General features: G+C 41.9%; 1 protein-coding gene across 1 annotated transcript; it reads right to left on the bottom strand.

Moving 5' to 3' along the window:
- Window positions 1–14468: 14468 nt before the first annotated feature.
- bmpr1ba (bone morphogenetic protein receptor, type IBa) lies at window positions 14469–54546 on the bottom strand. Its single transcript, XM_084056273.1, has 11 exons — window positions 54225–54546; window positions 24684–24843; window positions 23899–23998; window positions 23430–23523; window positions 21298–21379; window positions 20918–21056; window positions 19326–19518; window positions 17547–17844; window positions 16456–16631; window positions 15934–16064; window positions 14469–14906 (listed from the first exon to the last, which is right to left on the bottom strand). The coding sequence occupies exons 1-11, from the start codon at window positions 54340–54342 to the stop codon at window positions 14781–14783; spliced, it is 1617 nt and encodes a 538-aa protein (XP_083912399.1). The 5' UTR covers window positions 54343–54546; the 3' UTR covers window positions 14469–14780.
- Between the last annotated feature and the right edge of the window lie 17543 nt (window positions 54547–72089).

The following is a 72089-nucleotide window of genomic DNA, read 5'->3' as shown; positions in this document are numbered from 1 at the left end:
CCAGCATTCTTTCGTCACCAGCATTTTTTGTCATTTTTCGTCACCAGCATTTTTTCGTCATTTTTCGTCACCAGCATTTTTTCGTCACCAGCATTTTTTCGTCACCAGCATTTTTGTCACCAGCATTTTTCGTCATTTTTCGTCACAAGCATTTTTTCGTCACCAGCATTTTTTCGTCACCAGCATTTTTTGTCATTTTTCGTCACCAGCATTTTTTCGTCATTTTTCGTCACCAGCATTTTTTCGTCACCAGCATTTTTTCGTCACCAGCATTTTTCGTCACCAGCATTTTTCGTCATTTTTCGTCACCAGCATTTTTTCGTCACCAGCATTTTTTCGTCACCAGCATTTTTTGTCATTTTTCGTCACCAGCATTTTTTGTCATTTTTCGTCACCAGCATTTTTTCGTCATTTTTCGTCACCAGCATTTTTTCGTCACCAGCATTTTTTCGTCACCAGCATTTTTCGTCACCAGCATTTTTCGTCATTTTTCGTCACCAGCATTTTTTCGTCACCAGCATTTTTTCGTCACCAGCATTTTTTGTCATTTTTCGTCACCAGCATTTTTTCGTCATTTTTTCGTCACCAGCATTTTTTCGTCACCAGCATTTTTCGTCACCAGCATTTTTCGTCATTTTTTGTCACCAGCATTTTTCGTCACCAGCATTTTTTCGTCACCAGCATTTTTTCGTCACCAGCATTTTTCGTCATTTTTCGTCACCAGCATTTTTCGTCATTTTTCGTCACCAGCATTTTTCGTCATTTTTCGTCACCAGCATTTTTTCGTCACCAGCATTTTTCGTCATTTTTCGTCACCAGCATTTTTCGTCACCAGCATTCTTTCGTCACCAGCATTTTTCGTCATTTTTCGTCACCAGCATTTTTCGTCATTTTTTGTCACCAGCATTTTTCCTCACCAGCATTTTTTCGTCACCAGCATTTTTCGTCATTTTTTGTCACCAGCATTTTTCGTCACCAGCATTTTTTCGTCACCAGCATTTTTTCGTCACCAGCATTTTTTGTCATTTTTCGTCACCAGCATTTTTTCGTCATTTTTTCGTCACCAGCATTTTTTCGTCACCAGCATTTTTCGTCACCAGCATTTTTCGTCATTTTTTGTCACCAGCATTTTTCGTCACCAGCATTTTTTCGTCACCAGCATTTTTTCGTCACCAGCATTTTTCGTCATTTTTCGTCACCAGCATTTTTTCGTCACAAGCATTTTTCGTCACCAGCATTTTTTCGTCACCAGCATTTTTTGTCATTTTTCGTCACCAGCATTTTTTCGTCATTTTTTCGTCACCAGCATTTTTTCGTCACCAGCATTTTTCGTCACCAGCATTTTTTCGTCATTTTTCGTCACCAGCATTTTTTCGTCATTTTTTGTCACCAGCATTTTTCGTCACCAGCATTTTTTCGCCACCAGCATTTTTCGTCATTTTTCGTCACCAGCATTTTTCGTCATTTTTCGTCACCAGCATTTTTCGTCATTTTTCGTCACCAGCATTTTTTCGTCACCAGCATTTTTTCGTCACCAGCATTTTTCGTCATTTTTCGTCACCAGCATTTTTCGTCACCAGCATTTTTTCGTCACCAGCATTTTTTGTAATTTTTCGTCACCAGCATTTTTTTCGTCACCAGCATTTTTTCGTCACCAGCATTTTTTTTCGTCACCAGCATTTTTCGTCATTTTTCGTCACCAGCATTTTTCGTCATTTTTCGTCACCAGCATTTTTTCGTCACCAGCATTTTTTCGTCACCAGCATTTTTCGTCATTTTTCGTCACCAGCATTTTTCGTCACCAGCATTTTTTCGTCACCAGCATTTTTTGTAATTTTTCGTCACCAGCATTTTTTTCGTCACCAGCATTTTTTCGTCACCAGCATTTTTTTTCGTCACCAGCATTTTTCGTCATTTTTCGTCACCAGCATTTTTTTTCGTCACCAGCATTTTTCGTCATTTTTCGTCACCAGCATTTTTCGTCACCAGCATTTTTTCGTCACCAGCATTTTTTTTCGTCACCAGCATTTTTCGTCATTTTTCGTCATTTTTCGTCACCAGCATTTTTCGTCACCAGCATTCTTTCGTCACCAGCATTGTTCGTCATTTTTCGTCACCAGCATTTTTCGTCATTTTTTGTCACCAGCATTTTTCGTCACCAGCATTATTTCGTCACCAGCATTTTTTCGTCACCAGCATTTTTTGTCATTTTTCGTCACCAGCATTTTTTCGTCATTTTTCGTCACCAGCATTTTTTCGTCACCAGCATTTTTTCGTCACCAGCATTTTTCGTCATTTTTCGTCACCAGCATTTTTCGTCAACAGCATTCTTTCGTCACCAGCATTTTTCGTCATTTTTCGTCACCAGCATTTTTCGTCATTTTTTGTCACCAGCATTTTTCGTCACCATCATTTTTTCGTCACCAGCATTTTTCGTCATTTTTTGTCACCAGCATTTTTCGTCACCAGCATTTTTTCGTCACCAGCATTTTTTCGTCACCAGCATTTTTCGTCACCAGCATTCTTTCGTCACCAGCATTTTTCGTCATTTTTCGTCACCAGCATTTTTCGTCATTTTTTGTCACCAGCATTTTTCGTCACCAGCATTTTTTCGTCACCAGCATTTTTCGTCATTTTTTGTCACCAGCATTTTTCGTCACCAGCATTTTTTCGTCACCAGCATTTTTTCGTCACCAGCATTTTTTGTCATTTTTCGTCACCAGCATTTTTTCGTCATTTTTTCGTCACCAGCATTTTTTCGTCACCAGCATTTTTCGTCACCAGCATTTTTCGTCATTTTTTGTCACCAGCATTTTTCGTCACCAGCATTTTTTCGTCACCAGCATTTTTTCGTCACCAGCATTTTTCGTCATTTTTCGTCACCAGCATTCTTTCGTCACCAGCATTTTTCGTCATTTTTCGTCACCAGCATTTTTCGTCATTTTTTGTCACCAGCATTTTTCCTCACCAGCATTTTTTCGTCACCAGCATTTTTCGTCATTTTTTGTCACCAGCATTTTTCGTCACCAGCATTTTTTCGTCACCAGCATTTTTTCGTCACCAGCATTTTTTGTCATTTTTCGTCACCAGCATTTTTTCGTCATTTTTTCGTCACCAGCATTTTTTCGTCACCAGCATTTTTCGTCACCAGCATTTTTCGTCATTTTTTGTCACCAGCATTTTTCGTCACCAGCATTTTTTCGTCACCAGCATTTTTTCGTCACCAGCATTTTTCGTCATTTTTCGTCACCAGCATTTTTTCGTCACAAGCATTTTTCGTCACCAGCATTTTTTCGTCACCAGCATTTTTTGTCATTTTTCGTCACCAGCATTTTTTCGTCATTTTTTCGTCACCAGCATTTTTTCGTCACCAGCATTTTTCGTCACCAGCATTTTTTCGTCATTTTTCGTCACCAGCATTTTTTCGTCATTTTTTGTCACCAGCATTTTTCGTCACCAGCATTTTTTCGCCACCAGCATTTTTCGTCATTTTTCGTCACCAGCATTTTTCGTCATTTTTCGTCACCAGCATTTTTCGTCATTTTTCGTCACCAGCATTTTTTCGTCACCAGCATTTTTTCGTCACCAGCATTTTTCGTCATTTTTCGTCACCAGCATTTTTCGTCACCAGCATTTTTTCGTCACCAGCATTTTTTGTAATTTTTCGTCACCAGCATTTTTTTCGTCACCAGCATTTTTTCGTCACCAGCATTTTTTTTCGTCACCAGCATTTTTCGTCATTTTTCGTCACCAGCATTTTTTTTCGTCACCAGCATTTTTCGTCATTTTTCGTCACCAGCATTTTTCGTCACCAGCATTTTTTCGTCACCAGCATTTTTTTTCGTCACCAGCATTTTTCGTCATTTTTCGTCATTTTTCGTCACCAGCATTTTTCGTCACCAGCATTTTTCGTCATTTTTCGTCATTTTTCGTCACCAGCATTTTTCGTCACCAGCATTCTTTCGTCACCAGCATTGTTCGTCATTTTTCGTCACCAGCATTTTTCGTCATTTTTTGTCACCAGCATTTTTCGTCACCAGCATTATTTCGTCACCAGCATTTTTTCGTCACCAGCATTTTTTGTCATTTTTCGTCACCAGCATTTTTTCGTCATTTTTCGTCACCAGCATTTTTTCGTCACCAGCATTTTTTCGTCACCAGCATTTTTCGTCATTTTTCGTCACCAGCATTTTTCGTCAACAGCATTCTTTCGTCACCAGCATTTTTCGTCATTTTTCGTCACCAGCATTTTTCGTAATTTTTTGTCACCAGCATTTTTCGTCACCATCATTTTTTCGTCACCAGCATTTTTCGTCATTTTTTGTCACCAGCATTTTTCGTCACCAGCATTTTTTCGTCACCAGCATTTTTTCGTCACCAGCATTTTTCGTCACCAGCATTCTTTCGTCACTAGCATTTTTCGTCATTTTTCGTCACCAGCATTTTTCGTCATTTTTTGTCACCAGCATTTTTCGTCACCAGCATTTTTTCGTCACCAGCATTTTTCGTCATTTTTTGTCACCAGCATTTTTCGTCACCAGCATTTTTTCGTCACCAGCATTTTTTCGTCACCAGCATTTTTTGTCATTTTTCGTCACCAGCATTTTTTCGTCATTTTTTCGTCACCAGCATTTTTTCGTCACCAGCATTTTTCGTCACCAGCATTTTTCGTCATTTTTTGTCACCAGCATTTTTCGTCACCAGCATTTTTTCGTCACCAGCATTTTTTCGTCACCAGCATTTTTCGTCATTTTTCGTCACCAGCATTTTTTCGTCACAAGCATTTTTCGTCATTTTTCGTCACCAGCATTCTTTCGTCACCAGCATTTTTTCGTCACCAGCATTTTTCGTCACCAGCATTTTTCGTCATTTTTCGTCACCAGCATTTTTTCGTCACCAGCATTTTTTCGTCACCAGCATTTTTTGTCATTTTTCGTCACCAGCATTTTTCGTCATTTTTCGTCACCGGCATTTTTTCGTCACCAGCATTTTTTCGTCATTTTTTGTCACCAGCATTTTTCGTCACCAGCATTTTTTCGCCACCAGCATTTTTCGTCATTTTTCGTCACCAGCATTTTTCGTCATTTTTCGTCACCAGCATTTTTCGTCATTTTTCGTCACCGGCATTTTTTCGTCACCAGCATTTTTTCGTCACCAGCATTTTTCGTCATTTTTCGTCACCAGCATTTTTCGTCACCAGCATTTTTTCGTCACCAGCATTTTTTGTAATTTTTCGTCACCAGCATTTTTTCGTCATTTTTCGTCACCAGCATCTTTTCGTCACCAGCATTTTTTCGTCACCAGCATTTTTCGTCATTTTTCGTCACCAGCATTTTTCGTCACCAGCACTTTTTCGTCACCAGCATTTTTTTCGTCACCAGCATTTTTTCGTCACCAGCATTTTTTTTCGTCACCAGCATTTTTCGTCATTTTTCGTCACCAGCATTTTTTTTCGTCACCAGCATTTTTCGTCATTTTTCGCCACCAGCATTTTTCGTCACCAGCATTTTTTCGTCACCAGCATTTTTTCGTCACCAGCATTTTTTTTCGTCACCAGCATTTTTCGTCATTTTTCGTCACCAGCATTTTTCGTCACCAGCATTCTTTCGTCACCAGCATTGTTCGTCATTTTTCGTCACCAGCATTTTTCGTCATTTTTTGTCACCAGCATTTTTCGTCACCAGCATTATTTCGTCACCAGCATTTTTTCGTCACCAGCATTTTTTGTCATTTTTCGTCACCAGCATTTTTTCGTCATTTTTCGTCACCAGCATTTTTTCGTCACCAGCATTTTTTCGTCACCAGCATTTTTCGTCATTTTTCGTCACCAGCATTTTTCGTCACCATCATTTTTTCGTCACCAGCATTTTTCGTCATTTTTTGTCACCAGCATTTTTCGTCACCAGCATTTTTTCGTCACCAGCATTTTTTCGTCACCAGCATTTTTCGTCACCAGCATTCTTTCGTCACCAGCATTTTTCGTCATTTTTCGTCACCAGCATTTTTCGTCATTTTTTGTCACCAGCATTTTTCGTCACCAGCATTTTTTCGTCACCAGCATTTTTCGTCATTTTTTGTCACCAGCATTTTTCGTCACCAGCATTTTTTCGTCACCAGCATTTTTTCGTCACCAGCATTTTTTGTCATTTTTCGTCACCAGCATTTTTTCGTCATTTTTTCGTCACCAGCATTTTTTCGTCACCAGCATTTTTCGTCACCAGCATTTTTCGTCATTTTTTGTCACCAGCATTTTTTGTCACCAGCATTTTTTCGTCACCAGCATTTTTTCGTCACCAGCATTTTTCGTCATTTTTCGTCACCAGCATTTTTTCGTCACAAGCATTTTTCGTCATTTTTCGTCACCAGCATTCTTTCGTCACCAGCATTTTTTGTCATTTTTCGTCACCAGCATTTTTTCGTCATTTTTTCGTCACCAGCATTTTTTCGTCACCAGCATTTTTCGTCACCAGCATTTTTTCGTCATTTTTCGTCACCATTATTTTTTCGTCATTTTTTGTCACCAGCATTTTTCGTCACCAGCATTTTTTCGTCACCAGCATTTTTCGTCATTTTTCGTCACCAGCATTTTTCGTCATTTTTCGTCACCAGCATTTTTCGTCATTTTTCGTCACCAGCATTTTTTCGTCACCAGCATTTTTTCGTCACCAGCATTTTTCGTCATTTTTCGTCACCAGCATTTTTCGTCACCAGCATTTTTTCGTCACCAGCATTTTTTGTAATTTTTCGTCACCAGCATTTTTTCGTCATTTTTCGTCACCAGCATTTTTTTCGTCACCAGCATTTTTTCGTCACCAGCATTTTTCGTCATTTTTCGTCACCAGCATTTTTCGTCACCAGCATTTTTTCGTCACCAGCATTTTTTTCGTCACCAGCATTTTTTCGTCACCAGCATTTTTTTTCGTCACCAGCATTTTTCGTCATTTTTCGTCACCAGCATTTTTCGTCATTTTTCGTCACCAGCATTTTTTCGTCACCAGCATTTTTTCGTCACCAGCATTTTTCGTCATTTTTCGTCACCAGCATTTTTCGTCACCAGCATTTTTTCGTCACCAGCATTTTTTGTAATTTTTCGTCACCAGCATTTTTTCGTCATTTTTCGTCACCAGCATTTTTTCGTCACCAGAATTTTTTCGTCACCAGCATTTTTCGTCATTTTTCGTCACCAGCATTTTTCGTCACCAGCATTTTTTCGTCACCAGCATTTTTTTCGTCACCAGCATTTTTTCGTCACCAGCATTTTTTTTCGTCACCAGCATTTTTCGTCATTTTTCGTCACCAGCATTTTTTCGTCACCAGCATTTTTCGTCATTTTTCGTCACCAGCATTTTTCGTCATTTTTCGTCACCAGCATTTTTCGTCACCAGCATTTTTTCGTCATTTTTCGTCACCAGCATTCTTTCGTCACCAGCATTTTTCGTCATTTTTCGTCACCAGCATTTTTCGTCATTTTTTTGTCACCAGCATTTTTCGTCACCAGCATTTTTCGTCACCAGCATTTTTTCGTCACCAGCATTTTTTGTCATTTTTCGTCACCAGCATTTTTTCGTCATTTTTCGTCACCAGCATTTTTTCGTCACCAGCATTTTTTCGTCACCAGCATTTTTTCTGGTGACGGTTCGATTCCTCTGTCCAATAACACGACTTGACTTGACTTGACTTGAGTGGGTTCGATTCCCACTCGAGTCAAGTGTCCCAGGTAACTTGGGGCAACTGACCGCTCGGTCCTGGGTTGTACTGGATTTGAACCAGCACACTCCTACAAGTTATTCTACGGATATCAGTCAATTTATCCGTTGCCCCAAGTTACCTGGGACACTTGACTCGAGTGGGAATCGAACCCACTCAAGTCAAGTCAAGTCAAGTCGTGTTATTGGACAGACGCTCTACCAGTCGAGCTATGCTGTTGGCTGAGAGTTACAGGTTTCCTGGTGGTTTTAACTTGTTTTCTAGAAGTTAGTCTGCAAAGGGAAGCATCACTAAGGATATCAGTCAATTTATCCGTTGCCCCAAGATACCGGGGACACTTGACTCGAGTGGGAATCGAACCCACTCAAGTCAAGTCAAGTCATGTTATTGGACAGACGCTCTACCAGTTGAGCTAAGCTGTTGGCTGAGAGTTACAGGTTTCCTGGTGGATTTAACTTGTTTTTCTAGAAGTTAGTCTGCAAAGGAAAGCATCACAGTAAAGACACCAGTGGGATTTGAACTCATGGCCTCTGGATCATGTATACTGCGTCTCAACCCATTGAGCTAACAGATGGCTGACAAGTACAGCCTTCCTGGTAGTTTTCAGTTGATCTTCTGGAAGCCAGTCTGCAAAGGAAAGACATCAATGGGATTTGAACTCATGGCCTCTGGATCATGAATACTGCGTCTCAACCCATTGAGCTAACAGATGGCTGACAAGTACAGCCTTCCTGGTAGTTTTCAGTTGATCTTCTGGAAGCTAGTCTGCAAAGGAAAGAATCATAGGAAAGACATCAATGGGATTTGAACTCATGGCCTCTGGATCATGTATACTGCGTCTCAACCCATTGAGCTAACAGTTGGATGACAAATATAGCCTTCCTGGTAGTTTTCAGTTGATCTTCTGGAAGCCAGTCTGCAAAGGAAAGAATCATAGGAAAGACATCAATGGGATTTGAACTCATGGCCTCTGGATCATGAATACTGCGTCTCAACCCATTGAGCTAACAGATGGCTGACAAGTACAGGAGCACAAATGATGTGAATGGATTTTCTAGGTGAAAGTGTTTTTTGAGGTCCCAAATCTTCCATCGACCTCCATTATAAATCTCTGAACTTTTAAAGGAGTACTATTCTAAAACAATGAAACATTTCAAAGATCCCTTTTCAGGCAAAAATGTCCATATTAGGATGAACATTTTAAAGTTTGAATGGGGTTTCTATTCTATATATGACATTTTGAATCTTTACAGTCAGTTCACCTTCTTTTGGGTCTTGAGTCGAACCAATTACTCCAGCGGGGACATCAAATTTCTCTTTTGGGCCTTGAGTGTTGGGACTCAAGGCCCAAAAGAGAAATCTGATGTCTCCGCGGGAGTAATTGGTTCGACTCAAGACCCTTTTGGGCCTTGAGTCTTGGGAGAGAAAAAAAAAGTGCACCAGTTGGATTTGAACCGGGAACCTTCTGGTTGCGAGTCCTGTATCTAAACCACTGCACCACATAGGTCCTTACCTGTTCTGTTGACTTGCGTGGAATTTTCTGAAAGATTAGATAAAGGTAAAAGCCCCAGGTAAAAGTTAGAAAGATGTCCTTGCGGGATTTGAACTCAGGACCTTCAGTATGCAAGGCCTGAATCTTAACCACTGCTCCACCATGGTACATACTTTCTATGGTCTCTTGCACGCTCTTCACTGAAAGATCAGATAAAGGTGCAAGAGTCGGATATTGGTTGGAAACCGGTCATGGTTGGATTTGAACCGGTAACCTTCTGGTTGCAAGTCCTGTATCTAAACCACTGCACCACAGAGGTTCTGACTTGTTCTGTTGACTTAGCCTGGCAGAAGTTTGTACCCTTTTCCCTTTAAATATCCATTGACATTGACAATGCATTGGGCGCTTAAAGTTAAATATCTCAAAAACTACAAAACATTTCAAAGTAAAAAGTTCAAGCATTTGTGTCCACAGTAAGATGAATTATAACAACTGTGAATGGAGGTTCTAGGTGAAAGTGTTGTTTGAGGTGCCAAAACGTTTAGAGGAGTACATTTCTAAACCTATGAAACATTTCAAAGATTTGTTTTAAGGCAAACATTGTTCACAGTAAGATGAACATTTTAAACATTTTCAAAAAAACACTTTCACCTAGAAACTCTTGCCCATTTTGCCATTGACCATCACTGCTTTTATAGATTTTAGGGGGAAAAATACAAACTTTGGCAGGATATTAGTCCTACATGCTTACACCTAGAACCCCCATTCAAACTTTAAAATGTGAATCTTACTGTGGACATGTTTGCCTGAAAAGGAATCTTTGAAATGTTTCATAGTTTTAGAATTGTACTGCTTTAGAAGTTCAGAGATTTATAATGGAGGCCGATGAAAGATTTTGGGACCTCAAAAAAAGACTTTCACCTAGAAACTTCATTCACAGTTCAAAACTTACCTTACTTACCTTAATGTGGACATGCATCCTTGAGATGTTTTACTTTGAAATGATTTATAGTTTTTGAAATATTTAACTTTAAGCGCCCAATGCATTGTCAATGGCAATGGCCACTTAAAGGAGAAAAAAGTTAGTAGACCCATGGGAGCCAGAATGCTCAGATGCTGAGTATCCTGTGCTAGGATTCGATCCCATGAAGTCAAGAGCGCTTTCAACTGAGCTATTCAAGCACACTAATCTTGGTATATGAAATTGCATCAACATGATGGGTCATTCCCCCAAATGAATTAAAGGCATTTGGCTCATGCACTTTACAAGTGGGCTTATTGTTAGCATCAGCCAAGAACACAGGAGTCTATCCCTGTTACAGCACTAAACCCCAGGGAGCCAGATTGTCTCGATGGGGAGACAAATTGAAAGAAAAAAATACTCAATGCATTTTTCCCATTGACATTTCCAAAAATATTTATATCAATTAATTTAAGCCTAGAATCAAGCTATCCAGGGTCCTGGTGAATCATGACCATAAAACGTTTGATTCTGTGAAAAAACTTTTTTGAAAACGGCAAAACAAAGGGTATTTATTAAATATAGTATATCATATAATTAAATATAAAATAAAAAAAATCACAGAAAAAACTGTTTAATGGTCATGATTCACCAGGACCCTGGATGGCTTGATTCTAGGCTTAAATTAATTGATATAAATATTTTTGGAAATGTCAATGGGAAAAATGCATTGAGTATTTTGCAGTGGAACCCGGAAGTGGCCGCAACTGCGATGCCCTATTGGAAAGTGTGGTGTTAGGAACTGACCCTAGGCCTGTAGCTTGGCTATTTCCTCTGTTAGGGAGACCAGACTCTGTTCCTGCCTTGAACCTGCAGGCTGACTATAGAGGGAATAACGTTCGAGCTGACAATACCATTGCACCACAATACCTTTGAACATTCCACAGGTTTCTACCAGTGCTTATGAAGTGTTGAAGCGCTTAAAACATAATTTGGATTTAAGATAGGAATATGGCCCACAAGCATACAGTAACTAAGGTCTGGGAATCACTCAAAGACAGAGGACCAGACCACTGGACCTTCACATACATTGCAGGTGTCTCCCAGTACTGATGTGCTCTTCAGGATGTTAGCTTTCAAAACATGCTAACATACGTCAATGGAAGGCGTGGGAATCAAACACATAACCTGTGCCTTCAGGGACTGAAGGCTACACCATTACACCAACATACTGTTTGTCTACACTAGTACTTTTCATGTCCTCTTTTGAGCGTTAGCTTTCAAATCACACTTGCGAGGAACTTGGCCAGTAACACATACAAAGTCAGCATATACTATCCCAGGGGTTCTCAACCTTTTCAGGCAGTGACCCCCCAAAATAATCATTATTTGAACAGGGGACCCCCCACCCTGACAAGCACAATGTAGGAGTTGGGGCGTTACATTTTGTTTGACTCGGTTCCACTGATATATATTATGCGAGGTGTTGTGAGCTTGTAGATCGTCTATTTTCACAATTTAAAATAAGACTCTTTCTTATATTATCTGACAATTTGACCAATGTTTGACCACTGTTTATAGTATAGTTTGTTGATTACTTTTGATGCTGTAATTGCCTTTTTTTCTTTTCATTTCTTCTTTTTTGGTCACTTTACTGTCATCTGGGGACCCCCCTGGGGATCCTGACCCACTGGTTGAGAACCACTGATGAAGCCTAACCATGTACATTTACCACTGCACCATATAACCATGGAAGGTCTGGCAGGAATCTCTGCTCTCAAACACAGAGGAGCAGACCACTGCACCTTCACATACAGTACATTGCATTGTTGTGTTTTGTTCTGACTCGGTTAGGGGTTATTTATTATCTAGAAATAACAAAAACGATGGAGCTCGCACAAAAACTTATTTCACCCAATTTTTTACACCTGTAAACCTGTGATGTGACAATAAAACTGATTCTGGGGATCTCAAAAGCTCAAGGGGTTGCTACTAGCACTTGCTATTAGACTAACAATACACCAGCCTTTGGAATGAATGAAACGCATTTAATTGGGGGAATGTTTGACCGTTTATTGAATAAAAACACAATTTCCACTTTGTCATAGACAACTAGGTGCAGCTAATAAGGCACAATCCCCAAGAGAAAAGAGGGGCATTCATTACACTACAGAGCTGTTACACTTGAACGTCTCAGTAACAGCACCGTGATTAGAGTTGGCAAATTCCATACATGAGGTTAGTGACCTCTCGAGGCTGAATTTATTAACTTACTCTTTCATGACAGCCAGTTCAACAAGGGTGAATGAGGGATATTACATTACATTCACTATTAGGCTACACACTGTGATCAGATTGTCATATTTAAATAGATGCCAGAGAGCTAAAGGCCTGCTGACCGTGATGGCACGTCCTCCGTATAATGTTAGTTTGAAATCTGCTGAAAGGCAATTCTGTGTCGCCTAATGGTACACATTATGACTGTTGTCATCACATTATCACTTCAATTTTAATGCTTTTGTAAATCTATATTTATCAGTGCATAATGTAACCACCTGGATTTGTTGGAAACCAAGCATTTACCTTAGACGAACCCCAACCCCCTGGCCAAGGAATACATGGCTTCTGGTCTTCAGGCATGGTTACCCTGCTACACATTTGATTTAAATTAGTGACAACATGGATGTGTGTATTGTGGACAGATTATTGTTACACAGCCTTTATAATATCTTGTTTTCAGACTGTCTTTTTAAAATGATGTCAGAAAGGGCTTAAAGCAAATGAAATATTACACATTTTAGTTAACTCCACATTTCCCATTTTACAGTCCCACAGTTTCGGCAGCAAACCAACACAAGCTAACAAACATACAAGAAAAAGCTAATTTTTCTGTGATTGTTTGAAGAATAACACAATCTCATGGGATGATTTTTAAGCCTTTAGGTCAGGACGTGTGAGACTAGAGAGGCTACAGTAGATTATGTAGCATTTAATTATTGTAATATGATGACAATGCCACACATTGAAACGTAACATAATCATATTTTCAGCCCCTGGCCTCACCAAATGTATCAGGTTGTTAAACATGGCAGTTCCAGACTTGAGAGGATGAGGACACATGGATGTATTTTGAGTTTTAACCCATTGAGACCAGGAACGCATCTGTGTCATTTTAGATTTCTTTGGCTATTCAAAAATAGCAGATCTACAAGCTCATAGCACGTCACTCGGTGCCACGCTATGAGCTTGTAGATCTGCTATTTTTGAGAACCACTGATATAGAAACATAAGTATTTTCAGAAAACTGTTAGGATTTAGAAAACATTTTTAGAATGTTGTCTCAGGTCTAAATGGGTTAAATGGTGCCCTCTCTTTCTTTCTTTCCTTCCTTCTTTTTTGGCCACATTAACTTTATTATTTACATAAATTATTTAACGGAACATTTGCCCTCACAACTAAACATTTTCATATAATCAGTCCTTGTATCAAAACCTCTGTCAATCTAACTGAGGGAGAAAAAAAGTCTTCGATTCAATGAATGAAAACAAAGCCAGTAGTTGGGGGTGACAGTGTTTTAAAAGCAGGTTCCATTCTGGAATTACACACCGAGACTTCCCTTCCAATGATCTTCAATCTACAAGTAGGGCAGCTTTCACAGAAAGCAGTGATACAGTTTTCCACTCACTGGTCAGTAGCCTGTGCATCTACAATACCAAGTCAAAACTCTTTTTTTCTTTTTTCTTGTTTTCTTATTGTGGAGCTCTACAGAGTTTTGGACCTGGCACACAGTTCTGGTTCTAGTGTTCTGGAACAGATCGGAATTGACATCACCTCCTTGTGAAAGAAAGAATTAGCTCAAATTCTGGATTATGTTTTATTAATTTAACCACTTGAGCCCTAGCCTCGGTCCCAGCCTCACTCATCTGCGAAAAGAAGAGCCTGGTCACGACCTAAAGCAGCGAGTGTCTAGGAAGTCCTGATTGGGCAGGATTTCCGTCGCACGCGTTTCCCCCGGAAACAATATTTTTTTGACCAATCACAACACTCGTTTCATTCACGGAGAATGTTAACAGATTTGTAAAGCATCAACGTCATTCCTTGGGCGGTACTTCCGTCAAATTCAACCGTTTCCGGTTGTCACTTCCTAGACAACCAACAGCCCAGGTCTTGCCCAGCGTGCTTGAGCCCTATATACTTTGTTGACCGGGGTCCCCCCCTTATACTTGGTGCCCTCCTCTTACCCTCTACACCAAATATCACCAAAATTAGCATTGCATCTGCTTTTTTTTGGGCCAAAGGTTAAGCCGATTACGACATTAAGACATGGGGACGGACGGTAGGGTTCAAGTGGTCAATTAAACCAGGCTAGTCCCCTTTATATCCAAAATCACTTTTTCAAGGGGGACTTGGATCGCAGGCTTCTTCTAGGACTTCAGGCTCCATCATGTCTGTGTTCATGTTGAACTCCTCGCTTCCTGCCCCAGTTCCTTTTCCCACAAGGCAAAGGATTGTGGGGCTTATATAGTCTGGAGCAGAGACAGCGTGTTGTGAAACGGTGCCAATGCCGTTTTTCTTGTGTGTAGAGCAAACACACGCACGGCAGTGTGCCCCCCCCCCCCTTTACAGCTTGATGTCCTGTGATTCTGACATCTTAGCAAGTGTCTTTTTAACCCGCAGCGCTGTGAGCCGGGAGGCGGGGTTATGAGCCCAGCATTCTGTCATCAGCTTCCCCATCTGTCTCAGACACTGCAAAGAAAGACATGGAAAAGATGACGTTAGGGAAGAGAAATACCACCCGTGTGACGTGTGTGTGTGTGTGTGTGTGTGTGTGTGTGTGTGTGTGTGTGTGTGTGTGTGTGTGTGTGTGTGTGTGTGTGTGTGTGTGTGTGTGTGTGTGTGTGTGTGTGTGTGAGTGTGTGAGTGAGATACAAACACTGCGAGGACAATTTTCTTGGTCCTCACAAAATAAATGGCTGTTTTATTTTTTAAATTCTAGATGAACGTTTGGGCTTTTTTATGCCTTTGTTGATAGAGAGCGATGGGGAGTGACATGCAGCGAAGGCTGCCCATTTCATAATTAGTTATACAACTGAAAATAGTCAATCTACATTCTTATGCGTTGCAGTCATAGACTGTATAAATGAGATGGACAAAGCCACTCCCCTGCTTTCTACAGGCCGAAAATGAAGCCGATTGTTGCAAGACTGTAGGTCCGCCATCCTTCAATATCGCGTGATATCGCGTCATATCCTGCAGAATGCAACCAGACCATTATTGGTTGGGTAACTTGTCAATCAAGAGCGGGGGGGCTCTTGATTGACGAGCGGGGGGGCCATGATTTGATTTGTCAATCAAATCATCCCGCCCCTCCTATAGAATAGCCTACTTTATCGTCAATTTTAAAATAAATGGGACCATAATTTAGCAAAACGTCATGATGATTGAAAGGAGACTTTAAACTAGCGACTGGAAGCATATAGAATTTATGACAATTTTTATTAAGGTAAGAAAATCTAGTCTAAAGTTTGTCAAAAAACCCATTCACTTGCGTTAAAATAAATTCTTTCTGACACCGGCAGGTCGGCGCAGGGTAAAACAGCGCCACTCTGGCCATTCATAAGCTTCCGTGTTGGCCTCATCGTAAATATCCAAGCCTTGCCCCTTGGTTGCAGTGTGAAGCAGTGTGAGGTTGGTTGATACTAGGCTAGTGTAACTCAGGTTTTAGGGTTAGGGGTCAAAAATGGCAACAAAAAAAAAGGGCTGTGTAACTCACCTCATCACTGGTCCATCTATTAGGGAACGAGGGTCGTAGTTTCTTGATGCACACCACCTCTCGCATGTCTTCATATGAAGGGTCAGTAGGAACTAAGTCATGGTAAGGCAACTGGTACTCCTCAAGGATACCTGCAATGCAAACGCTTCCAATTTAATAGCAACTCACTCTTGGGTATATACACAGAACGCAATGCATGACAGCACATGTACAACTAGCACCATGCACTGTATATTTGTAGTAGTAGCAATGTTCAATGTGCCAGTCAGTGTTGCCAGATTCTGTGAGAGAAACAAGCAACCAGGTTTAGGAAAACCAGCCCAAAAGAAGCGACTATGGGCCACACGAGCACTTTAACATATACATCAGCTATTTTCAAATACAATCTTGCTGGGAAATTATAATAAGCAGATCTGGCAACCCTGGTGCCAGTGGTTGCAGTCTCAGTAGCATGTCTTTATGTATTAGTATGTTCTCTGGCTTGAACTGAACAGGGTAAAGCTCGATATTTTGTCGAAGTACCTCCTGACACACAACGCCGGGCGATCTCCCAGAGGATGAGTCCGAAGCTATACATGTCGGCCATGATGTACGACTGGAAATGGCTCCTGTTCAGCGTCTCGTCCAGAACCTCGGGAGGCATGTAGCGCTTGGTGCCCACCCTGGTGTTAGGCGGGATGTCCACCTCGTTAGTGTCACTGCCAAGAATAGAGACAGGAGTAAACAACATGTACCGTACTGTACGTAGACTTTCATTTACAAAGGGAAAGCCATTCTGAAGCAAACAGCTACTACACTCTAACTGTAGGAAATAATGTATTGACCCATTAAGACCAGGAACGCCTCTGTGTCATTTTTAGATTTCTTTAGGCTATTCAAAAATAGCAGATATACAAGCTCATAACGCGGCACCGAGTGCCGCGCTATGAGCTTGTAGATCTGCTATTTTTGTAAAATCGTGAAAATGTGTGAATTTATATCTATTTTTTAAAGCGTTTTTTTTTTTATCGGCCTCAGGTCTTAACCCTTTAAGACCTGAAGCCGATTCTACATGTCTCCTAAATCCCAACAGTTTTCTGAAAAACCTATGTTTCTATATCAGTGGTGCTCAATCTTTTTCATGTCAAGGACCCCCAAAATTATATGTATTTGGCCGCGGACCCCCATCAAAATATGTTGTTCCAGGGACCCCAAGAAGCAAAGATTTGAGTTAAAAATGTTCGCTTCAAAAATATATATATTCAAAGATTTGCACACATCTTCACGATTTTTCAAAAATAGCAGATCTACAAGCTCGTAGCGCGGCACTCGGTGCCGCGCTATGAGCTTGTATATCTGCTATTTTTGAATAGCCCAAAGTGTAAAATAATGCTTTTTAGCTCAAATCTAAAAATTACACAGTTCCAGGTCCTACTGGGTTAAACTAAATCTGGATGTAGAATCTTCCATTTCTATTTAGAACCTCCAAGACCCACCCTTAGATTAAAGTTTGCACAGGTTACATGAGCCTGAGCACACATTGTAAATCAAGTTTAGGGAGACTTTTTGAGATACAAACGACAACTCTTGTCACGAAAAGAATAATTGTCTGTCATGAAAATAATGATGCTCACCTAATGAACTTGACCGCCAGCCCCAGGTCGGCGATGCAGCACGTCCCATTTCGTTTGACCAATATGTTCTTGCTCTTCAGATCCCTGTGAGCAATTGCAGGCTTGCCCTGGGTGCCGAAGATCTCCGTGTGGAGGTGGCAGAGGCCCGACACGGAGGAGTAGGCCAGGCGCAGCATGGCTTTATTGTCCAGGGTGGTGGACTTGAGGTAGTCGTACAAAGAGCCATTTTCGTGATAGTCAGTGATTAGGTAGAGCTGAGTGCAGGAGCCATTTCCTTTAATGTCAGCCGCAATGAAGCCTATCAGTGAGGGAGAGAGAGAGAGAGAGAGAGAGGTTCAAGGTGGTTCTTTATTGATGCTTGATCTTGTAAGAGTGAAACATTTTCTTGATCTTGTAAGAGTGAAACATATTTTTGTTCAACTTCTTCAGACTTTGCAGCAACATACTGTAATAATAGTAATCAAAGACAGTAGACTAATAATTAGGGAATTAAATCAATGTATATACAGTAATTTCCGGACTATAAGCCGCACCTGAATATAAGCCGCACCAGCCAAATTTAGGGGAAAAAACAAATGTGTGCATATACATGCCGCACTGGACTATAAACCACAGGTGTGAAATCCATAGATTTAGAAGGTCCCCTAGTGGCCGTTAGCTGTAAAAATCCATAGATTAGCCGCACCTTTGTATAGGCCGCAGGGTTAAAAGTATGGGAAAAAAAGTATCGGCTTATAGTCCGGAAATTACGGTACTACGTATACATAATGTATACAACAATGGCAACGTATACACAACAGCTAGGGAAGAGAAACCGTTTTTTTTATCCATTGTCCTCCTAGCGCTTAAGGTGCCAAGAAGATGAATTTGTCCTGGGTTTACCGCCCTCTAATGTAAACGTATGAGCATGCAAAAAGAATGCAGACGGTGTAAAGTGACTTGTGCCGCTTACTCTCCAGGATGACAGCGTCTAATGTAAACGGCAAGACACCTTAGACTGGGTGGTCTAGAGATGGAGCTGGTGGGAGACATGTTTTCATGCTAACCTATGATTAAGTATTGAGCTAGTGACTGTGATGACTAGTGCTGTAAAACGTAGGATAAAGAGAGATCAGAGAGAGGCTAGTATGAGAGAGAGACAAGACAAGGTGAGTGCGTAAACCCATTAAGACCGGGAACGCATCTGTGTGTCATTTTAAGATTTATTTGGCTATTCAAAAATAGCAGATATACAAGCTCATAGCGCGGCACCGAGTGCCGCGATATGAGCTTGTAGATCTGCTATTTCTTTTTTATCGTGAACATTTTGTGCAAATCTTTGCTTCTGGGGATTCTACATATGTCTTCTAAATCCTAACAGTTCTTTTGAAAAAAACTGTTGCTGTATATCAGTGGTTCTCAAACTTTTTTCATGTCAAGGGCCCCCAAAATTATATGTATTTGGCCGCGGACCCCCATCTCACAATATGCTCTTCCAGGGACCCCCCAGAAGCAAATATTTGAGTTAAAAATGTTCGCTTTAAAAAATATATATATTTAAAAATTTGCCAAAAAAAAAAATCACCATTTTCGAAAATAGCAGATCTACAAGCTCATAGCGCGGCACTCGGTGCCGCGCTATGAGCTTGTATATCTGGTATTTTTGAATAGCCAAAGAAATCTAAAAATGACACAGATGCGTTCCCGGTCTTAAAGGGTTAAGAACACTGTTTAGGATACGGGGAAAATTCTGAAGCGAAACAGGGGAGACGACAGAGAGAGAGAGAGCGGCCTCCTCACCCAGTATGTTCTCGTGTCTCATCAGGACAGTCTGGTAGATCTCCGTCTCTCTGAACCAACTGGCCTCCTCGGTGGTGAAGAAGACTTTGACGGCCACTCTCTCTCCTCTCCACCTTCCCATCCACACCTCCCCGAACCGCCCCTTCCCTATCTGCTTCACCATCTGGATCTGCTTGGCAATGGTTCTCTGCACCTGGTGGGGAAGAGGAAGAAGCGCGGCCAGAGGTGAGACAGATAGTACAGAATAAAATGGTGGGTAAAATAAGCATGAATAGGCTCTATGCACAGCAGCCATATTGGAAATTAGTTGGAAATTAGTTCCTTACTTCCTTCACAGGTGTTACCAATAATACTAATTAAGGCTCTGTTCCATTTAGTGTGGCATATTGGTTGTCTTATTTTCAAGGACCCCCATAACTCTGAGAGTGTACAAATGGAACCAAATGGACCCTTATTTGTACACTCTCAGAGTTACACACCCACCATAAGGGGCCATTTGGGAACCAACCAAGCAACCAGTATGAGGTAATAGGAAAATGGTTGCGATGTGAATATGGTCAATTACAATATGATCTATATAAAGGGTAAGGGCCCTTACACAACGGGAGTGTGACAAATAAACCATCAAAAATAAATCTCTCATCAAGCTGTTAACACATTGGGTGCCAAACACGGTCTGAACCGTGTTTGCACAGAGTAGCGCTTCGGTGCCGAACACGGTCTGAACCGAGTTTTCAGTAATTTTTTTTTTCCACACGGGATGGGCTGGAGCAGCTCTGGAATCACCCACGGTGATTCTGAGAAGGAAGGGCCTTATAGATCACCGTGCCAAAAAACATGGCTCCCCATCCGCTTCCGTTCTATCTCCTTCTCTAAAACCCCAATAACTCCGAAACATTTTACGTTGGGGAAAACGACTCCCCCATGCACGATCGCTCCACCATTGTGACCCACGTGAGAGATGTTATCGTTCCAGGCGTTAGCCAGGACCATCGTGCAAAATGCATGCATGCTTTGTTTCACGTGGAATGCACGTCTTGGAGTCTACAGCTTAAACAGTGCCGCGCAGCTGATTTCTGGCACCGAACGTAATCTGTTATTATAAAATTCTGGCACCAAATGTGTTAATTTGCTGATGCCTCATTCATACCGGTTGATACCTTTTTTTTCGTGGTGAAAAATATACCTTGTTTCAAGAAAACATTACATGGCCTTTGCATTCTGTGTGGATGCACTGATGACACAAACAGCAGTTGAAATTCATACAAATCAATGGCACAAAATAAACCCTCCTGATGTGCAAGGAGGGGCTTAACTTAATTTAAGACCGCGAACGCATCTGTGCGTCATTTTTAGATTTCTTTGGCTATTCAAAAATAGCCGATATACAAGCTCATAGCGCGGCACGAGTGCCGATTCCCCAACTCCTTCAAGACATGTTCATACATTTAATTTCAAAGACACACCTTGCCCTGGCCCACTGCCTCGGTGTGTGTGTGCCACTGAGAATGTGGTCTTTCTCACATGTGAGTGGGACTGTCATCTTAAACTCAACAGGTGTTAAGAGGCTGTATGTAGTATGTGCGTCTCACCAGTAGGGGGAGCCCTGAGCCAGAGCCAGAGCTCTGAGACTGCTCTATGAGGTCCTTGAGAGATTCCCCAGGGGGAATGTAGGTCTCATCCTGCTCCAGACCAATACTGTAGCGCGGACGAGACTCCTGGCGCTTATACCTGAAATAAAAGTCAAATCATGCATACAGTCAGCGTTCAAACCCTGTATATAGAGACAGTTTATGACATTCATCAAAATACATTAATAATAAAAGAGCTTGCATGTGTAGTTGTGCACTGTGTGCGTGCATGCTACGTGTGCGTGTGCGTGTGCGTGTGCGTGTGTGTGTGTGTGTGTGTGTGTGTCTGTGTGTGCGTGCGTGTGCGTGTGTGCGTGCGTGCGCGTGCGTGCGGGTGTTACCTCAAGTAGCAGAAGATGATAATAAGAACCAGTATGATGCTGCAAACGGTTACTGAGATCAACAAGGCCATATAGTGGATGTCTGGAGAGAGAGATGGAGGGAGAGAGAACAGGGAGATGGATCCATGTTAAAGGGTAGAATAACAATACAATAAAATGACACACCGCACACCGCCTACACTTGCACAATATGGACAACTTTATTTAGGCAAAGTAAATAGACCTTCTTCGGATGCTTGAAGAAGTGTAGACGGCGTGCGGGTCATTCTATTGTATTCTATAGGTCTGATCCCTGCCTACGCACCCGTCTCTGAGCTGACCAGGTGTGCATAAGACTTTTTGTTGTTTCCAAAGGGTAGAATAAAAAAGAGACATGAAGAAAGAAAGAAAGGAAGGATAGTGAGAAATCTACTTTCTGTCGGAGATCCAAAACAATGGCTCAACAACAAAACAAAGACACACCATCTGCCTTCCTGAGAAAGAGTGAAAAATGGAACGAGAGAGAAAGAGAAACCCTACAAAGAAATCAGTCAGCGCTACAACACGCTTGAAAGAGGCAGCGTAAAGTAAATCAAGTACAAATCATATTTCACTCATCAATTTTTCATTTTCTGCTGGCACGCAGCCCTGTCCCTCAAGACCCCAGTCAGAAGTGAGAGGAAGCCGAAGGCTTAGTCAATGAATTCCCTTCCTGATCCTCTCTGATAGGGTTTCAGATTGATGACTCTGCCTTCGGTGCGCACTGGGAGTTCTGATTTCCCTGGGAATCTAGGCTTACTGTCTCTCACACATTACACACATGCGCTAAAGAAACTCACACACACACACACACACACACACACACACACACACACACACACACACACACACACACACACACACACACACACACACACACACACACACACACACACACACACACACACACACACACACACACAATGCAGATATGCGCACAGACACATGCACACACAAACATGTACAAACGCACATATAACCACACACTAATCACAACCTTTGCATTCGTCCTCTGGGTTGGGTCTGTGTGCACCAGTGACCAGAAGAGTATAGAATCCAGAGTATTTTCAATTTAACTCTGATAGGGGGAAAAAGCAAGGTCTTATGCACACCTGATCAGCTCAGAGACTGGTGCGTAGGCAGGGATCAGATGTCAGAATACAATAAAAATGACCCGCACACCGTATTCCTATAGAAGATCTATTGACCGAAACGTTGCCTAAATAAAGATGTCCTTATTGTGCAAGTGTAGACGGTGTGCAGGTCATTTTTATTGTATTCTGAACTCTGATAGGGGGGAAACGTATCATTGCAGTCACTTTTTTTAGTGATGGATTTTACTGTGTAGTTTCATGACAGCCTAGAATCATCTATCCCTCTCCTATCTATATATGGCAACACCATATTTCATTGTATTCTCTTTCTTGTTATCATATTTACAGTATTAGAGAAGTAGCATGATAGAGCGAGAAAGGAAGGGTGAGAAAGTGAAAAGACAGACAGACAGACAGACAGACAGACAGACAGACAGACAGACAGACAGACAGACAGACCAGTGTTGATTTTGACAGCAAATTTTGATTTAGTTTTAGTCATATTTTAGTCATCTGAAATGTTTTACTGTTAGTCTAGTTTTAGTCGACTAAATATCCTAAGATTATCGTCGACTAAATCTGCATTTGTTTTAGTCGACTAAAATGTATGTTGGCGGTGGCTTGATGGCGTCGTAACGGCTGATTTTACACTTGGTTGCATGCTGAAAATAGCCGTTCTACAAGCTCACAACGCGTCGCAGCGCGACGCGTTGTGAGCTTGTAGATCTGCTATTTTCAGAGCACAACACCCAAGCGCAACCAAACATAAAATGACTTGTCTTTTAGTTCTACTGGATCTCTTCTCCACTAGATCCCTCACTAGCATTCTAGTCTAGTTTTTATTTGTTGACGAAATTGTCAATATATTTAGTCTTAGTTTTAGTCATTGCAGCTTTTTTAAAGTCATTGCAGTTTTTATTTAGTTTTGTCAGTGAAAAAAGGTAGTCGGCGAACATTTTTCGTCATAGTTTTAGTCGACGAAATCAACACTGAGACAGACAGACAGACAGACAGACTTACTGGGTGTTTTGATGGGGGGCAGGGTGGGGTACAGGTCTCTGTTACAGTAGTCCTGCTCTCTGCAGCACTGCAGTGATCTCCTCTGATTAGTGTCCTAGAAGACAAGACACGAAACACACATGAATTCACACACAATCACAGCCTAGATTGAATTAATAGCAGCCTTGTTTACCAGCCTGTGTTTCTGTTTCATAATTACATGATTTAATTACTGACTCTCTCTCATGAGTTCTTGTCCAAATTGCATTTTACAAACTTTGAATCACTGTGAGGATCTCAGTTGTCATTAAAGACAATCATGACATGACATTAAATAACATGACATGCAAGCTACGGTAGGGACAAAACAAACTTGCTTTAGGAGATAATTGCACTATAAAACCCAGAGTGATAGTGTGAAAAATGGATGCTTTGCTTACGGGTTGTCAAGTGCTTTTCAATGTAGGCGTATACTGCTGATTGCACTCACCCTACATTGAAACTCGGAGCCTTCCACCCCCAGGCAGCCTGCCGTCAGCACCGGTACCCCTCCCTCATCGTCCACCATGGAGAAACAGTAGCCATTGGTGCTGGAGATGAGACATATCATCATCATCCCCATAACTCTTGTTAAAATCAACAGCATCCTTAAAGGGACTACACCATGAATTTGAACTTTTCCTTATTTTTTGTGTGTTTTTGGTCTCCCCTACCTCTCTTCTATCCCCAAAAATACCCCAGTTTGAACACTCAGGCTTTCACAGCATATCTGGGGTTTTCTGTAAATTGGTCTCAAAACAGACCAAACTGATTTTCACCCGAACGTGACGTCACTTTCGGGTGCAATCCCTCCCGTTTTTCAGCAGTTCAAAAAGAAAGTTTTTTTTTTTTTTTGTACTTTTTCCACACAGAAACAGGAGACCCCAGATGCATACAAACTGGCTCAATAGCACCCCGTGCCAAACAGGACAATGTGGTATTGCAGGTGAAAGTTATTTATAAGCCAGAGAGAAGTTAGCATCTGAGGCTTGATTTTGGCTCAAACCTTTTGAAAAACGTTTGAGGGACATAAACAATATGATATTAAATATCAAATATTTGTTTTCAAATTCATGGTGTAGATCCTTTAAGTAGTAAAACACTTATGTGTGTGCGTGTGCATGTGTGTGTGTGTGTGTGTGTGTGTGTGTGTGTGTGTGTGTGTGTGTGTGTGTGTGTGTGTGTGTGTGTGTGTGCGTGTGCGTGTGTGTGCGTGTGTGCGTGTGTGCTTGCTACCTGCATGTATTGTTGGACTCTTCAGGACAGTGGTGGGAACAGTGACACCACAGCAGTCTTTGAGAGTTCAAAATAGGAGCTGTGCTCCCGCTGGTCTCCTTCCCACTCTCTGCTGCCGCCCTGCTGGATGCTCGTAGCAGCATACTGTCCAATATGTTAGCTATAGATGAGATAATGAGAGACAGGAGAGGAGATTCAGTATCAAATCAAGTAACCACATCACCTAATATAATAACACAACACTAAATATCACTGGAAAATAACTTGGAATGAATTAAGCCTTTTCGTCAATTCTTGATGAACTGAATACACAGGACCACAATGGAAACAAGCCCTCAGGGCTTTTTGTGTTATCCTTTTAGCATTATTGTATAACTGTACCTCTGTACTTTTTGCAAACTGTTAATAAAGTATTCAGTCAATCAATCAAAAGCCCTATACTTCACCATAGCTCGAATAGCAAAAATAACTGATCTACAAGCATGCAAATGAAAAAATGCAGATCTGTTATTTTTGCTATTTCGGAGGGGAAAAGAAAATGTATTTGAAAAAAGTGTCCCTAAAAAAATTATGGAAAAAAACAACAACATTTACATTAACAATGTGTCCAAGATAAGGATGCCAGGTTTAAAGTGGTTAAAAACTAAACAATGAAAATACAGTATGGGGGGGGGGTGTGGGGGGGCTTTGAAGGACACTATAAAAAAGTTTCAAATGCATTGCAGATCCTTCTTCTACAAATGATACAGTGCATCACAAGAACTGGAACAAATCCATTCCAGTATTCTCTAGTTATCCGATTTCAAAAGAGCACCTGTTTGTCACTCGAGGAAAGGAGAGAAAGAAAAAAAAAGGACGACGGAAGTGTCTTTCATTCATGGCTTTTGAGATATTATTCATTCTGGCACGATCATTGAGACCAGATGCTTCACAGCTGCGAGTTAAGATGGTCCAAAATAAGCATTACTTTCCTCTTCTAAATATACTAGTAGCACATACACACAGTTCTCTTTCTATCGCTCCATTTTATTCACTATTTCAGGTTGAAGTTTGGAAAATGCCATGTAAATGCAGAACAAATAGATATATTTCACTTATTTTCATGTCATATAGGATCTCTCCAGGCCCACAATACTTTCAGGTTGTGACCAATACAGTAGTAGTAGTATGTAAATATCTGTAAATATCAAATATGTTGTTGTACGTGTAATAAATAGTCCTGAAGACAATGTGACAATCATAGTCCATACAAAAGTGGACTATGGGCTGGTACTAAAGGAAAGCCATAAGGGCTTGATCCAATGCCAAAGGCCCTCATGAAGCGTTTGATTTGCACTTGAACTTTCAAATACAACAATGGTGAACAGTCTCAACTACTGTAGTTGGATACACGTGATGCTAATGAACGGCTCTATTTTAACCCATTGAGACCTGAAGCCGATTCTACATGTCTCCTAAATCTCAACAGTATTCTGAAAAACGTATGTTTCTATATCAGTGGTGCTCAATCTTTTTCATGTCAAGGACCCCCAAAATGTATATGTATTTGGCCGCGGACCCCCATCAAAATATTTTGTTCCAGGGACCCCAGGAAGCAAAGTTTTGAGTTAAAGATGTTCGCTTTAAAAATATATGTATTCAAAGATTTGCACACATTTTCAAGATTTTTCAAAAATATCAGATCTACAAGCTCGTAGCGCGGCACTCGGTGCCGCGCTATGAGCTTGTATATCTGCTATTTTTGAATAGCCAAAGTGTAAAATAATGCTTTTTATCTCAAATCTAAAAATGACACAGTTCCAGGTCTTAATGGGTTAAAAACACCATGAATGCCTACACGAAAAACATTCCTACACGAAAAATATTAACGTTGTGATCTCACTTACTAAAGCCCATTTCGTTGCGCGCCATGTTACGCGCAGTTAGCAGATCTACAAGCTCACAATGCGTTGCAGCAGGGTGCTCAACGAGTATAAATCACACCCGTAGAGAGACATTTTGAAAGCAGATGAAAGAAGAAGATAAAGAGATAGCCTCAGAGATAAAAGCCTGATCGCCTCGTTCACGCAAACCAAACAAACATGGGATTTCAGCTCTGAGATCAGAGTTCAGAAAGATGGCACTGAGACATGAAGATTTGGCTTCTTTAAAAAGGACAGGATGCAGATTTTCAGAGTGGTTGTGTTCTGTCAATCAACAGCTAGAGGACAGGCGATCTCTGCTCTTTCATCTGTGCTCAGCTGTCCGTCACAAAACATCAAAGCACATCCTCTGGCTTAAATGGTGGAACTCTAACTCTCTCTCTCTCCCTCTCTCTCTCTCTCTGCACCTCACACACACACACACTCACACACATACAAAGTTCCCCTTGACCGTATTTTCTTTTAAAATATTTTCACCATTGGCACAATACTACACTTATAAAGTACGCACAAAAACAGACAATCACTGGAAGTGGTGGTTGGTGACAATGAGCTGCTGATGGAAGTCGTTACGTTTACCCGCAAATTTCAACATTAAACAGCTCTGAGCATATCAACAAACTCTCTCTCTCTCATATACAGTGTGTGTGTGTGTGTGTGTGTGTGTGTGTGTGTGTGTGTGTGTGTGTGTGTGTGTGTGTGTGTGTGTGTGTGTGTGTGTGTGTGTGTGTGTGTGTGTGTGTTGATAGGTTCTTGGTTTACCTATGATCCTAGATTACCATTTCTATGCAGTTGACGTATTACCTCGAGTTTTCCTTGCTTACTGTAAATCGCTCTGGATTAAGATCATCTGCTAAATGCCTAAATTGTAAATTGAAGAAACACTACATACAAAACAGAGCAATTAACTTTAAACACTTTTGAGAAAATTGTACATTTGTAGAAACACTGTACATACAAACAGAGCAAAACACTTTTGAAAAACAGCTGCTTTGCTACAGTATTTGTGCACAACTGTGCAAAAGCTTACCCCAAGCTAACCTTTCCTATGTGGATATATAGGCTAACTATTTCCCACAGTATGTATGGTTTTATAAGTTAGACTTCCCTCAGTTGCAGTTGTAACAGCTCTGTGTATAAATCCTTTCTTTTCCTTTTAATTGTACATATATTATTTTGTTTTGATTGTATTGTTCCACTTTTGCTTTGGCAATGTAAACGTATACTTTCTCATGCCAATAAAGCGCTTTGAATTTAATTGAATAGTGTGTGTGTGTGTATGTGTGTGTGTGTGTGTGTGTGTGTGTGTGTGTGTGTGTGTGTGTGTGTGTGTGTGTGTGTGTGTGTGTGTGTGTGTGTGTGTGTGTGTGTGTGTGTGTGTGTGTGTGTGTGGCGATGCACTAGCAGCCACAGTAAAGTGCAGAGTGTTATTTTACCCTCACGGGTCAATCTCTACACACTCTGAACACTGGTGTGAGCAGTGAACATAACTCTGTGTCGATCAGACAGTGTGAAGAACTTTGACCTGTCCCTGTATATATTTAGAATAACCTTTTGTTATATCTCCCCTGTTAGTATCCTTTTTTTTCTCTTTTATCCCTCCAACAGCGCAACAACGTGTCAACTTCACATATGATACACTTCGTTGTCAATGCGCCGGGTCGCACAAACTGGTGTTATGTAGACAGCGCACTGTGAGAGCGCGAGAGTGGGGCTTAAAGAGGTCACATCAACAATTGACCGATTTGACAGAAAGGGAGCGAGGACGAGAGAAAAGAGGGGGAGAAGAAAGGCGGATTAACAAATGAGAAGTGACAGAGCTGCAGGAACGGGGTGGGCAGTTTAGTAGGAACTATAGAGGGGGCTGGAGCAGAGGCCACTGGCCTTTTCTGCACCCCCCACCCCTGCTCACCCCATCCCACTACCCCAATGCTCTCCCTCACTTTGTCCCCCAATCGCTGTGTGTGTGTTAAGGGCTCATTTATACTTCATCATACGATCGCGTATGATGAAGAACAGATTTCCAGCAAAGCAACTTAGGGGTGATAATTAATTACATTTTCAAATAAAAGTGGTTCAATTAAAACTTTGAATAACCTTAAAAGTCTGCTATCACTTGCCAAATCCCCCAGAGAACTTTTGATGGTAATATTCAATGAAATGACAGATGTACGAAAACCAATTACTTAAATAACTAAATAACAGTATTAACGAGCCTTCTGCTTCATCTTATATACAAGTGACTTTATTGCAAAGTGAAAGGACACGGCTGGTAGCTTTTACATTTGTTTAGGTTGACATTTAGAACTGACAAAGCATTACTGTACTGTAGTGAGCCAAATGTTGCCAGTGCAATGAGAGACCTTGTTTCTTTAACTATCAACTGTAGGCCCATGTATTTTTTATGAAAAATCATAACATCTGATTAGGTTTAGCTTGGTCCCAGTGTCGTTTTCTTGCAGAAGGGGGAAAGTAATGTCACAGTGTCAGAGTGAAACTGTGCCAAAGATTGGCAGGTTTCTGCAGGACACAGCAGTGGTGGAAAAAGTACTCAAATGTTTTACTTAAGTAAAAGTATCAATACTGCAATGTAGAGGAACTCTGTTATAAGTAAAAGTCCGGAATTCAACATTTACTTGAGTGAAAGTACGTATTGGTATCAAAATGTACTTAAAGTACCAAAAGTAAAATTACTAAAATGTTTGAAAATAGCCGATCTACAAGCTCACAACGCGTCGCATCGCGACGCGTTGTGAGCTTGTAGATCTGCTATTTTCAAATTGCCTATGTATAAAATAGGGATAAAGTGGTTTAATGTATCTTTTATAATGTAATAATTTATATCTACAAAGTAACTAGTAACTAAAGCTGTCAAATAATTGTAGTGGAGTAAAATACAATATTTGCCTCTGAGATGTAGTGTAGTAGAAGTAAAAGTATAGACAATTGGAAATACTCCAGTAAAGTAAAGTACAGTACTTGAGTAAATGTACTTAGTTACTTTACACCACTGGACACAGGCCGTATCTATCCAGCGCTGCTGTGTCACAGAACAAGCCACACCATTTACATCTCATGCCCACAGCGGTGGAAAGTCGATGTGAGAGCCAAGACGGGGTTTAACTGAGTGTCTCTGATGGAAACTGGCATGGTGGCAGCAACATTACACATCCATTTGTGGTAGAACACACACTTTGAACCAGCTGACATGCCCACAACCGACCACAGCAACGAGTTGCACTGAAAACACCCCTTGTTATGTTACAGATAAGGCCTGGCGCTGGATGAAAAGAGCGGTCGGTTGGGTGGTGGGACCGAGGGCCAAACAGAACGTTGCGGAGAGTTGCACAAGCACATCTGAATTGTTCATTCATCACGGACAGAGTTAAAACACTCCTGATTTTACTGTAGTCGTAGACAATTTTAGCTTCCCGTGCTTCAGGCAGTGATGGAAGAAGTGCTCACATGTTTTACTTACAATGTAGATAATACTCTGTTACAAGTCGAAGTCCCGTATTCAAAATGTATTTGAGTAAAAGTACAAAGGTGTCGGCATCAAAATATACTTAAAGCACCAAAAGTAAAAGTGCTCATTGTGCAGAATGACCCATTTTCACAAGTTCAAAATGTATAAAACATATTTTGAAAATAATTGAAATTATTAATCATGTCTTCCATCATATTCAAGATATTTTGGAGAGAAATGAAACAGACTCCAGTCACTTTCAGTTTAAAGCACTGCAGAGGGGAGGTGTTGTGTGTCAGCTGATGCTCGTTGACGCTCGTTAATGTGACATGCGTCAAAGCAGTTATGCCAGTCTGCACTCTCAAATAGGCCTAAATCTAATCTAAGATTGTTTACATGGTATTATACTGTATCCGGTATTATAGATTTTTTTTGAGCTGTTGGAAATAACTAGGCTGCACTTGGTTCGTAAAGTCCAGATGACAAAAATATGAGGTTTGTGGAATTTATAGTTATGCAGTGTTATATTATATTATATTATTTTTGTTATATTAGTGTCTATCTGTCCTCTGAAACAATGGGTTTATAGTTAGTGAGAACTTCACTTCTCCCTTAAGCTTGCACAAATGTATTTATTTGGGTGTACAAAGCACTTTGTAATTGTTTTTTAAAGTGCTTTATAATTGTTATTTTAAATTAAAGATGATGGCCAATGTTGATGATAGATGAGAAAAGAACATTAACAATGTATCATATCGATATCATATGCCCAACATTATGTATGTATTGTGAAATTAGTGTTATCTTGACACCCCTAACCCTCCCCATCAAATACAACATGACATTTAAAACTGATAATATGTCCGATGTTTTGCTTTCCACATTGATTAGAACATTACTGTAGTCAGTCTTGCTAAATGCACAGTTGTAGTGTCTGTAGTGGTAGCAGAATGGACAGTGTTCTAAAAACTTACATGTGGGAAACCCATTGAATCCCATAATTATTAACTACGGTGACTACACTGTTGCCTACATCATGGGTTTTCAACTGGTGGTCCGTGGAGGTATTGCATGTGGTCCCTGACCATGCATTTAGTAATGTAGGAAAGTGAAGATTTGTATTATATTTTATTTTATCGATGGTGGATACTGTTAATGTGCGTGACAACAGAAAGGAAATTCAACTCAAGGATGACAGTTTTACACACGTACGTCGGACGTCCGACTCCGAGTCAGACATCCGACTTCCAAGTAACTGACAACATTGATGCGTCATCATACATCAAATAAAAAGCCTGTATTTACCTTGATGTACTAAAACCTCCCTTAAATACTTCCACAGAAATGGGAGTTAGAATTTCAAGGGAAACTGTACCGGTTTACCTGGTTGAGTCATCATTAGTAGGAAATGTGCCCATATCAATCGCATGTGCTTGCTTGTACTTGTGCAATTCGAAAATGGCCCCTGTCTAAGTCTTAACAATTATGGCCTGATGATTCTGGTTTTACTTGTGGAGCTAGGCTGGCATCTATGCACAACTGTCCATATAGATCCAAATTAATCACATGCACAGAATTACTTCAAATGATTATGAATGTCCAGTTATAAATTGGTCATTGTAACCTACCTGGTGTATGTAATTCTATGAGCAACAAAAACACTTAAAAGAGGATATCTCTGTGTTTGAATTTGGGATAATGCATCTCTCTAATATGCCTAACGCCTGTTGAAGTGTTGCTTAATTGTTCAACCACCATCGTTAAGACGCTGAATAGATTTGACTGGGTCGTTCACACTTGCTGTGCGTTGATGGCTTGTTAACGACCGTCATTGATTCTGTAAAAATCTGTAATCTGTAAAATTCGACTGGTCCCTAACTAGTAACTAAAGTGTTCATATTATTGCATTGGAGTAAAAGTACAATATTTTCCTCTGAGGGGGTAGAAGTAAAAGTAAGTAAGTAAAAATACCTCAAAATTGAACTTAAGTACAGTACTTGAGTACATGTACTTAGTTACTTTACACCACTGGCCTCAGATTCGCCAAGTTCAAGGTTCGAAGTTGGGTTTTATTGCTACATCTCGTGTACAGGTACATGAGAGTAAATCTTTTTTTCTTCTAATCTCTCATTTACAGACAACAAACGCATTCCATTTACACACAGTGAGCATTATCTCACTGCATTTACGGGAAGCTGGACATAGGAGTATCCAAAGAACAAACAGTGCAACAGCCCGTGGCTTTGATCTGTTTGATAGCAGACAGACACTACTTATGAACAGAACACATCTCTATGAATACGTCCAGCACTTTGGACAAAATGGATATGGGAATTTCAACTTGTTCCAGCTGTAACCATCGGTTTTCCCATGAGCCTGGGCCATCTGGTAGAGAGAGAGTGAGAGGTGCCCAGGGTCAAATATTCTAAGACAGAGAGAAAGGAGCAAGACTTTGACCTTGTATGCTTCTCACTTGTTATCTTCAAGAAGATAAAAGGCATTTCCTGTCACAGATTTCTGGGGGGAAAACATCAAGATTATGATGTATTCAAGGATGAACATTGAACGCCACTAAGGATGTTTGTTTCATTTGAAATGATTATTGCAGCCCCAAATGTTCAATACTGTAGCACTTCCATTATACAAATGACTAACGACTAGTGGGGTCAGCTTCACAGCCAAAACAATAATAAAATGCACTTTTGTGGAACCATACATCTCTTAGCAGTCCAAGCTTCATTAACTTAGTTCCTTGTACAGTGCACAGTAAAACTGGTCCATTTTGCTGCATACGGATAGACACACTTATTGTGCTCCATGCATGAACGTAGATTAGAGAGAGAATTCAAAATCCTCCTAAATGTCTTCTAATTCCCAACAGTATTCTGAAAAAAATATTGTTTCTATATCAGTGGTGCTCAAACTTTTTCATGTCAAGGACCCCCAAACTTATATGTATTTGGCCGCCGACCCCCATCTCAAAATATTTTGTTCCAGGGACCCCCCAGAAGCAAAGATTTGAGTTAAAAATGTTTGCTTTAAAACAACATATTCAAAGATTTGCACACATTTTCACGATTTTTCAAAAATAGCCAAGGTGTAAAATAATGCTTTTCAGCTCAAATCAAAAAGTGACACAGGTGTGTTCCAGGTCTCAATGGGTTAAGGAACAGTCAGTTCCCTGCACAATCACTGTGCTGTTTCATTCCCTTGTGTGCTTTTCATTCCCTTGACAGATTGAAAGGAGAGCATCTACTGTACACATGACATGGGAAGATGATGCATCCATCATCTTCACGATGCATGGTATTGTAGATGGCCTTTTGCCGTGGCTACTTTCAACAGATGGATGGGATAGCATCAGTGCGTAGAAATGTGCTATCTATTAAACAAGATGGAGGCTAATAACGGTGTGGCTTTCATGTGGATCATGGACGTCATGTTGCTAGTCTATGACGTCAGTCCTGTACAACATTATCTCACTGCATTTATGGGAAGCTGCATGTGGCCGGTATCCAAAGAACAAAACAGTACAATAGCCTGTCACTTTGATCTTTTTGATACCAGACAGACACTACTTATAATCAGAACACATTTCTATGAATACGTCCAGCACTTGGGATAAAAATGGATATGGGGACGTCAACCTGTTCCAGCTGTAACCATCAGCTCTCCTATGTGAGCCTGAGCCATCTGGTAGAGGGCGTGAGAGGCACCAAGGTCAGAATATTCTACTACAGAGATAGGAGCAAGATTTTTACCCTTTATGCTTCTCACTTGTTATCTTCAAGAAAGGATTATAGTACTGACGTCAGTGCTATGATGTCAGTGCCATGATGTAAGTCATCTCTAAAGTTTCAGCCCAATCGAACTAAATTGACTTCCAGAAAAAGTAAACAATGTCGGCCAGTATGCACACAAAAGGTTGACACTGATCACTCTAGTCGTTTGCGGGATTAGCCCCGGACAGACACACAAAGGCACAAATGGGGTTTTCAACCAGTTTTCATGCATTTTTGGGGATTTTGCGCGTAAAGCCCTGAACAGAAACTGGAATGCATTTTTTTTTCTCCAAAAAAATGATATTCCGCAAAAAAAAAAATCATTCAGCTTGAGGGAGGTACATTTTGGGTCTTTGTCGAAAATAAAATGTGCAAATGGGGGATGGAAACACTTTTGCAAGAGACAGCTGTAACTTGTACATATCTCCATCGATGTCGCACGATTATAACTTATTGTATTATAAGTAGTCTATTATAAGTAGAAGCCATGTTGGACCGGGAACACATCTGTGGCATTTTAAGATTTATTTGGCTGTTCAAAAATAGCAGATCTACAAGCTCATAGCACTATGAGCTTGTAAATCAGCTTTTTTTTTTTGCGTGATTTGTTTTTGCAAATCTTTGAATATATATATATTTCTTAAAGCGTTAGGATTTAGAAAACATTTTTAGAATCGGCCTCAGGTCTTAATGGGTTAATACCTTCCCACGTTCCCAAATACATGTTTTCGTGTAACAGACAGACAGACACACGCACAAACACACACACACACGCACACACAAGCACGTGCGACCCTCGTCTATACTGCTCGGCCCTTACAGTGCCATGAGTAAAAAAAGTAGGTAAAACGCGTCAAATATCCTACACTGTAACTTCTTCTGACTTCAGTGGGTCGTCTTCAGCACGCAAGTATCACTGACCTCATGTGAGTCATTAATGGAGCGCTCTGAAAATGCTCTTAGACTGGACAAAACACGCACAGAGAAGAGTCTTATCGGCTCAAAAGTAGAACATGCACACTTTATGCTCTGAAAATAGTTACATTAGCACAGGGGTCTTCAACAGGGGGTCCGGGACCCCTAGGGGGTCCTCAGAGCTACTACAGGGGGTCCGCCAAATCTTTGTGTGATAGGATTTAGTTTATTTTAAATGAACCACTTGAACCCTAGAATTCCTTTTCTGAGGGGAACATTAGCCGCGCTGCGAGGCGTTGAGAGCTTGTAGATCGGCTATTTTTGGCAAAGAGGCTATAGGTGTAGAGGGAAAAAAGAGCAGACTAAGTTAAAAAAAACTTTAATCTGAAACACAATTTTATACAATATAGAGTAGGGGGTCCTTGGCCTGAAAACGTTGAAGACCCCTGCATTAGCAGGTACTTTCTCCACGCGGTTCCTCAGAATGTTTTAGGCTGTAGTGAAGTAGTTTTCAACCAGTGGTTCGGGAACCACCAGTGGTCCTTGAGGGAGTGCCAGGGGGTCCCCAGCGAAATGAGTTAACATAGCGTCACAATCATTTTAACCACTTAAGCTTTGGCTATTCAAAAATAGCAGATATAAAAGCTCATAGCGCGGCACCGAGTGCCGCGCTATGAGCTTGTAGATCTGCTATTTTTGAAAAACCTTGAAAAAGTGTGCATATCTTTGAATGTTAATATTTTTTAAAGCAAAAAATAACTGATATCTTTGCTTCTGGGGGTCCCTGGCACAAACTATTTTCAAATGGGGGTCCGCGGCCAAATGCATATCAATTTAGGGGGTCCTTGGCATGAAAAAGGTTGAAAACCACTGCTGTGGTGGACTCAAATGGACTTCCAGGTACTATAAGCTGTATGAGTTTTCACATGTCCCCATGTACGCAGGCTTTGTCATTAAGGAACCATGTTGTGGTCCACTGAGGGAGGTCTGATGGCAGGATATAGGGGCCACTGTCAACACCCAATTAACAACCCCGGGCCCCTCCAACCTCCAGAGCTAAAAGCCCTCCTTTCAACAGGCGCCGCTTTGTACAAACTCCACCAAGAAAAGAAAAGAGGAGGGAAAAAAAGGATAGATATTTAGATAAAGGGAGACGATAGATAGCGAGGAAGAGTGAGGGATAGAGAGAAAGAGCGTCAGATAGTGTGTGTGTGCGCGTGTGCGTGTGCGTGTGTGTGTGTGTGTGTGTGTGTGTGTGTGTGTGTGTGAGTAGGAGAGGCTGGAGAGGGACGGAGAGAGAGAGAGAGGAGAGAACACGAGAGATATAGACAGAGACAGACAGAGAAAGGGAGACCGAGAGAGAGAACGTCATTAGTTATCCCGGCCATGTCAAACAAGGGCCTACCAGAAAATCCCTTTCACCGGCCCCTTGTAAACACTCCTTGCCTACCCCTTCTACTTAAGACGCACTCGTTTGACAACATCACTCCCTCCCTCCCTCTCTCGCCCTCCCCTTCTCTCCTCTAAGTAGCCGTTCATCTTCCCCCTGTTTGACAGTGCCGTCTGGACAGCGAGAGAAACATGGAGCGTGAAAGCTTTTCTTCTTCCCGATCTCGCTCCCTCGCTCTCCTCTTAATATGTTTTGTGCCCCCTCTATCTCTTCGCTCACTTCTCCTCTCCCTCGCTCTGCTCTCAGTGTGCAGGACTTATCTAAGCCGGTTCCCGTCAACACTGAGACAAACTGGTCCGTCCCACACAGACAGGAATGTTTTAATGAACTTCACTGTGATCTGCAGGCCATGGTCACACTACATACTTTCTTCATCTTAAAACATCCATCACAAACAAAAATTCATAAACGGGTTGTATAGTTCCTGAACAGCGAAGCTCTACTGAAGCTATTGAACATGAGAAACAGGGTTTTCATGTAAAGACCATTAAGACACAGAGATCAATCCATTAAGACCTGGAACGCATCTCATTTTTTGATTTGAGCTAAAAAGCATTATTTTTTATTTTTTTTGTATTATACTATTCAAAAATAGCAGATATACAAGCTCGTATTTTTGAAAAATCACGAAAATGTGTGCACATCTTTGAATATATATATATTTTTAAGCGAACATTTGTAACTCGAATCTTTGCTTCTGGGGGTCCCTGGACCAAAGTATTTTGAGATGGGGGTCCGCAGCCAAATACATATACATTTTGGGGTCCTTGAGATGATAAAGTTTGAGAACCATTGACATAGCGACATACGTTTTTTCTAAAAACTGTTTAGGATAAAGACGACATTTTGTAGAATCGGAACCTCAGGCCTTACTGGGTTAATGTTGTTTTGCAACATCAATCCATATATCTATCTATCTATCTATCTATCTTTCTAATTTACACTTTATTTAAGCAAGCAGGTCAATTAAGGACAATTGCTTGTTTACAATGACAGTCAGGCAGGAAGCTAAGCCTCTTGAGGCCAAAGGGAATGGGATTATTGACTTGCTATGGGACTTGCTTGGTGTTGGCTTGGTTCCAGCTTCCAGTGTAGTCACAGAGTCCTGGCGACAGACAGAACTGGGTCTCTACTGTGCACATATAGGTGCCTTGAGGGCAGGAAGACGTTACGCATCGTTACTCCTCTACCTCCTACCTTTCAGAAGAGGCCCCGCTCCCCCTGTTTCTTCCCCGTCTTTTTCCACGACTTTTTATAATGACTAGTCCCTTTCTTTTTCTTATAACTTACGGGTCATTTTTTTACACTCACGGTTACTGTAAATTAATACTGATGATTTTACTGTGAATTAAGGGAGGGTGATTCAACTGAAAGGAAGACATGTACCCTGGTCCTATCTGAATTCTATCATATCACTCAACTCTGAGCACAACATATGAATATATTTGTCTAAATCGTAATTTTAAGGCTTAAAAAAAAAAGAAACTATTCCTGGTCAGTTTGTGGATATGTATAAATCTATGGGCTCTATTGTCTCCCTTTGGGGAGGTACATTAACCCATTAAGACCTGGAACGCTTCTGTGTTTAGATTTGAGCTAAAAAGCATTAATTTAACACTTTGGCTATTCAAAAATAGCAGATATACAAGCTGCTATTTTTGAAAAATCTAGAAAATCTGAGCAAATCGTTGAATATATGTTTTTTAAGGCGAACATTTGTAACTCAAATCTTTGCTTCTGGGGGTCCCTGGAACAAAACATCAAGTTTGATAACCATTGACATAGCAACATACGTTTTTAAAAAAAAACTGTTAGGATTTAGAAGACATTTTGTAGAATCGGAACCTCAGGCCTTAATGGGTTAAATAATGCACCACCCCAATGTGATTTGGCAACGGAGAGATGCAATCATTTGGGTAGCTACATTCACTGGATACAAACATTCATGTGTCCTCTTGTCCAGCGGCCTCTCTAGCAGGTCCTACGTTGACCAAAACAAAAGAAAGAGCAACACATGTCATCATTCCATGGCTGACACACCCTGCTACGGTACATTAATAGGGGAAAGAAAGCCTTTTACACAGGTGGCCTGAGGTTTTGTTCAACAGTGTGCGTGTGACGATAAGAGGAGAGAAAAACACTCTACAGCCTAGTGTTTTCCCAGTACAATTTAAATAACTCAATACAACACTAAAAGACTCATTCAAAAAATGTCTCCCCATTTGTAGCAGCAGCTAGGAGCATTTTCATTTGTACGTGTATTCTTTTTCCTCACTATTCATTTTCAAATCTTGATTGGACTGCATTCCTGAACCTCTCACGTCCCTCCAAACCACAATGGCATCATCGTCAACTGCCTCTGAAACGGCGTCATTCTGTCACCCAGATGAATGATGCATTAATGAACCGGTGCCAGTCACTGTCGGCTATACAGCCGTCAGCCTTTTCATAATGCCAGCTCCATGTTATACAGCCAATGCAGTGGCATGGTTGGCGGGGGGGGGGGGGGGGGGGGGGGGCTACGGAGGTGGGGGGGTCTGTGTCTAGTCTTGAATGAGATGAGTGACGGATACACAAGGGTTCCGGAACTATGAGTTCATTCCAGAACACTCACTCCATTCCCATTGACGAACGCACGCGCGCACACGCACACACACACACACACACACACACACACACACACACACACACACACACACACACACACAAAAGAGAAAGATGAAAATGCTCCCTTTAGGAAGTACGAAAGAGGGAAAGAGAGGAATTCAAAGACAGAAAGAGAGAAAGGAGACCAGCTGGTCTCTTCTTCAGCAGCTCTTCTACTCCTTCTCACGGCCATCTGTGGGGCTCCTACTCCTCACATAACGACCTACTTCAACCCCCCCACCCACACACACCCACCCACCCACACACACACACACACACCCACACCCACACACACACACACACACACACACACACACACACACAGGGGCTGAGACGCAATTCTATGCACACGTGATGAGGTCCAACGTGGCTCACTGTCTATCTCATGTGTATAAAGCAAGCTAATTAAACACACGAATAAAATGTAAATAATATTTTATTATTATTATATTTAGCCCCCTCCCCCCCCCCACTCCGATACACGTGCGGTCAGGAGGACGTAAAGCGTGCAGAGGAACACGCTATCAGTCCCACTTCCGCACCCCACTGAACAGGTGCAATGACCACCCTGTAGGAGGTGCTGGTGCAGTGACAGACATACAGCCTGTCACAATTATTACATAGTCGCCTAATCGCAATTATTTGAGATAATCGCAATATTTTTTGCATAATCATGTTCATGTTGTTCATACATTTTCAAACATTTTCAAAAAATAGTGGAAAGAGTTTTCCGCCAATGAACATGGCCAAATGTGTTTCGTTGGAGTGGCGGTGCCGTGGCATTAGTCCCACGGTCCATTGTTCCGAAGTACCATTGGTCTGACGGCGCACATTATAACTAAGCCTAACTCTAACCCTAACCCTAATCCTAACCTTAACCTCACAAAAATATGCCTAAACCTCACACCAATCTAACATTTGTCGGACTATTGAAATGTCGGACTAATGGGAAGCCCCCGACGATTCAAAACAGTCTCCAGACTCTCCACACAGCGTTGGACAGAAATCCCATAGACAACGCAAAAGGAATGTTGAGGAAAATGTTATGCTATTGACTTATTTTTTAAGTTAAATGATTGACCTCAAGAGCATTGACGTTATCGTCCATCAGTAATTCAAGATCTCAACCGCAAGTTGCTCCACTCAATTTAATTTCACCAGATAATCCTTTTTCCAACTAACATACTCAAACAACACAGTAACAGAATATCCACAAATTCTTATCAACACTCACGCACGCACGCACGTACGCACGCACGCACGTACGCATGCACACACGCACGTACGCACCCGTCTTGTTTGATAAGGCTTTTCAGTCTGATAAAGAAAGTAATTCAAAATTCAAGGACAGAGGCGATTCAGTAAGAATTATTGATGTTTTCAGATGGAAACCATAGACCAAAGAATAAACTTGGATGGGAGGGGGGACATTCATTAATTTAAACAGATTGTCTGGCTTTTGTCTGGCCCCAAACGTAATACTTGCACAAACCATGGCGCATATAGTACTTCAATTCAACATGGACTCGAAATTGGAGTTAGAAGGTTCTTAGATTTTCTCACTCTGAAAAAAGGAGACTGGAGTGTCCATGACTGACACATAGAGGGATAGACAGAGCAATCTGCTGCTGTCACTCATAGAACACCTAAGCCTGAGTTATAGTTAGCATAGTTAAACATCTGATCTACAAGCTCAGTCACAACGTGCTACACTGCAACATGTTGTGAGCTTGTAGATCTGCTATTTTCGGTGCGCGACACCCACATGCAACTCACATGTATGTATCAGGCACTATATAGTACCACAGTTCGATCCCAGGGTTAGTGTCAAAGTGTCCTTGAGCAAGACGCTGAAGAACCCCTAATTGCTCCCGATGAGCAGGTTGGTGCCTTGCATGGTTTCCCCCGCCATCGGTGTGTGAATGTGTGGGTGAATGAAAATGCACAATCTATGTAAAGCACTTTGGATAAAAGCGCTATACAAATTTGCCCACACACTCTCATTATTACGATTATTAATATTTATTATTATTATTTTCTGATTGTATCTTTTACAGGGACAGTGCACATTAATCAACGTCACTGTAAATGTGCCAGTGTTAACCAAGCGGCTAATTTTCTACCATTGTCCCCAGGCCAGATGTTCAATTAGCCATTAAAAATAGAAAACATTAAACCATGCAAGCAATTAAAAGCCAATAAAAGCAAAGTAAACAAAACAAGAATAAGCCGAGTGCTTATAGCATGAAAAGGCACACATAAAGCAGGCAACTAATAACAAGAAATAATCATTAGCAGACAAGACACCACTAGGCAGGTAATAAACAATGGGCCGCTTGCAGTACAACCATCAAGACAATGGGATTAGAGCAGCGGTTCTCAACCTGTGGGCAGGGACCCACTGGTGGGCCGCAAGGGTACCAAGATTGGACACGGCTCACAAAAAAAAACGCTAAGATCTTAATGATATTATAACTTCAATATAAATACATTATTTTTAAAACATTTTTTATATTGTATTGTTTTGTATTTAGTCTTTAAGCTGGAAAACAATCGATTGATTGATCATTAAAATACACGAAAATGCTTTGAAAATGCACGCGGCCTACCTGACAAACACACAAGCCAGGCAAATGAGGACAGACAAAGTAAGCATGTAGACACTAGGCATAAATCTAGTTGCTTTTATGATATTCTTCATCGGGATAATAATAAAGGATAAATCTGGTCATTAATCTCGTTAACTGTCATTAGGAATTTTGAGAATGTGCTAGACCATGAATGGTTTTCATATATTAGATTGCCGATATGGAATTTCCGTAACTCATACATACACAGATGTATGTATGATGAGTCATTATGTTGTGACTGAATTGCCTGTAAAAATGTTTGTAGTGTATAAGGCAGCAATGTTAGACTGTTGCTGATTGGATCCATGGGTCCCAGATTGAAGAATCTGGGACCCCAAACTTTCTCCCTGTGTGTGTGTGTGTGTGTGTGTGTGTGTGTGTGTGTGTGTGTGTGTGTGTGTGTGTGTGTGTGTGTGTGTGTGAGCGAGCGAGCGTGTATGCATGCGTGCCTACACACACACACACACACACACACACACACACACACACACACACACACACACACACACACACACACACACACACACACACAGATACACACAAACACACATGTGCCACAAACTCTTCCAGATGGTAGTCTGATCAGCAAGGAAATCAATTCCTTTTCTTTTTGGCCCGACCACAAAGCAGACATAAGATCCATAAGCTTGAACTTGTGGTTTCTAATATGGACATTATCAGGGGATTTCACGCAGTCACATTCCCCAAACAAAACCCAGTTTGACTTCCAGCTCCTCCAAGCCAAGGTTGCTGTAGTGCCTCATCGGTTGAGATTATACATTCTGCCTGCAGTACTTCACCCTGTGACAATGCTGTCCTTTATGGGGGAATAAAATACAATGAAGCCTGTCTGATTGACACTTCAGTCTTAGGACGGCGGCACTCAGTGAAAATAGCAGATCTACAAGTTAACTATGCGTTGCGAATATGACACAAAGCTAGTAAAGAGACACCTGGGAAAATATATATTTTTTGTAGGATGTTCTAGATTGTTTTTAATGCATTTTAATTAGTCTTATATGTGTTCTAAAGTTTAATGTATTTTTTTTCTTTATGGTTTGTCTTTTTAAATGTATGTTTTAAATATATGTAATGTTTTTATATGTGGACTCCAGGAAGACTAGCGGTGCTTTAGGGCACAGCAAATGGGGACCCGAATAAATACACAAATACACACATGAGCTTGTAGATACGACACAGTCGTACGTTGAGCATAAAATAGGCACATATGCAGGCATTAGCCTCCACAAATATCACCCAACCCATAATTACTTACATTTCAGTTTTTTATTTACCGAAATATTAAATCTTATTAAATCTTTGCTGGGCTTTTTTCCCCCATCTGCTGCATTATGCACATGTATTATGGAGAACTACGCGACATAGGCATCAGTGTTCACACCCACACAATCCATTCAAATGTGGCAGCTATTTTAGCCCTATTGGATATGCTATTCCTGTGAAGTCACCATGTGACGCATTGTTCCACCATGGTGGCATGCACAACCCGTGCCTATGAAGTGATAAACAATAGTCATGTTCACGCCAAGGCAAGTATCACCACCCAAGATTAGAATTACAGGAATGAAAACATGCACAAACAAGCGTCTCTGTGTGTGTGTGTGTGTGTGTGTGTGTGTGTGTGTATACAGTATGTACGTAAGCACAGACAGACAACCATACACACACACATAGACAAAATCTAGATGAATATAGAAATGGAGAATTACATCAGCATTGCAGGGATAGTTGGCATTGTTCAGTGATGCATCATACTACTACAAACTTACTCAAGCATCTTGCTACCATAATTGGCGGCCACACTCATGGAGTGTACACGAGTGTATGTGCTCAATGGCCAAGCAGACACATGGCCCAACTAACTCCACATTTTCCCCCAAAATTCCTCAATATTCTGCCTGTAAAACCAGCTGCTTCGCATCCCATCACTGTACTTGCAGGATGTACAATTAATATCAAACGCATTATGCTCCAATACTTATGCAAATCACTTCGCCAACACAAAATTCACGTCCGGGTGTTTCTTTTCACCAGCCAATCACCTTTCACGTTGCCACGTCCGTTGCCACGTCGCGCTGACGTACGCTAAACAAGCGCTGCCGTGCGCACAATGCAAACGAGCCCAAAGGCGCGCAAAAATAAGCCGACCATTGCTTAGACACAAAGTCAGACCTGGCAACGCAGCCTACGCCAATCATGTGTGAGAGATCTACAAGCTATGGGGCAGAGACGCCACCGTATCTTAGCAACAACTACAGCGCTCACTCTCATTGGTCGTGTCACGCTAAGAGCAGTCTCCAGACAATGGCATCGCAGACAGCTTGCTGTTACTGCTGTAGCCATCACAGGCAGTTGCAGCACGACGGACAGGGCGCTGTGATAGCTGCCATGTCGCTAACGTGGTTGTCATGCCTGCAGCGGCTGTGCAATCACTTTGTCAACAATGCACGTTCGTGTGGTGAATGTCAATATTGCTGCTCAGTTCGTCCATTGTAGATGGTGTATGTTTGTGTGTGTCTTCTGGAGAACTATGTAGCTCCACAGCAACTAACGTAATGGCAGGACCGCCCCGTGCAACGCATGTTAGGCTGCATTATGGTCATGTAGTAATTTCAGATAATTTCGCTCCGATTAGAGCAGTGCTTATCAACCCTTTCACGCCTATAAGTAGCTTCTACCTGGCCCTTAGGTGGGCCCCAACTAGCCATGTTTATGTGGGACCAAGGCGGGTCCTAACTGGGTTTGCCCATGCAGGCTTTAACTGGCTTCTACCTGGGCCCTAGGTGTACCCTAACCAACCACAGTGCAGTGCCCATCGCTCCAATTGTTGTGACGTCAGGGCTCTCAATACTGCACATTGGTGGAGGAGGAGGGGCCGCAGGGCGACCGCACACATCGCTGAACCAATGGTAGCCCACGGATGTTTCCTCAGGGGATTTACAATCTGCCCCTCTATGCCACATATCATCCGCACTACAGGGTCTTCACTGACCGAGCCACGGCCCCACTGACCCTCATGACGCTACGCCACTTATATGAGTTGCCAAGTGGCCGCGGGCGCAACGTGGGCGTGGCCGCGGGCTAGACGCCCGTGTGTGTGTGTGTGTGTGTGTGTGTGTGTGTGTGTGTGTTACTATCCACGCGGGGACCAAAAATCTCCAAAAGGATAGAACGGGAGGGGGGGGTTGGTTCTACTAGTGTTTCCCAGGGATGATGTGTGGTGTGGATTTAGCAACATGTTAAACAAACAATCACACACACACACCTGCACGTCAGTGCCTTGCCGATGTGCAGGTGTGCATAATATTAGCAGTCAGTCCCTCAAGGTTACTAAGAATCTAGTTCTATACAGAGGATCCTTCATTCTAAGGAATACGTACAATATGACACATTTTTAGATAATAAAACCGGCCATTATGTTGAACCGTCTGTTTCAAATGGTGTGTCTAAAGTCTAAACGTATCAAAATAACCATCTCGCTCCTTCCTCAAATAAACACTGTGATGCTGCACAGCTGCTCGTGTCCTTGTCACGAAACAACCACACACGCACGCGCGCGCGCGCGCGCACACACACAAGCACACGTTGCTGTTCGTGGGGTTCACTGAGAAATAGTCCCACTTCAAACACAAATCTAGTGCATGATTTGGTCAAATAAACACTCCCGCTGCCGCACAAATCTTGAACACACAGCAAACTAGAGTAAGACAGGGAATAATGTACACAGAGACGGAAACGGGTCAAGTGAGGAAATAGGAGGAGGAGGGGAGGGTTGACCACTTCAACCCTCTATTCACAGTGAAACAGACCTGAGTTGCAACTGTACTTGATACGCTGGTTCACTTTTCACCAAATGTCTTTGCCAAAAATGGCCAATCTACACATTGCCGGGGGCCAGCTTAAACCTTGGATCTTCTGCTTATCAGGCAGGCTCCCTCCCACTCAGCTATCAGCTATACCTCAAGCACTGCAGGGACAATGTGCAGAACATAATGCAAGATGCTAACTGGTGGTGGTGTTAACACAGGGCTGTGAATGCCAGTACCTGTCACCAGCGTGATGGGGATATTTGTTGTGGTACAGTTAACTGCCTCTTTTCAGCTCTTACCATTTGAATGGAATTTCAATGTCATTCTGCCAATAGCACTTTACTTTTGCACACAACAATTGCATGTAACTAAATACAAACACCTGCACAGACTGCACGCACATGCATACGCACGCACACACACACAAATACAAAATGTAACTTAAACCAAATGCTAAATTATCTCTTTTAGGACACCTCTTGCCCACGGCAGGAGCTATCATAACACTCAGTCAGCTAGCAGACACACACACACACACACACACACACACACACAACAGCGCTCTTTTTTCATGCAGAACTAATAAGAACAGATAATGATTGTTGCAGTTGGAAGGCAACTGATCAAATTCAGAACCTGAGATGTCTTCAAAGATGTTGAAAATGAGTACAGTCTGTGAAAGCACCACGTTTGCACACGCATGTGTGTGCGTGCGAGTGCGTGTGCGCGTGTGCGTGTGATGCTGTTAGCATTACAGCTGCCATGTGTTTATTTCCCAGTGTTCTGGTCTGTGGCGTCTCAGTCATCTCCACGGGCTTAAACAGTCATTTTCCATCCATTTACTGCCTCTGTGTACGCATGTGTTGTGCGTAGGTGTGTATCTGTGTGCATGTGTGCATGGATATTAATGCCTATTTGTCTATGTGTCACTTTCAAACACATTAGGCACAGAGTGTAATGTGTATTAGAGTGACCCCCCCCACCCTGTGTATGTGTGTGTGTGTGTGTGTGTGTGTGTGTGTGTGTGTGTGTGTGTGTGTGTGTGTGTGTGTGTGTGTGTGTGTGTGTTTACAGTTGTCCGCGTCCCAGTGTCTCCTCTTTGTGATTAGGCTCCCATTATGTCACATATCACCCACCACTGGCACCAGGCCTCCTATGTTACTATCTCACTGGACAAACACACAGTCTACTAGACCCTTAACACACACACACACACACACACACACACACACACACACACACACACACACACACACACACACACACACACACACACACACACACACACACACACACACACACACACACACACACACACACACACACACACACACACACACACACACACACAAACACACAGAGATACACACAAACGCACACAATATGCACTCCCCTCCAGACAGCCATTAGGTACCTATCATAGCATGATAATTGTCTCCATTCCAGAGCCAGCACAAGTGGACATCCTGACATCCACAAATGACCTCAAAGGACTCTGAATATAGCTTGTAAATGCATTCATATTCCTTCCTTTCTTTAATTTATTCATTTTTCCCTTCCTTCTTTTCTTTCTTTCTTTCGGCTCAGTGAATCGAGTAATGCCTGTTGTTGCACTTGGAAAGCTTGTTACTGTGGCTGGAAAATGGGCATCGCCGCCCTAGAGGTCCCCATCGAACACAGCGGTGACATTGGCGTGTACACATGTTGGTTCAACTTAACTGGCTAAATGTCATGCTATGAAATTTAAAGGCATTAAGAGTTTAAGCTTGTGTGTGCGTGTGCGTGTGCGTGTGTGTGTGTGTGTGTAAGTGAGAGTCTCTGTCATGCACAAACAAGTACCGTACACATCTCTACCCATAAATATTTCTACCCTTATCTCCTCAACACTGTGTCACACGAACACCCCAGAATGACTCTCCTCTCCTCTCCTCTCCTCTCCTCTCCTCTCCCTTCTCGCCCCTTCCTCTCCTCCCTCCATCCAAAACATTCCTCTGGGGGCCTATGAGTGTATGGTGTGGAAGGGGTGGGGATTATGGAGGCAGCGGAGCTTTAGTGAAAACCCTAAGCCCTCGTAGTCCCAGGGCACTGTAGCTGTGACAGCCAGCTTCCCTCTGCACTGCCCTGCTTCACCTGTTATCTGTCCATCACCACAGTCATTGTTTTGTGTTATACCATGCTACAAGCTGCACAGTCAAATCTGTACAAATTCATTTAACTCCAAGAGTGTACAAATGGAACCAAATGGACCCGTACACTCTTGAGCGTTACAAGTGGCTCCCACTTAGACAGATCATACTCAGCTCTACCTCTACCAACATTTTTGTTGTTGTTGCTTTTACGTTTACTGTGTAAATATGATAGATGCATAGATACACAGTATATAGTAGATATAAATCTGCTCTCAGATCTGCCCAAAAAGACACCTGAGTGTCACTCACAAGCGTCAAATGATCAACATTAGAATAGATTGTCTGGATTTGTATAAAACAGGCTAAACCGTGCAAACTTAAGTTTCAATACAGCCTTGTAGTTATAGGTATCTGAAATTGATAACATAAGCTTGTCGTCAATGCGAGTCCTTCTTGTGATGTGATAGGGATAGAAATAGGACCACATAAATTCCCACACATTAGACAGTGAAAACATATTTTGCTACAAAGCAGATATGAAACTCTAGCAGACAGCAGCGCACATGTGCACACACACATACAACACAAATCTGCCTCCACTCTCTCACGCTTCCTTTTCTCTCTGTAATGCGCCTCCACTACCCCACATGTAAGTACTGTATTCACACACTCACACACACACACACACACACACACACACACACACACACACACACACACACACACACACACACACACACACACACACACACACACACACACACACACACACACACACACACACACACACACACACACACACACACACACACACACACACACACACACACACGCAGAGTTTCCCCTGCTCCAGCTGTGTCTTAAGAAGTCTGTGCCAGACCGGTAATCTGACTGGGGTAGGAGTTACTGGATCCATTACAGGATGTAATACCCTTCAGTCCTCAACTCTCCTTACCTTCCACCTTTCCAGCAACTCCCTCCCTCTCTTTCTCTCTCTCTTTCTCTCTCTCTCTCTCGCTCTCTCTCTCCTATTCTTTGTTACACTTGAACATACAAAACAGTGCATGGGAGTTTAGTGTGTGAATCCTAGGAAACTTAGCACCCCCTTTGCAAGATAGCTGGGACTCCAGCCAAATTCATTGTCTTTCTTAGAGGTGTGATTTCAAATACCGTCGCCTGTCACTGCCTCACGGTGCCCAATGCCCACTGATAACATATGGGGGGCCTCTATGGAGAAACTTTCACTATAGTTCTGTGGCCCTAGTTTGCAGGGGTGTAAAGTAACTAAGTACATTTACTCAAGTACTGTACTTAAGTACAATTTTGAGGTACTTTTACCCCACTACAATTATTTGAACATTTTAGTTACTAGTTACTTTTCAGATATAAAGTATGACTTTATGAAACATACATTAACCACTTCAGCCCTATTTTATACATAGGCTATTTGAAAATAGCTGATCTACAAGCTCACAACGCGTCGTATCGCGACGCGTTGTGAGCTTGTAGATCTGCTATTTAAAAACATTTTAGTACTTTTATTTTAGTATTTTAAGTACATTTTGATACCAATACGTTTGTACTTTTACTCCAGTGAATTTTGAATTCCGGACTTTTACTTGTAACAAAGTACTTCTGCATTGCAGTATTATTGATACTTTTACTTAAGTAAAACATTTGAGTACTTTTTCCACCACTGCTAGTTTGCAATCATGAGGAGTGAAATATCTGTCGAGTTGCAGTTAAAGCCAATACAGTGGAAATGGGGAGTACACAACAAAATGCTCAATCGTACGTAATTTAACTCAGAATGTAAAAATGGAGCCTAAAAGGAATACTGAGCATGTCGCTGTGTATGAGGTCTCTTCAGGATGTTGACCATGAACAGCAGCACCTCACTTCTCTGGCTGGGCGTCTTCGGCCAAGTGGACGTCACTCCCTCTGATTAGGTATCAGTTTCTAGCAAGGGGATTCAACGCATCCTGTCAGGAAGGAAAGCGCCACTAGAAGTGCAGTATAATGAGTCAGCTCTAAAGCTTTCTCTTCCTCTTTTTTTGGGGGGCTTTTCCTAAATCGTTTTTCTTTCACGTAATATTTCTCACTGGCTCACTGGTTTTGTCAACAGCAGCCTCAATCAAATGAAACAACTATGAATTCTTATTCCGTCTCCGTTTCATCATCTCTTGATCTTCAATCAACCGTTTTGATTTCGCTAGCAGAGGGATCGTTTTGTCCCCAATTTGATTATATTGAACGCATGGGATACAAAAATCGGCAAAGAAAATTGCCTGCAGATTAGACCTGCTACATCGAATGAAAGCAAGAGACGCAGGATGCGGCGTCTTAGGCTTGCGCTCTCTCGTTCTGTACAGCATACAGATTTTGTTGACAACCCAAGGCCCAGACATGGCTTGTTGTGAGTAAATGCTAAAGCGTGGTGCTGTGCTGTATCCCTGGATGCGCTCACCCTCACACACTGGCTGCCTTTTTCTGAACCAAGAGAGAAGCTGAGTTTTGAAGTAACACCATCCATGTGCGAAGAATGCATCTACTCTGCTATAATGCAACAAAAAACATCACCAAGCAGGTGCTGAGTTACATTGAGAGAAAGAAAAGGGTATAAGTGCATCAAACTAGAGAGTGACTTAATCAAAACTAAAAGCAGACCGGTGTAAATTGTGAATTTCCCTGAATGTGAAACAAAACACACTGTTAAGTAAGAACATCCTTGTGTGAAGCAAGTGCTCTATTTGGCTAAAAATCACCAGCCCAGGTGTTTCGTTCCATGCCGCGCCAAAAAAAGAAATGTTTCCTAGCGAAACTCAGGAGGAGAATAACAGAGTCTCATTAGCCTGACGGTGACAAAAGCAAAGCAACTGGGGCTGTGCTTTGACTGTGAAAACCGATACAGCGGTGCTCATTTCCACCAAGGACAATGAAATGTAAGCTATCGCGCTCACTCCTCACTTCCGCGAACGCACGCTGAAGGCTAGCAGCCTGGCGTAGGTGGAAGGTCACGCAGGAATGGATGGAGCATGTGTGTATCTGCACGTATCTGTATTGTATGTGCGTGTGTGTGTCTATGAGCTTGCGTGCGTGCAGACCTGTGCGCCCGTGCGTGCGTGTGGCGGGTTAACATGCTTATAATAATAAGCGCATGTGTGTGATTTTAAGTCTACGCGTGACCGCGCGTGTGTGTGTGTGTGCATTCCCCACACTCCTTTTACTCTCGTTTCCCCCTTGAAGATTAAAGAATCATCGCTCCTTTACTTGGTCCCTGGAGTAGACAATAGCCCAGACACGCTGTAGGGCAAACAGTGACCTCCACGCAGACACAACACCGTGGCTGTCAACTGTCTAAAAAACCTACAATGACTTCAGGCCACCTGTGGCTACAGGACAGGGAAACACAAGCTGGCCCCAGTCTAGACTTCCATTCACATGACCAAGAAACCATATGCTTTTTCTTTTAGGGACCAAACTTCTGGAGCAAGAAGACACTGTACCCCAACTGCTCCCCGTGTGTGCTGCTCAATAGTTGCTGTTCACTGCATCTAATATTTAGGATGGGATGAATGCAGAGGACACATTCCAGGTATGTGTAAATGTACTTGGCTAAAATCTCAATAACAACGACTTTTTAAAAAAAAAGCACAGGAAGAGGGAATAAGAAAAAAAAGAGACGGAGAGAACGTGGCAGAGAGAGTAGACTAAGGTATAACAAATCTACCTTTGAGGTCTGCATCTCTGTATACTGTGTATACCGCTCCTACTGTAGAGAGTGTTACATTTTTACAAACCAAATATTTGCCCACTGAGTCACGGCCCAGTCTATTACCAGCACAATCAATCACCTGTGTGTCAACCAATGCATGAGGCTGTTGTTGCTGGGCCAATCAATCATCTCCGCGTCAACCAATGAAAGCTGCTGTTGATAACAGACCTCAGATGAAATCAGTCTGAATATCGTTTTTTGACCACTCGAGTTTGCCTGATTCTGTTTGTCAGAGAGTCCAACTGCCACAAAATCTGAAATGTCATCCTGTTTATTGTCCCAATTTACGGTATTTAGTTGACGTGAACCCAGAGTAACTTGCATCAATTGGCGCAATAAAATAAATCAGCATTAAAAGATATTACGAGAAAAATAGAGGTAGGCCTTATATCTATTTATTCAACCAAACCCTAAATGTATTCAGAAATGGTTAAATTGTGATATTATCAAACACAAATACAGGTATTGCACTCTGAACAGAATCAGAGATGAAACATATACCCACCGGCGATAAAACAAATAATGACCAGAAGGTGGATATCAAAAGCAGAAGCATGGATTGTCCTCCCCCATCCCTCCTATAGCAAATCAAATCCTGCATAGTACTGTAGGTACATTCAGATGGAAATATGTTGAAAGGGTTCTCTCTCCAGTACTGTGTGTGAATCCTTATGGGTCCACCTGTAGGTGGTGCAATAATGTTACTCTGGCATTATCACCAGTCCCTTCACACTTGGATCAACAACTGGACACTGACACACATAAGGTGAATGTATGCATGCTCAAATAAATACATACATAAATAAATATACTGTGTGTATTTGTCAGTTATGTCTATATACAGTCTCTCTCTCTCTCCCTCTATATATATACTGTATATATATATGAGAGAGAGAGAGAGAGAGAGGGAGAGAGAAGAGAGAGGCTCGCACGCACATGCGCGCGCACACGCACACATCTTAATCCTACAGGCAGAAAGAGAGAGAATTTATTTTCAGCTGATCCAGCACTCACTAGGAGTAAAACACAAATATGAGGTGGACTTGGTTCTATTCCCACTTTCTGTCAGCGTTCACATCTGTCTTGCTGTTGGCAGCTGCTCTTAGGAATACTTGGACAGAGTCGGCTAACTAAGAAATCTAAACATTTGGCCCGTTTCAAGCGTTTGTTTGTGCCTCAAATGGATAAAAGATCACGGGATTATGTTTCGCTACTTGCGAATAGAAACTAATTAACTCAACGAAAGAACGAATAAAGGATGAATTCACTGATTAAACAGAATCGCAACCTCCCACAAGAAAGAACAAAATGGATTGTAGCTGAATGTGGGAAAAGACGCAGAAACATTGCAGACAATGACAGGAAAGATGATGGCGAGACAAGAGGGGGACGGATGACACACGGCCGAGGGTCATGTGATTGTGTCCACATTCACACTTATAAAATGCATGCATGAGGATAACAGTCAAATCATGTTAATCTATCCATTATTAACCCCCGAGACCAGAGTGTACAAATGGAACCAAATGGACTCCTTGGTTCCATTTGTACACTCTTGGACTTACAGACCCATATGGGTCCGTTTGGTTACTAACTATCAATCATTTAGCTGGGGGACCCCCCTGGGACCCCCGCCAAGGACCCCTGGGGTCCCCGAACCCCACGTTGAGAACCGGTGCAGTACACCATCCTGCAGGAGAGACAATGTGGAGCATAGTGGATAACGTGATACTGAAACCGGTCCCATGAGCGCTCGCAGCGCAGACACATGAGAAACAGCAGAAGTGCAGTGTCAAGCCACGATGACACACATCACAGCTCTAAACATAACAGACTATTAAATGTGACACGCATTCTCTCTCCCCGTCTCTGTAACACCTCGCCAATCACACGGCGGATACCAAACATGGTCACACACACACAGCGGCTGACGCGTCTAATGGCAACAATGTGAGCCGATGACAATATACAGCACGTATCTTTGGCTGTTTGAGGTCAGCGGGATGAGCAGGATACCAATTCAAATACGTTACAGACAGGAAAGATTCACGGAGCCAAGGCGTAGCCATGTTTGAACGCACACTTTGAGAGAAGAACGCCAAAGACGAAGTGATCTGTATATTAAAGAAGCATCAATCGGAACATGATTAGTAAGGCCTGTGTGGTCATTCTAAAACGTCTTCACTTGTGCCAGTGTCATGGTCAGGAACCACAGATAGGCAGGGAGAGACAAATATCTACAGCTTAACTGATCAACTAGATGGAAAGACCATATCTTAGTTAGAAGACCTAAGTTGAGAACACAGACATATGTCTTATTAATATTGTAAAAGTAAGTAAGTAAGTAAAGTAAAGTAAAGTAAAGTAAAGTAAAGTAAAGTAAAGTAAAGTAAAGTAAGTAAAAATGGTTACCCAATACAATCCACAGAAATATAAAGAAATTGTTTAAATATCCAACTGGAAAATACCATGTGGAAAAAAAGCTGCATCACTAATTAAACAAGCGGTAGATTTCATCTATGCAAAGAACTGCATGACACATTACTAGCACACATGTATGTAATGCAATACTACTCCACTTGATATAAAAACTTTTGCTTCCTGCACGACTCGTTTGGTTATGCTTAACTTGTGAATTTGAAAAAGAGAGGTCTAGATAAATCCCAGGAGTCTGTCACTGCACATTGATAACCAACGAGCAGCGGTGACAGGGCACAAAAGTATACGAGGCTGAATTAAAAAGGTTACAGCATGGGCAAGTAAGGCTAAAATATCAACTGAAACACAGACTGCCGCTGAGGGTCTTACTTACTATGTGAAGTTACACATACAGCAGTAAGTAAGCCCCTATAACTGGGCAACTTCAGAAGCACGGGAACATAACTCGCATTCTATGGAGCAACGACAAAGTACTTTGATGAACTCTGTTCAACCAGACGACAACAACGACAGAGATGATAGTTGTGGGTGATGGCAGTAATAATGCAGTAACTCACCGTGTGTGTGCGTGTGCAGAGAGAACAGTCCCAGTAGCAACAGAGAACTCATCCAGGTCGCGCTCCGCTGACAGGGAGAGAGGCAGCGCAGTAACAGTCCTTCTCCCTGCACTAGCATGGTAGTGTCTGGCTCCCCTCTCTTCTCCTCTCCTCTCTTCAATACGCTCCACACAACAGGCTCCGCCAATCACTCTCACACGTCGCCTCTCCCTCCGAGTCTATGTGTGTGTGTGTGTGTGTGTGTGAGAGTGAGTGAGAGAGCGGAGCGGGAGGGACTGGGCATGTGAGCTCCTGTGTGTGTGTGTGTGTGTGTGTGTGTGTGTGTGTGTGTGTGTGTGTGTGTGTGTGTGTGTGTGTGTGTGTGTGTGTGTGTGTGTGTGTGTGTGTGTGTGTGTGTGTGTGTGTGTGCAACGTGAGAAACTCCACACCACACGAAACTTTACAGCAGCAGCAGTTGAAGTTGCTTCTCTCCTCCAACGCAGTCTGACAGAAGCAGTCCAGCTGAGAAAGAGAGAGAGACACACAGACAGAGAGAGAGAGAGAGAGAGAGAGAGAGAGAGAGAGAGAGAGAGAGAGAGAGAGAGAGAGAGAGAGAGAGAGAGAGAGAGAGGGAGAGCAAAAAAGGGAGAGTTACTTCAGTTGGCTATTGTAGGAGGGCTCACACACACACACACACACACACACACACACACACACACACACACACACACAAACATGCGCGCACATGCACACACACCAGTGGGGAGGTGACTGGAGTGAAAACGGGGGTTGGGACCAGCCTAGAGGAGCAGGAGGTATTTTCTTTAAAGGTAATAGTGGGAGGAGTGTGTGTGTGTGTGTGTGTGTGTGTGTGTGTGTGTGTGTGTGTGTGTGTGTGTGTGTGTGTGTGTGTGTGTGTGTGTGTGTGTGTGTGTGTGGTGGGGGGGCTACAGGAATGTGAGCCCATGGCTGCTCCTAAAATATCTGCTTTTTACATTTCATTTTCATATGGAGTCCTTGATACAGATGAAATTGGCATGCTGCTCTTTAACGTCTGATATACATTTAGTTATATGAACGATAGCAATTTAGGAATAATACATTCTAAACTGTGTTATATTATACTGTTACAGGCCTAATGGTCTATCTATGTCTATGGTCATTCACACTACACACCAATGCCTTTGTTTGTTTATTGATGTCGTTGTTTTGCTCACGTATTAAGTTTACTTATTAGGTTGTCACTTTATTACGACTTCGTACCTCACTTATCAAACTTCTATTACCTTACTTTTATTATACTGTTTATTACATCTATGTTAGCACAGTCTGACCGAAAGGGAGTCTTCCACACTAACATTTTCACTACACGCACATCTGTTGCTTTAATCTTGAATCTTATATTAAGCTGTAAAGAATTATGTATATTACTCATAATAATGACTCACTCATGCTTTAGTGACTAAAGTATGAGTTGATTTGAATTGGTTTGATATAATGAACAAAGTACCTAAGTTAGTAGTATTAAACATAATACTGTGATATATAAATATATAAACCAATACATCACAATACGTAAAGCTGTTCTTAAATGGAGTACACAGCTGACTACATCTGATTTCACTCAACGACAGGCTTGTGGAACTCTATAATGCAACACACCCATACGACCTTGTGAGTCTTGAGGGTGAATTCTGCAAAACACAGAAGACTAACCTCATCAAAAAGATAGGGCAGTGTGATTTCTTTGTAGAATGAGAGGGTCCCCCTCATAAAAAGTTTAACCCATTAAGACCTGAGGCCGATTCTAATCCTTTTTTTTTTTACATACAAAATGTAAAAATATAAAAATACAAACATATAAAAAATATGTAAAATATAAAAATATATTTAAAAAAAACATAACTCAAAATATGTTGTTCCAGAGATCCCCAGAACACACAGCTGCTTTCCCGGTCTAAATGGATTAAACTTCACTGCACAATAGACCTCTCCAGCTCCAGTGTTTGTGGACAAATCAGGTTGAGGTTGTCGACTGAGACACATTAAAGCAGTTTTTAAAGAGATTACATCACTCTGGCCTGCAGCTTTTCTACTAATAAATAAATGGGGCTAAGACGCTCTAATAGACCATTTCCTTTTTCAGACTTATCCTCCTGCCTGCCAGCCATCCATCCTGCAGACAAAGCAGCACGGGCTGCTGTGCGTGTGTGCGTGCGTGTGTGTGCGTGTGTGCGTGCGTGCGTGCGTGCGTGCATGTGTTTGTTTGTCTGTCTGTCTGTGTGTGCCTATGTCTGTACGTATGTGTTGCTTGAAAACAAAACAGATCCATAACAGCTTTAAAAATAACTTCTGCCATAAACTAAACGTTGCCATGAAAACTGTTGTTTTCATGTTAATCTCTTCGGTAGACGTCTCTCCTCTGCCTCTCATTCATTATTTCTCTCACACTTGTTCGTGTCATTCATTAGCGGTGAACAATGGATGGCCTGGCCCTCTCGCTACTAAATGAGAGGAAAAATCACTTCACAAAATAAACAACGCCCTATACCCACACTCTTCTCCTCTGTTCATCCAATTCTCTACGTCTCTTTAAGTGTTGCCAGGTCTGCTTTATTATAAGCGACTTTTCTGTAAAGTTGCTTGTACTGTATATAATGGTAGTTGCAGGGTTTTTTTGTGGCTTGTTTCTAAAGTGTAGTTGCTTATTTTGGCTTGTTTCCTAAATGACGTTTACATCAGTGGTTCTCAAACACTTTCATGTCAAGGACCCCTGGTTAATATGCATTTGTCCCAATTCTTTTTTGAAAATAGCAGATCTACAAACTCACAACACGTCGCATCTCAAACACGTTGTGTATTTTCAAATATCCGGTGCATATGTTTAAAGTGCTCGTGTGGCCTAGTCGCTTCTTTTGGGCTTGTTTTCATAGACCTGGTTGCTTATTTCTCTTGCAAAATGTGCCAACACTGATCTCTTTCATGCAGTCCCTTTGTTGTGTTCCTGTCTCTTCTCTTCTATGCTCTTCTCTATCTTCCATGGACCATCACTAACTATTGTCCATCTCGTTCCTGTATAACTCTTAAACCAAACCCCCTGTCTCTCTCTCTCTCAGGGGGACGCCCTCTCTCCAATCCCTTCCTCTTTCTCCTGTCTCCCTTCTCCACTCCTCTTTCCCCCGGTCTCTCTATTCCACTATTCCTCCTCCCCTCCTCTCTCTTTTCTCTCCAGCTACCCTCCTCCAGTGAACCAGAATGTCATTTCAAGCATGTCCAGCCATGGGAAGCCTTTTAAAAACTGTGACAGCGTTTATCCTCGGTCCCCACTAGCTGTGAAACATTGTGTGTGTGTGTGTGTGTGTGTGTGTGTGTGTGTGTGTGTGTGTGTGTGTGTGTGTGTGTGTGTGTGTGTGTGTGTGTGTGTGTGTGTGTGTGTGTGTGTGTGTGTGTGTGTGGGACTGTGTGCTTGCGCGTGCGTGCATGCATATGTGTGTGTGTGTGTGTGTGTGTGTGTGTGTGTGTGTGTGTGTGTGTGTGTGTGTGTGTGTGTGTGTGTGTGTGTGTGTGTGTGTGTGTGTGTGTGTGAGAAAGAGAAAGAGAATTAAAAATGGGTGTCAGTGATAATTTGTTGGAGAAGATAATTACATATAAAAAGTTGGCGAATGACCCGTTTAAAAACATTGTTACTTTAGCTTGTTGTAGTTCAGGGCCTAGATTCACACACATGTGACACACACTGATACACACACACACACACACAGACTCCCTCTCTAGTCTTTCAGAACGTCGCCCTCATGCTGGGTCCATGATGGATGGCTGAAAATGTCAGGAGCAAATGATGAGCCCAAATGTGAAAGAGAAAAGACAACAACAAACAAAAGAACAAATGAAAGTATGGAGACAGAATCTGCGTGTGTGTGTGTGTGTGTGTGTGTGTGTGTGTGTGTGTGTGTGTGTGTGTGTGTGTGTGTGTGTGTGTGTGTGTGTGTGTGTGTGTGTGTGTGTGTGTGTGTGTGTGTGTCGGGGGGTGGGAGGCTGGGGGGGAGGGCAGACTAAAGAAGGAAAGAGCAGAATGTCGAGGCAGAAGTGACAAGTGCAAGAGAGCAAGAGGATGGATGAGAAAAAGATGAAAGGAACGGCAGAGAATGTGGGATGGAGGTATGGAAGCAGGCTGGATGAGTCAGCTGGGGGGGGGGGGGGGGGGTTGACTGCACTTCCCTGAGCTGATGGAGCAGCTAACATTATTCAAACCAACTCCAGTCATTTACTTAACAACTTTTTAATTTCAAGAACCCCCATAGCTGAAGAGTGAACAAATGAAACCAAATGGGGCTTGTGGGTCCATTTGGTTCCATTTGTACACTCTCAGAGTAACAGATCTTCAAGGGTCCATTTAGAACCCCCTCAAGGAACGTTGATGTTCCCTGGACCTCACTTTGAGAAACACTGACTTAAGGTAGGGTAAGTGGTATTTTTTGGTTAAAACAAAACATTTTTGGAAAAAGGTTAAAGCTTTATATTCTATTGCTGTAATCATTGCTATAGAGTGTTTGTTCAGTTAACAGGGGTCTTCCTGTCTCTGCAACTCTTTAATAAACAGAAAGGGCATTTTCAGGTGGGTTGCCAATTTCAGCCAATCAGGAGAGAGTACCCATTTATCAGCTTCAATTCTATAGCGTTCCACTTCCAATTGCACTTGTTTAATCTGTATCTTGTGTGAGTTCTCTCTACTGCTTGGATCAAATCGGTATCCCGACCTGAAAATACATTTTCTGTTTAATAAAGAGCTGGAGAGAAAGACCACGTAACTGAACAAACACTCAAGGAGTACTATAATAATATAGAACTATATAACACTTAACAAAAAAAGGTCACTTACCCAACCTTTAATGTGTCAAACAGGGCCAGCAAGGTTAACTCCTTTTCAATTCAACATTCAATCCCAAACGATACATTTCCTTGGATCACATTTATGGCCTATTTATCTCTCATTTGATTGGAGCAAACAGGCTAAACAGAGCAGGGATTAACTCTTCTTTAGCTTTAGAGAACAACACCTCTGTGGCACAGCAGCACATCTGCTAATCCCAAACCATTCACTTCTGATAGCCTTTAAAACTAACAAGCAGTTTAACATAATCTGCTCTAAGCCTGTCCATTCACTCCTATTCAACCATGCATTTACATAGCAATCCTCTCTGCCTGAATGATTTGCTGAGAGAAAGACTCAGACAACACTTGTGTGTGAGTGCGCACAGTTCCGCACACACACGCGCGCGTGTGTGTGTGCGTCAAAAGCACAGAAAGCCCTGTCAAAACCGACCTTGTCCCCTTGGGTACGACGGTCATTTTCATGGCCAAGAAAGATATTTAGAGCTAAGGTTGTAAACGTTGAGGTAAGTATGCACTGCAGTTATGTTTAGGGTTAGAAATGGCACATAAAAAGGTGAAAATGGCATCCCCACAGGGACACACTGTGTGTGTGTGTGTGTGTGTGTGTGTGTATGTGTATGTGTATGTGTATGTGTATGTGTATGTGTGTGTGTGTGTGTGTGTGTGTGTGTGTGTGTGTGTGTCTGTGCTTGTGTGCGCGTGTGTGCGTGTGCGCGCCCAAGCATTATGAGCACATTATTGTTTTGGAATGTTTGTTAATGTGTTGAATGAATGTTTGTATACTACTATAAACATACAAATGGTGAATGGGTGGAAATGGAAAGTGCATTAAAAAGGTGCAGGAAGTGTTCCTCTTCCATTGCAGTCCATTCATACTCCCTGGGTGTCTGCCTGAGGGGGAACAGCCTGTGCCACAACCATGCATGTGTTGTGTTTGGGTTAGGAACCATAGGTGGGTCTCAGGAAAATTTAAATGACTGCCCAAATTATTCTAGGGAAACTCGTAAAAAAACATTGTCAGGGTTGGTGGTGATGTCAAGGCCTTTTTGACACAAAATAAGCACAACAAAATACTGTGGCTGTGACCAATGATGGCCAATTACCACTGGCAGGCACTTCATGCGCTGCACTTCACCTCGGCCAGGGGGTTGGACCACAGCGGTGCTCAAATGTGCCATGAGACCACAAGAGTTGAATATGCACTGTCTGCCATAAGCACTCTACTGCCTCCAAAAGGATCCAGTTCAAGTGTAGGGGTATGTCAGTCACATTATCTTACAAAGTAAAATCCTCAGTGTTTAACCCTTTCAGACCGGGAAAGAATCTGTGTCTTTTTTTAGGTTTCTTTGGGCTATACAAAAATAGCAGATCTACAAGCTCATAGCACTATACCGCTATGAGCTTGTAGATCTGCTATTTTTTTTAAATCGTGAAAATTTTAGGAAATCTTTGAATATATATACATTTTTCAAAGCAAACGTTTGTAACTCAAATCTTTGTTTCTGGGATATTCTGCAAATGTCTTCTAAATCCTAAAATATGTCCTATAATCCTATAATCAGTGGTTCTCAAACTTTTTCATGTCAAGGACCCCCAAAAGTATATGAATTTTGGCCGCGGACCCCCATCTCAAAATATTTTGTTCCAGGGACCCCCCCAGAAGTTGTAATAGAGTTAAAAATGTCTATGGAAAAACATATATTCAAAGAGTTGCACACATTTTCCCTATTTAAAAAAAAGAAATAGCAGATCTACAAGCTCATAGTGCGGCACTCGGTGCCGCGCTATGAGCTTGTATATCTGCTACACATGTAACCACAGGTAAATGAACACTGAGGATTTTACAGTGTAGGTCCTTAGGCTATAGTCACAGTGTCAAACCAGATACGCATCTCGGCACGCAGAATGCATTGGGAAGTCTGTTTGATTTCCACTTCCTCCTCGCAATAGAATGATAGTTGGATTTACATTAAACATCAGTGAAGTTCCCTATTAAAAGGACAGAAAGTACCCTGTAAAGTTCGGCTAGATTTCTTTACTTCTTTATAGCCAGGTTCCAACAAAGACATTTATCCTGCCGCTTGGGTGGTGCAGAGCTAAAGTTCCTGACCACAGTAGAGACTGGGTTCGAATCCCCCACGGTGAATCCAGCTTGGCTGGGCATTCTATATTAAAATTGGCTTAAGGGAGGACCGGTGGGCCGACCGGGTCGGCGGACAGATACAGAGATCTCCATATATGGGCATATCAGTCCGATTGGCGGTGCGACGTAGGTGTGAGGGCCGGCCCGAACCTCTATAGTTCAGGGGTTCTCCAACTTTTTTATACCACAACCCATTTTATGGGGGATTCTTTTTGGTGACCCCACACTTTATTTATAGCGCAATTTCAAAGTTGATCTTAAATCTTAAAATAAAAGCATACATTGCTGGGTTATTTATGCATTTTTATTAGGAAATTAAATTACAGCAGTGATTCCTGCTGATTTGTAGGCCTATCTTATCAATGAAATGAATGAATAATAAAGACTCGGTCGCGACTCGCCCCCACGTGAATTTTGTTGACGCAGCCGAGTCTGCTGGGTTTGAGTCTAGCTCGGGGCACTAGAACGCTACAATATCAATAAAAGCAGTGGAAGGGTTTCTGTAGTCATATTGGAAAACTGAATCATATTTAGCCAAAATATGTTGCCAGAATCACCGGAGTATCTTAAACCAGCAGTCGATTTGTGAAACAGTGACTTTGGCCACCGACCCTGTTTTTTCTCCATCCCGGGTGGCAGCTGTTGCTCGTCGGGACTCTGTGAGCATGACCTGCCAACTCGGTAATGTTACATCGCGATCCATAAATTGAACGGTTTGTTGACTCAAATGCGGCTTATTGTCTTTGCTAGCAGATAGGCTACAACAGGTAAAATTTACACAGTCAAATGAAGGGTACAAATGAAACCAAATGGACCCGAGGTCCATGTAGCCTATTTACCCTCTCACCCTCGGAGTTTCCAAAACTCTTTTAAGCCACCCGGCACCCGCTCATATTTAACTATATTGTTTATGAACCGCTAAATCAGTTCTGTGTGCCTCTGCAAGAGCTTGTGTGTATGTTGTCTTTCCTGCTTGCTGCTGGTTCTCTGTATGTGTGAGTCAAGTGGTCGTCTTTGACGTGGCTACTCTTCACACTGGTCACGACGAGTCGACGTCTCGACAACCCCACTTTTTCCGTTTCTCGATAATAAAAAATCTGGCAGACCTTTGCTCCGTGTCACTCCCCGTCTCTTTCCCCGTTTCCTGTCAATATCTACTGTACAACCAAAAACAAAGAATGACATAACGAGGGTACCCTTCACGTATGTAAGGCATGTAAGAACCAGGAAAACAACCTTACACATAAGACCCCAAACACACCCCACAGTTAAAGAAATGCTGCTAGGTCAGGTGGATGTAAGAAGTGAAGGGAAAGAGAAAGGAGGCATGAAGTGATGACAGGAGTGATGATGAAGGGATGACAGAAGTTGCCTATCACGCTCACCGTTGACACCAACATGGATTTGTACTTGATTGATTGTTCTCTTTATCTAAACTCCTTCCATACCACAGCAAAGCAATCCAAGCTCAAACACAAAGCTCCAATATTTAATTAAAAATGCACAATGAAATCTATAACAATAGTTTTGAGACTTTCACTTTCAGTGATTTTGTTTCACAAATACCAATTTAGAGTACAACTGCAATCAAATATGTTTTGCAGGGGAAGGCATCTCCTCTCCTCCACCCACTCACATCAATGAATGCAAAGCAATTCCTACAAAGTCTGATCAACTTTGTAGGAACCCCACACACCTTTCGAATGAGTGCCTCTCATTCGAAAGGTGAAATACTCCATGATCTCTGCATTCTGGACACAAGCATGCGGCCATCAACACCTGGCACTGCTGAGTCACAACAACAGCCTGCAGGTGGCTAAATCTGCGAAGAGCAGGCAGTTAATTCTGAAATCCTTGAGGACCCACACAGTGAGATTGATAGTCTGAAACCACTCATATGATGCATGCAGAATATCCCCTGCAGCACGGCTGAGCGTGAAAGGGGTTTCAGTCTCACGAAAAATAAAAAAAAGAAACCGAACAAGAGATCTATAATGTTGTTATTTACAGTATTCCAATGTAAATAATTTGATCATAGCCAAGGAAGTTCATCACAACATAGTCGAGAAGCTTTGTACTTGGAAAGCTTTGTAAACTGCATTTTATTAATTTTCCTGGGTTCGCGGGCTAACACGCAATGAACCCAGCATGCATAATCTGTTGATGTTTATGCGTGCCTTTTCAGCCTTCATTTGTGTAGACATTTTGTGTCTGAAGTTTATTTGTCTTGCAGCTGTTATTGCATGCTTTCCCCCTGTGTTTAATCTGATGCGTAGCCTAAGTTTGATAATGGTTTGGATTGGAAGATAAGTGAATATACTGATTTATGATGTGGTTTTTGGATTTCATACTCATGGAGTCCAAGTAGTGTAACACATCTGTTCTTTGTGTTTCATTTCCAATAACAAGAACCTCTGCCTTGTCTTTGTAAAACTGCCGAAACGTTTTGAGATATCTACCATATGTTATTCTATTTTATGCCATTCATACAGTTAAGTAGGAAGCTAATAGCTTGCTAAAGTGCTAAAGTTACTAAAGCGTAACTCCCTAAACTAAACAAAAACAATCATAGTCTACAACAAAACTGGTGATTCACCTACTGCTCTGTGCTATATGAAAAGATGGCAGAGGGGTAATGCTATGTAAGTACATTTGGTTACATCTGAACATTCTCCGGCCATAACAACAGTATTCGAAACTCGCTAACTTCTATGGGTCCATGGGTGTGCGTCTGTCATATACTGTAGTGAGAATTCTCTGACCTATCAGCAGTCAGCAGTGTTCACACATCACCATTTGGTATGGCCTCAGCCCCTCACAGCCCGCTTGGAAACCAGACGTTGGGGGTACTTACAAATTATCTGCAAGACAATTAAGTACCTGGAACTAGGAACCAGGTCCTAGTGGGAAGGCAGCAAAGGAATGTAGCGCCGTGGCGTGGTGAGCCAGGACTATTCAAGGGAAGGAGGTCATTAGTCATAGTATTCACGACCAGTTACAATTATAATTACAATTATATTTTATTATTATGCCAAGATATACCGTATGCATAAGTTCAAGGTCTCCCTCAGTTGAATAGAGCAAACAGGCAGAGAATATCACCTACCAGAATATAGCTGTCAAAGTTTTGACTTTCTTTCATTCATTGTTTGTGACTTTCCCTGTTCTTACAACGCACACAGCTAGGTCTTTCTGTTATTACAACGCACACAGCTAGGTCTTTCTGTTCTTACAACGCACACACACACACACACACACACACACACACACACACACACACACACACACACACACACACACACACACACACACACACACACACACACACACACACACACACACACACACACACACACACACACACACACACACACACACACACACACAAACAAGGTGGCTAGGTGTCGAGCTATTTAAACTTAATGAAGACTTAATGATAGACTGCAAATGGCTTTTACAGCTCATTATTGTCATTGTGAAACCACTGGCTGTATCACTTTACAGCTACTATAAAATCACTGACAGGGACAGGCGTGGTTATGGGCAAGGTAGAACAGCACTAAGAATGAATGGTTAAATTCACCTCTGGTAATCACGACATCATAAATAACTCCATTATTTTTAATTGCTTTACAGTATATCAAGAGTGACAGGTTAAGTTTTCCCTCCAAGCTACTTTAATATCATAATTACTGTGTTGTTCGACATTTCAGTGGGATTTGGTATCCTGTTGCTGTACTCTATGGGAGACAGGAAGTACAATAGAATTAAAAGCTTACTAAACTAAAGGCTTCAATATAATTAAAAGGTTAAAATGGACCTCAGGTAATTTTAATGCCCTAAATAACATATTAATTGGTCCTCAAGAAGTCAAGAACAGTCATTCCTTAGGATTTGTGGCTGTACAAAGAAGATGATTCACACACCAGTTCATGGACTGTTGGAAACTGCAACGGCTGCAGAAGCCATTATTTTCACTGCATTGAGAAGACAAATGATTTGACCCCTGTTAAGGAAAAACGTCCGTCTTTTACAAAAATGACTGATTGGCCAAAAGGATGGAATGTCAACAATGTTCCCTGAAGGTCCAAGAACAGCCAGCAGAAGAGCCACCTGCTATGTAGAGAGAGAGAGAGAGAGAGAGAGAGAGAGAGAGAGAGAGCGAGAGAGAGAGAGAGAGAGAAACAGAGAAAAAGAGGGACCCAGCTACTTTGTGGGTCTAAGCCTCCCTACTGCCTCAGTATTTTGCAAAAGACAGAGATTCTGTTCACAGCAATAGTGACAACCAACTTCCAGTTAGATTTCAATATCACAATTTCTGTTTACTCTCTACCAATATAGATATAGTTTATGCAGACTGATAGCTTTATTTTTCCTACTAAATACCGGTCCATATCTATCGGTCAGATAAGAATTAATTACATCAATAAACGGAGGAAGGAAACGTGTTATATTAGTATTTGGGTTTATTCCAGAGAAGAGATCTTACAAGCGTTGGACATGCATGGTTCCAGATATATTCTTCTGACGTTAAAACAGAGATACAGAGTAATTATACACATAACGTGGTGTCGCCTTTCGTCATCACGTCCGCCTGTTAGTTATGGCTTGAATGGCTCAGTTTCCTGGGCAACCAAGGTTGGGGTATCGAGGTTAACCTGCTATCTAATATTGTTGACATACCAGAAGGAGCCTATCAGACCAAAACAATGTTGCAGGCTGCCAGAGAGTCACTGACACTTTTAACCATATTAACACATACAAATGGAAAATGGAACACTTAAGATCCATAAGAAAATGGTACATTTACTCAAGTATGGTACTTTGTTTTACTTTACTGGAGTATTTCCAATTTCAATACTTTTACTTCTACTCCACTACATTTCAGGGACCGATATTGTACTTTTACTCCACTATGATTATTGGAAAACTTTATAGGAACTTTATAGGAAAACTTTATAGGCCCTCATTGGAAACAAGTCCGCAAGGACTTTTATGAACGGACCTGTTAGACAAAGTATTTTAAATGTAACTGTGCTGTTTTACATTTTTTTGCCTAATAAAATATTCAATCAATCAATCAATAGTTACTAGTTACTTTGTAGATTTTGATGATTATTACAACACATGCATTAACCACTTCAGCCCTATGGATATTTAGGCTCTTTGAAAAGTGACGCATTGTGAGCTTGTAGATCTGCTATTTTCAAAGCATTTTTATACCTTTGGAGACTAGTGAAATGGGACATTGTGCAAAATTAGTACTTTTACTTTCAGTACTTAAGTATATTTTAATGTAAATACTTGTGTACTTTTACTCGAGTAAATTTTGAATACCGGACTTGTACTTATAACAGAGTATTTCTACATTGTGTGGCATTGGTACTTTTACTTAATTTACAACATGTGAGTACTTCTTCCATCACTGATGGGTTTGCTAGACGATAACGATACGATACGATAATACTTTGTCAGTTTGCACTGAAATTTGTCTTGCGACCCAGAAACAGCCATGTATGCAACATATAACAGTACACACATTTGACATGACACAAGAAAACAACAAAATACAAATACATACATAAAGACATGCAAAGACAAGAGCAATGTCCACCACTCAGCCTACCCCTGGCTTATAACTCCTGATTAAGCCTCAATGTCGTCTGATGGACAAAGGACCTCTTCAGTTTGACCTTATTGTATGTAGGAACACTGTATCTCCGTCCTGAAGGCAGCAAAAAAGGAGAGCGGCTTAACCCTATACTAACCACGATTGGCACACATTAGGTTGGATAGGAGGATGACGTGTACATTACTTGAAAGGCTTCCGCTTAATAAGAATTAATTACATCAATAAACGGAGGAAGGAACCATGCATGTCCAACGCTTGTAAGATCTCTTCTCTGGAATAAACCCAAATACTATCATAACACGTTTCCTTCCTCCGTTTATTGATGTAATTAATTCTTATCTGACCAATAGATATGGACCGGTATTTAGTAGGAAAAATAAAGCTACCACAGACAATTATTATGCAGACAATATCAGTTGCCCTTAAAAGCATAGAATATAAATGTAATTATATGTAAATTAAATGGAAGAAGATTGGCCTGTAAATGTACATTGTAAAAAAATGCATTTAAAACCAGCTATACTTGCAATGCTCTGGAACCATTTCTACCGTTAAAAATGAAATGAAATTGATATAGATGATATAATAACCAAGGACAAACCATTTTAAAGCAGTAAAATGACAACAAATCTCAATCTAGGGGAAGGCCTTTCGATACAGGGATGTTTTAAGAAGTGACTTAAATGAAAATGGCCACGGTACAGCTTTGAAAGCAAATCACCATCCTAATAAGGCCCGCCCTGAAGTCTTTGCATTGGTTCTGCAATGCAGTTGTTGTTTAACACCTTGTTTCTAACTATTTTAGCAATGAAGGCTATTTGACACTCACCAGACACTCTCTAGTTCAGTGAAGCGTTTAGAGACTGGGTTGCGAGTCTAAAGATTTCCTAACTGAATGTTAAAAAGTTCAAGTGGAGTTCAAATGGCTATGGGGGAAGCACATGGCTGTCATGCGGGAGATTAATTGCACAGTTCCGTCAAAGTTATTATTATTTAGCCGTCACAATGACAGTCTAGAGAAATGGCTTGGATCACATTTTAGAGATGGTCACCTGGCAGCTCTGCAGGCACTACTGTACATGTTAAAGGAATGACAGATGATGACATTGATCAGGTACGCAACAAATGGATAACTAAACATATCGTAGCGCTCCACCATTTCAATTCTACATTCTGTGACATGGTGTATATATTTTCACATGAAATATACTACATGTATTAACTGCAACCATGTAGCTAGTACCATGTAAGCTAAACTGCTATACCACAGCTGATATAAAAAGACAAAACTGATATTTAATTAACAACAAATTAATCTGAAACCATACTGTATGTTGACATATTTCGGGAACATGCTCCAAATTACATTTCTGTATAGCCTGCAATGTATGCTTTTGCACAATTAGTTTCCAAGCGATGGCTGGCAGATATTCCTAATCAATCATTCAGAGCTTACTGGGCCCTGGGTAGGTGGAAAGGACCACCTATTGTGGCAGTGGGCGCTAATAAAAGAACTACACATGTTCCTATGGCCAAAGACAACTGCACGGGCCGCCAAGAATAGCACCTAGTTCTCTGTCTCTATCACTGGACACACACACACACACACACACACACACACACACACACGCCAAAGACAATGTTTCTTTCAGTTGATTTATATGTCATGTGGCTGCCTGCTGAGTGCTGTGTGTTTTGGACATTTAGTCCTATCATCACGTTAAAGGCCTAAGAGTTTTATGGCCTCGAAAACAAAATACCACATTTTGTTAATACAGAGCAGGTGGGAAAAAGATATATATATTCAGCTGGTTAACGTGATTAATTAGCTGGCTACGCGTGGAGGCTGAGACGTCTGCTGCATTGATATGCCAGGAATTCTATTCTACTACGGTCTACTAGTCAATTACTGAAGTAGTAGTACAGAGTGAGAAAGGTGCGAAAGAGATGGGGAGGAGAGGAGAGGAGAGGAGAGGAATGGTGTTTTGGGCCAAACAGAGTGAGTTGACAGAGAGGGCAGAGAACTGACCTACAAACTGTCGGTAACCCCGACACCTGCCTGAACACATTAACAAGGACAGGGCCCTCACATGCATGTACACACACACACACACACACACACACACACACACACACACACACACACACACACACACACACACACACACACACACACACACACACACACACACACACACACACACACACACACACACACACACACACACACACACACAGACAGACAGACAGACAGACAGACAGACAGACAGACACACACACACACACACACACAAATGTACCCACAACACCACCTCCTCTAAACCTGTCAAAAGGCCAACACCCTCGGAACAACCCGTAACACCATCTGCTAGATAAAACACTAGCGCTTTGTTATTGTCCTTTCTCATGGACTTCAGCAAACGACCACATCCACACTGGCAGGGAGTGCAGAGAGACCGCTAGCGAAGACTTCAAACGACAACTATGTGAGAAAGGTTAAAGGTGAGGGGAATGGGGGGAGGTGAAAGAAGAAGTGTGTAGCTCAAAATGGACATACCAGAAAGAGAGTGAGAGACAGACAGAGAGAGACAGAGAAATGGAGAGAAAGCAAGAGCAGCAAAAACAGCACAGGGAGAGACGGTTAGTGTACTTAGTTATTCATCCCTCCCTCCCCTCCCCTCCCTCCCTCCCTCCCTTCCTTCCTATCTTCCTTCCTCCCTCCCTTCCTTCCTTCCATTACATAAAGACAGGTGAAATAGGGACAGTTGGACAGAGTAGTCCCTGTGACAAGCAAGGGAAGTTGTAATGTTTTCTTGATGAAGACAACTTGACTGCTACTGGAAGCAATGGAGGACAGTTAATATGTAGTGAGTCATATTCACCAAATGGCTGGGCACTTGGCTTGAGCAGATTATTTATCCTAAGTAAATGGATAAAGAGAGCATTTCTTTTTTACATAGTAATATATGACTCACATCATTTGTACCTAATTTGGTGAAAAAAGCAAGTTTCTGCAACAGAGTGCATTTGTGGCGCATCCTATATAATATGGGTGTAAGCTGTAAGTTATAGGCCAAAATGCAAAGTGACCTGGTTTAGCATCACTCTGAGGCGGTTTTAAACAGTTTCAGGTCTAGGTTCTTCCTTGGCCTACTGGGAAAGTGCCTGAAATAGAATTGGAATTGCACATTGAGGGGTCGCGATGCGACGCGTTGTGAGCTTGTAGATCGGCTATTTTCAAATAAAATCTTGCGGGGAAATTATAATAAGCAGATCTGGCAACCCTGCCCACAGTAGCCCCACCCGCTCTCATTCACGACGCTGTCCCCAGTCAAGTCGTCTTGGTATCTTCTGAGCCTCTTAACCGGCGCAAAAGATCGCACAGAAAGCACTGCAACGTGTCACAGACACACTTTCATGCAAGAGCGCGACACACAGCATTATGAAAAACGTAATGAAAACAAGGTCAAAGCTTTGCGACGTGAAGCATCCAACCATCCATTACTAGTTCACTGCGGCGTCACCTCGCTCTGTACTGTTGACAAGCGTGCGTGTGAAACCACACTGCTGCTACTGCTGCTAATAACACACGGGCAGTCATCGTGGACCACCAAAGGGTCCACAGACCCCAGGTTGAGGATTCCTGTCATAGACGATTGATGGGCTGTGATGTAAACAGTGGGAAAAGTTCACCCTGGTAAACTTATCCAACCCACTTTAAACAAATACAAGGCTACGTCATTAATATACATTTAAATCCAAATTTACATCCACATCGCCCAGGTCTCTACCTTTCTCTGCTGGCTCATCCTCACATCCTCCTCTTTCGCTGCTGGCTCATCCTCACATCCTCCTCTTCTCCTTACCGCAAGGTAGCCTTCCATTTTTGTTGAAGACAAGTGCACTCACCTCACCTCTCCTTGTTTATAGTGCTTATGCCTGATTGGTTTACAATTAACTGTCTGCACAGTGCACACATGACTGCTGTGTTTGATAAACTGGTTCACAGATGTGGTATTTTGAGAGGCAGTGCCTTGAAATGGAAAAAATGTGACCATGTTCGATTTGTGTCTCTAATGTAGAGAAGTGTGTTTAAGGTTTTGCACTGTATACTTTGCAACACTAAGCCTCATTTAAGCATGCTAGTGTTCATGCCATGGGGCGACCAATAAAGAGCTGGCCTGTGTTCCATTTTGAGTCTGAATAACAGCACTGACATATTGTCGCCGTCAGGCACAAATCTTGTATCTCGATGTTTCTTCTTTTATTTCTTCATCAATTTTATACTTCGACAGTGTTGTGCGAAAGTAGCACACATTGCCTATTTACATGCTCACAATGCATCACGATGTGAGCTGCTATTTAGGAAAAATATCGGTTGTAATGACCAAAATAGGGCCGCCAGGCTGAAAGTGATCTATGTGAGTTTATGAATATTTAACCAATGAATAGTATTAACAAGAGCTTGTGACTAAATAATAACTACATCAGATTCATTGTTATACTGGTTGTTTGTTTCTATTTATTTCCCGAAAATCTAATTGTTTTGGGGAGGGGGGTACATACAAGGTTTCTGACCAACAGTGATGATATGGTGTAGAGATGAGGCTGTATACAGCATTGGTTCTCAAAGTGGGGTCCGGGGACCCCCAGGGGTACTTGAGGGGGTTCCAGGGGGTCCCCAGCTAAATGATGGATAGGAACCAAATAGACCCTTATGGGTCTGTAACTCTGAGAGTGTCCAAATGGAACCAAATGGACCCTAACGGGTCCATTTGGTTCAATTTTGACACTCTCAGAGTTAAGAGAGTGTAAAATATGAATTGGGGTCCCAGAGAAATAAATGCCATTAAATGGGGGTCCGTAGCCTAATGCATGTTAAACTGGGGGTCCTTGAAATTAAAATGGTTGAGAATCACTGCTAGAGCCGTACAAATCGTCTCTTATGGGGGTCCCTGGCATATTTTTTCAAATGGGGGTCCGCGGGCTAATAAGTGTCAATTTGGGGGTCCTTGACATGAAAAAGTTTGAGAACCACTGGTATACAGTATGTAGGTCTGCTGGTAGACAAACTGTTGCAGCATTCATAGCGCTGACAGTAACCAGGCTGGACAGGAAGGTAGGGAGGGGTTGGAGAGGGGAGAGTCAGGCAGGAACAGGGCAGAATGGGGGGGGAGGTGACGGGGGTGAAGCGGGGGTGTTGGAAGGGTGGCAGGGG

This window comes from Gymnoscopelus microlampas (genome assembly GCF_963454915.1).
Source record: "Gymnoscopelus microlampas genome assembly, chromosome: 4".
NCBI lineage: Eukaryota > Metazoa > Chordata > Actinopteri > Myctophiformes > Myctophidae > Gymnoscopelus > Gymnoscopelus microlampas.
Note: the sequence above shows the minus strand (reverse complement) of the source record. Positions and strands in the feature narration are given on the sequence as shown.

Excerpts from the sequence above, each read along its gene's own strand:
- bmpr1ba (XM_084056273.1), bottom strand. The coding sequence starts at position 54,342 with ATGCTAGTGCAGGGAGAAGGACTGTTACTGCGCTGCCTCTCTCCCTGT. Across the intron at positions 19,519-20,917 it reads GCTCAGGGCTCCCCCTACTG|GTGCAGAGAACCATTGCCAA; the intron begins GTGAGACGCACA and ends CTTCCCCACCAG. Across the intron at positions 16,632-17,546 it reads CTGGCGGTCAAGTTCATTAG|TGACACTAACGAGGTGGACA; the intron begins GTGAGCATCATT and ends TATTCTTGGCAG.